Here is a 72,089-nt window from a genome sequence, read left to right on the forward strand (position 1 = left end):
GATAATATACAAAAGCGAAATAAACTATAAAAATGAATAGTAAACATTACACATACAAAAGTTCCAGAAGAATAAAGACATTACAAATGCCATATTATGTATATATACAGTGTTATAACGATGTACAAATAGTTAAAGTACAAAAGGGAAAATAAATAAACATAAATATGGGTTGTATTTACAATCATGTTTGTTCTTCACTGGTTGACCTTTTCTTGTGGCAACAGGTCACACATCCTACTGCTGTGATGGAACACTGTGGTATTTCACCCAGTAGATATGGGAGTTCATCAAAATCGGGTTTGTTTTCTAATTCTCTGTGGGTCTGTGTAATTTGAGGGAAATATGTGTCTCTAATATGGTCATACATTTGGCAGGAGGTTAGGAAGTGCAGCTCAGTTTCCACCTCATATTGTGGGCAGTGTGCACATAGCCTGTCTTCTCTGCCTGTCTTCTCTTGAGATCCAGGTCTGCCTACGGTGGCCTTTCTCAATAGCAAGGCTATGCTCACTGAGTCTGTACATAGTCAAAGCTTTCCTTAAGTTTGGGTCAGTCACAGTGGTCAGGTATTCTGCCACTGTGTAGTCTCTGTTTAGGGACAAATAGCATTCTAGTTTGCTCCGTTTTTTGTTAATTCTTACCAATGTGTCAAGTATTTATCTTTTTTTTTTCTTATGATTTGATTGGGTCTAATTGTGTTGCTGTCCTGGGGCTCTGTGGGGTGTGTTTGTGTTGCTGTCCTGGGGCTCTGTGGGGTGTGTTTGTGTTTGTGAACAGAGCCCCAGGACCAGCTTGCTAAGGGGGCTCTCCTCCAGGTTCATCTCTCTGTAGGTGATGGCTGTGTAATGGAATCGCTTCCTTTTAGGTGGTTGAGGAACGGCTCTTTTCTGGATTTTGAATATTAGCGGGTATCGGCCTAATTCTACTCTGCATGCTGGTGTTCTACGTTGCAGATGGAGGATATTTTTGCGGAATTCTGCATGAAGTCTCCCTCTCTTACACTTCTCTGTCTTTCTGTATTTCTCTCTCTTCCTCTCTCTCTCTCTTTCTGTATTTCTCTCCCTCTCTTACTCTCTGTCTTTCTGTATTTCTCTCTCTTCCTCTCTCTCTCTCTTTCTGTATTTCTCTCCCTCTCTTTCTCTCTGTCTATCTCTCTCTCTCTTTCTTTCTCTCTGTCTTTCTCTCTCTCTCCCTCACTGTCTCTTTCTCTCTCTCTCTCCTCAGCTGATGAGCTAAACCCTGACCTACTGCGTCACAATCATATGCAGTAGAGACTAAGAATACTGTAGGTCCAAAATTGCACCCTATTCCCTATGTGGTGCACTTCCCAAGATAAAGCCCTATGGGCCCTGGTCAAAAGAGGTTGCCCACATAGGAAATAGGTTGCCATATTGGACGTAAGCACAGAGACTAATAACTACAGTATATAATCCACCATAAAGTTTGTTTTTGTTTTTACTAAGTCTTTCCTGTTAATTCCAGTAATTACATCTACTACAATTATCAATTGAAAACAGTGTCTTCCTCTAGTTTCCAGTTTCTATGTATATCCTCTAACTATATCCTGTGTCTGCATCTGAACGGTAGCTTACTGTTAAGGGGGGGGTACTGTCACGACTTCAGCCGAAGTCGGCTCCTCTCCTTGTTCGGGCGGCGTTCGGCGGTCGACTTCACCGGTTTTCTAGCCATCGCCGCTCCATTTTTCGTTGATCCATTTTGTTTTGTCTTGTTCCCTGCACACCTGGTTTTCATTCCCTAATCACACTACATGTATTTATTCCTCTGTCCCCCCCCCCTGTCCTTGTGTGAAATAGTTTTGTTACGTGTTTAGTGTGATGCGCCAGACTGGTTTCGTTGTATGTATTTGTCAAACATTTGTATATTTGCGAGTGTTTTCACGCTTGTTTACTTTTACTTTTTACTTGTTTACTTTTTTGCGGGGGGGGGCTGGAGTTTTTTTGGACGCAGTTGCGTCTGTCCTTTGTGCCAAATAAAGTGCGACTGATCACAACTCACTGCTCTCCTGCACCTGACTTCTATACCAGTAGCGCACAACCCTGACACTTACTCTCTGTGTGTGTGTGTGTGTGTGTGTGTGTGTGTGTGTGTGTGTGATAACATTTAGCCATATGAAACCTCTCCTGTGTGTGAGAGTCTGACAGCTCAGACCACTAACACAGAGACATGCTGCCTTTCAGCTGTTATTCAATAATAACAAAACCAACTGGCTCTGCAGTCTGAATACAGTCTCTGCATCCTCCCCCAACAGGACAGGTAGCCTACTCTAATCAGAGACCTTTAATAAGGGTTTCAAATTTGGGGAAATGACAATCTAATTGTTTTATGTTTGTTTTCCTGTGTCTACCCTTCTCAAAGGCCTCTCTCTCTCTCCCTTGTCCTCTCTCTCCCAATCTCTCTCTCTCTCTCTCTGTCTGTCTCTCTTTCTCTCTTGTCCTCTCTCTCCTCCCCCTCCCTTTCTTATCTCTCTTACCCCCCTCTCTCCCTCTCTCTCTCCCTCCCCCTTTCTCTCTCTCTGTATCTCTCTCTCTCTCTTTCTCTCTCTGTCTCTCAATTCTATTCAAAGGGCTTTATTGACATGGGAAACATATGTTTACATTGCCAAAGCAAGTGAAGTAAAAAATAAACAAGGGAAATAAACAATCAGAAATGAACAGTTAGCAGAATATCGACATTTGAAATGTTATATTATTGGCTTTTTGTCAGGAAATGCAGCTCCGTCTCAGGTTCTGCTGTGGTGCAGTGGTTGCACAGCCTTTCCTCTACAGGGTGCCAGGTTTTCTTGTGTCTACCCTTCTCAATGGCAAGGCTGTGCTCACTGAGCCTGTACTTTGTCAAGGTTTTTCATAGGTTTTGATCAGTAACCATGGTAAAATAGTTAGCCATGGTGTACTGTCGATTTAGGGCCACATAGCACTGCATTTTGCTTTGTGTTTGTGCTTTGTGTTTGTGCTCTCTCTCCCTCTCCTCATCTCCCTTTCCTTTCTATTTTGCATTCTCGCTCTCTCCTCTCTCGCTCCTCTCTCTTTCAATCTCTCTCTTTTTCCCCTCTCTCTCCCCCCTTTCTCTCTCAATTCAATTCAATTTCAATTTCAATTTAAGGGCTTTATTGGCATGGGAAACATATCTTAACATTGTCAAAGCAAGTGAACTCTCTCTCTCTCTCTCTCTCTTTCCCCCCCCTCTCTCTCTCTCTCTCTCTCTCTTTCCTCTCTCTCTTTCCTCTCTCTCTTTCCTCTCTCTTCTCTCTCTCTCTCTCTCTCTGTCTCTCTCTAAGGAAGGATTATATTGCGATGTTGAAGGGTGTGAATGTGTGACTGTGTATGTGCATGTGTGTGTTTACTCTTGGGGCGAGGCCAGGGGAGAGGGGGAGGGAGGGAATGATACATTGGGAAGGAGAGAGAGAGAGATTACTTTGGATCTTGTGAGGGTGGTGTATGTTGTAAAGAGAAAGGTACATAGTGGGACGGAGAGAGAGAGGTGAAAGAGGAAGCTTGAGGTGAAGAGTTAAAAGGGACAAGAGAGGATTAGCAAGGTGGGGAGAGAGGGAGGGAGGGATGAAGTGGGGTGAGGAGGAGGGAGGCAAGGTGGGGAGAGAGGGAGGGAGGGATGAAGTGGGGTGAGGAGGAGGGAGGCAAGGTGGGGAGAGAGGGAGGGAGGGATGGAGTGGGGTGAAGAGGAGGGAGGCAAGGTGGGGAGAGAGGGAGGGAGGGATGGAGTGGGGTGAAGAGGAGGGAGGCAAGGTGGGGAGAGAGGGAGGGAGGGATGGAGTGGGGTGAAGAGGAGGGAGGCAAGGTGGGGAGAGAGGGAGGGAGGGATGGAGTGGGGTGAGGAGGAGGGAGGCAAGGTGGGGAGAGAGGGAGGGAGGGATGGAGTGGGGTGAGGAGGAGGGAGGCAAGGTGGGGAGAGAGGGAGGGAGGGATGGAGTGGGGTGAGGAGGAGGGAGGCAAGGTGGGGACAGTGGGAGGGAGGGATGGAGTGGGGTGAAGAGGAGGGAGGCAAGGTGGGGACAGTGGGAGGGAGGGATGGAGTGGGGTGAGGAGGAGGGAGGCAAGGTGGGGAGAGAGGGAGGGAGGGATGGAGTGGGGTGAAGAGGAGGGAGGCAAGGTGGGGAGAGAGGGAGGGAGGGATGGAGTGGGGTGAGGAGGAGGGAGGCAAGGTGGGGACAGTGGGAGGGAGGGATGGAGTGGGGTGAGGAGGAGGGAGGCAAGGTGGGGACAGTGGGAGGGAGGGATGGAGTGGGGTGAGGAGGAGGGAGGCAAGGTGGGGACAGTGGGAGGGAGGGATGGAGTGCCAGGTAAACAGAAGCCTAGCCAGCCTGACAGCCCAGGCCAGCAGTAACAGGGTAGTTGGTAGTGGCTCTGCTCCTAGTGTGTGTGTGTGTGTGTGTGTGTGTGTGTGTGTGTGTGTGTGTGTGTGTGTGTGTGTGTGTGTGTGTGTGTGTGTGTGTGTGTGTGTGTGTCTGTGTGTGTGTGTGTATGTGTGTATACTGATTTTATGGAGGCAAAGTATCTGCAGATATAATGTATTTTAGAGGTGGAATGGAAAACACACCTCTTTTCCACAGATAAATTATTATTTAATGATTTTTTTTTTTAAATAAATATTACAATTGACATTATTTATTTTATTTATTATTCTATTTTTATTTTTTTTAAATAATAATTTTGTAGTTTACAAGATATCCACCAAAAAACAATTATTATTATTCTCTAAGTGAGACAGTAAATACAAAACCTCTACAGGAAGTGGATGAGAAGCAAACGTGTTGTTGTTGGTGGCTGTTTGAATGAATTCAACTCTTGTCTCAAAGTCAGTCTGAATAAAAGTTCACCAACAAACAAAAAAGGTATTGAAATGCAGTAACATGCCGTTCCTAATGTCACCACTAGGTGTCAGCGTCAACGTTTCTCTTTGGAACGTTTACACTTACAGAGTTTACAACAATCAAAGGTCATTGAAAACAAACAATTTATGGCAACCTTGCAATGAGTGGAGGTTATGACTTTTCTTACAGAAACCATATATGTACATTACACCGTTATTCAATACAAAACGTATTGGCTATACATTTCATCTGTAAATGGCATGTGTTGATGACTGGAAACATGGAGGAAAAAATACTTGCTGCACTGGTTTTAGTCACACGTTCTAATTTAGCTAGCTAGCTAGCATTAGCTACTTATCTCATCATGAATGGAAACACATAGCCTGAATGATCTATGTGAAGTTTCTTACCTTTTTGCATATTTCAGAAAACTAAGTAAATATGCCCACTAGCTCATCATAATAGTCCAGTAACAGTGTTCTGTTTGGATCAAGGACGAGTGTTCACTTTGGCGACAGTCCAGTGTTAGCACATAAGTAATGAAACAGTATTGCTGTTCCGTCCCTCTCCTCGCCTAGAACCAGGGACCCTCTGCACACATCGACAACAGCCTCCCACGAAGCATCGTTACCCATCGCTCCACAAAAGCCGCGGCCCTTGCAGAGAAAAGGGGAACAACTACTTCAAGGTCTCAGAGCGAGTGACGTCACCGATTGAAACGCTATTAGCGCGCATCACCGCTAACTAGCAAGCCATTTCACATTGGTAACACTAGCACAGATTTCTGGCTAGAAAGCTAAGCTAACTACCTTGCTGGCTATCTAGCCAACGTTAACTAGGTGAGAATGTGATGAGGACAGGGCTGCTTGCTTAGTGAAGTTCACTTTTGATTATTTAGTTATACCAGCATGTCTACTCTCACCTGGGGCTGAATGATGTTCAATGAGCTGCTGGTAGAGCGCCCTCTTCAAGCAACCGTTGATGACCACAAATGACCACAAATTATTAGACATACTTGTTTATTCTATATACAGTGCCAGTCAAAAGTTTGGACACACATACTCAATCAAGGGATTTTCTTTATTATTACTATTTTCTACATCAAAACTATGAAATAACACATATGTAATCATGTAGTAACCCAAAAAGTGTTAAACAAATCGAAATATATTTCAAATTTTAGATTCTTCAAAGTAACCCCCCACCCCCCCCCACCCCCCTTTGCCTTGATGACAGCTTTGCACACTCTTGGCATTCTCTTAACTACAGTTGAAGTCAGAAGTTTACATACACCTTAGCCAAATACATTTAAACTCAGTTTTTTCACAATTCATGACATTTAATCCTAGTAAAAATTCCCTGTCTTAGATCAGTTAGGATCACCACTTTATTTTAAGAATGTGAAATGTCAGAATAATAGTAGAGAGAATTATTCATTTCAGCTTTTATTTCTTTGATCACATTCCCAGTGGGTCAGAAGTTTACATACACTCAATTAGTATTTGGTAACATTGCCTTTAAATTGTTTAACTTGGGTCAAACGTTTCAGGTAGCCTTCCACAAGCTTCCCACAATAAGTTGGGTGAATTTTGTCCCAAACCTCCTGACAGAGCTGGTGTAACTGAGTCAGGTTTGTAGGCCTCCTTGATCACACCAGCTTTTTCAGTTCTACCCACACATTTTCTATGGGATTGAGGTCAGGGGTTTGTGATGGCAAATCCAATACCTTGACTTTGTTGTCCTTAAGCCATTTTGTCACAACTTTGGAAGTATGCTTGGGGTCATTGTCCATTTGGAAGACCCATTTGCGACCAAGCTTAAACTTCCTGACTGATGTCTTGAGATGTTGCTTCAATATATGCACATCATTTTACGTCCTCATGATGCCATCTATTTTGTGAAGTGCACCAGTCCCTCCTGCAGCAAAGCACCCCCACATCATGATGCTGCCACCCCCGCGCTTCACGGTTGGGATGGTGTTCTTCGGCTTGCAAGCCTCCCCCTTTTTCCTCCAAACATAAAGATGGTCATTATGGCCAAACAGTTCTATTTTTGTTTTGTCAGACCAGAGGACATTTCTCCAAAAGGTACGATCTTTGTCCCCATGTGCAGTTGCAAACCGTAGTCTGGCTTTTTTATGGCGGTTTTGGAGCAGTGGCTTCTTAGTTGCTGAACGGCCTTTCAGGTTATGTCAATATAGGACTCGTTTTACTGTGGATATACTGTGGATATAGATACTTTTGTACCTTTTTCCTCCAGAATCTTCACAAGGTCCTTTGCTGTGGTTCTGGGATTTATTTGCACTTTTCGCACCAAAGTATGTTCATCTCTAGGAGACAGAACACGTCTCTTTCCTGAGCGGTATGACGGCTGCGTGGTCCCATGGTGTTTATACTTGTGTACTATTGTTTGTACAGATGAATGTGGTACCTTCAGGCGTTTGGAAATTGCGCCCAAGGATGAACCAGATTTGTGGAGGTCTACAATTTTCTTTCTGAGGTCTTGGCTGATTTCCTCCTGAAGTCAAGCAAAGAGGCACTGAGTTTGAAGGTAGGCCTTGAAATACATCCACAGGTACACCTCCAACTGGCTCAAATGATGCCAATTAGCCTATCAGAAGCTTCTAAAGCCATGACATCATTTTATGGACTTTTCCAAGCTGTTTAAAAGCACAGTCAACTTAGTGTATGTAAACTTCTGACCCACTGGAATTGTGATACAGTGAATTATAAGTGAAATAATCTGTCTGTAAACAATTGTTGGAAAAATTACTTGTGTCATGCACAAAGTAGATTTTCTAACCAACTTGCCAAAACTATAGTCTGTTAACAAGAAATTTGTGGAGTGGTTGAAAAACGAGTTTTAATGACTCCAACCTAAGTGTATGTAAACTTCAGACTTCAACTGTATATGACTCTGTCCTGTATATATGACTCCATCCAGGATATGTGACTCCGTCCTGTATATATGACTCCATCCAGGATATGTGACTCCATCCAGGATATGTGACTCCATCCAGGATATGTGACTCCATCCAGGATATGTGACTCCATCCAGGATATGTGACTCCGTCCAGGATATGTGACTCCGTCCAGGATATGTGACTCCATCTTGTATATTTGACTCCATCCAGGATATGTGACTCCATCCAGGATATGTGACTCCGTCCAGGATATGTGACTCCGTCCAGGATATGTGACTCCATCTTGTATATTTGACTCCATCCAGGATATGTGACTCCATCCAGGATATGTGACTCCGTCCAGGATATGTGACTCCGTCCAGGATATGTGACTCCATCCTGTATATGTGACTCCGTCCAGGATATGTGACTCCGTCCAGGATATGTGACTCCGTCCAGGATATGTGACTCCATCCTGTATATGTGACTCCGTCCAGGATATGTGACTCCGTCCTGGATATGTGACTCCATCCAGGATATGTGACTCCATCCAGGATATGTGACTCCATCCTGTATATGTGACTCCGTCCAGGATATGTGACTCCGTCCTGGATATGTGACTCCATCCAGGATATGTGACTCCATCCAGGATATGTGACTCCGTCCTGTATATATGACTCCATCCTGTATATATGAGTCTGCTCTCACATCTGTCCTTCTCCCTCTCAGCGATGCCTAGAGATTCATTCCTATTTCTACAGTGTCATTACACAAAGCAAGTCCCAAACACAATGGTTGTACCTGCTCCAACATACCATTACAATCGCCTGGAAGCCTTTCTGAATGCAATAGCAGTCGGCCTGCTCTCACTCTTGGTAACTCCATGGCAACCCAGTCACTATTGCCCACTAAGCGATATTGCAAAAGGAATGTCCGTTACAGAGTTATAGTAGCCAATGACGTCAAGTCTCTCTCTCTCTCTCTCTCTCTCTCTCTCTCTCTCTCTCTCTCTCTCTCTCTCTCTCTCTCTCTCTCTCTCTCTCTGTCTCTCTCTCTGTCTCTCTCTCTCTGTCTCTCTGTCTCTCTCTCTGTCTCTCTGTCTCTCTCTCTCTGTCTCTCTGTCTCTCTCTCTCTCTCTCTCTCTCTCTCTCTCTCTCTCTCTCTCTGTCTCTCTCTCTGTCTCTGTCTCTCTGTCTCTCTGTCTCTCTGTCTCTCTCTCTCTCTGTCTCTCTCTCTCTCTCTCCAACCCCCCTGCCTCTCTCTCTCTGTCTCTCTCTCTCTCTGTCTCTCTGTCTCTCTGTCTCTCTGTCTCTCTCTCTCTCTGTCTCTCTGTCTCTCTGTCTCTCTCTCTCTCTCTCTCTCTCTCTCTCTCTCTCTCTCCAACCCCCCTGCTCTCTCTCTCTCTCTCTCTCTCTCTCTCTCTCTCTCTCTCTCTCTCTCTCTCTCTCTCTCTCTCTCTCTCTCTCTCTCTCTCTCTCTCTCTCTCTCTCTCTCTCTCTCTCTCTCCTTTTCCCACTAGCTGGAAACTCCGGAACATTCTCCTCGGAATCAAAGAACTCAATGAACTCGGAACCTCTCTTTCTATGAGGAAGATAAAGTGTTTCCCAGAAAGCAGCCGTCACCAACTCTGTGAGCGTGTGTTTTTATGTTTATTGTGTTTGCTGACTGGTCTATTGTCGGGAACTGGGTGATGTTGACACAGTGGATAAAATAGCCCCCTGCGAGTTTACCCTTCAACACCCATTTACCATGAAACCCTGTCCACTGTCCAACATTCATCTTCACAATGTGCTTCTCAAATATTTAAACCTCGCCTACATAAAAAAAAACACACAGACACACACAGACACACACACACTACATAAAAAGAGCTTGCAGGGGAGGCGATAGCTAACAATGTTTGGAGAGATCACCATGTATTTGTAAATCCCCCCCTTTATTGGCTGGTTTTGGCCAAGCCAAGCACGCCGGCCTGTTTTATTTCTGTTAATGACAGTACTTAATGAGTACTTGATGTGTTTAATTAACCAGCCGTTGCCACGAAGATGAATACCTTCTCCATGTCTGTAGGGAACTAGGTTTACGTCCCAAATAGCAACCTGTACCCTATGTAGTGCGCTACTTTATACAGTGCCCATTGGTAATAGGCTGCCATTTGGGACATGGACATAGAGACAGCCAGCTAGGATTGTTATTGTTATTTTCCCCTGTATTTCTCATGGATTCTTCATTTGATTCTTCATTTGATGTTTGGTTAGGTCAGGGTGTGGGGTGGGCATTCTATGTGTTGTATTTCTTTGTTTTGGGCCGAGTATGGTTCCTAATCAGAGGCAGCTGTCTATCGTTGTCTCTGATTAGGAATCATACTTAGGCAGCCTTTTCCCACCTGTGTTTCTGGGTAGTCGTTTTCTGTTTTGTAATCTGTGACCTGACAGAACTGTTGGCTTTCGTTTTGTTTCTTTGTTCTCAGCATTAAATAATCATTATGAACATTTACCACGCTGCGCTTTGGTCCCCTTCCTCTAATGACAGCCGTTACAAGAGAATGATTTATTTCAGCTTTTATTTTTTTCATGACATTCCCAGTGGGTCAGAAGTTTACATACACTCAATTAGTATTTGGTAGCATTGCCTTTAAATTGTTTAACTTGGGTCAAACGTTTTGTGTAGCCTTCCACAAGCTTTCCCACAATAAGTTGGGGGAATTTTGGCCCATTCCTCCTGACAGAGCTGGTGTAACTGAGTCAGGTTTGTTGGCCTCCTTGCTCGCACACGCTTTTTCAATTATGCCCACAAATGTTCTATAGGATTGAGGTCAGGGGTTTGTGATGGCAAATCCAATACCTTGACGTTGTTGTCCTTGGCCCTTTTGCCACAACTTTGGAAGTATGCTTGGGGTCATTGTCCATTTGGAAGACCCATTTGCGACCAAGCCTTAACTTCCTGACTGATGTCTTGAGATGTTGCTTCAATTTATCCACACAATTTTCCTGCCTCATGATGCCATCTATTTTGTGAAGTGCACCAGTCCTTCCTGCAGCAAAGCACCCCCACAACATGATGCTGCCACCCCCATGCTTCACGGTTGGGATGGTGTTCTTCAGCTTGCAAGCTTCCCCCTTTTCCTCCAAACATAACGATGGTCATTATGGCCAAACGGTTCTATTTTTGTTTCATCTGACCATTTCTCCAAAAAGGACATTTCTCAAAAAAGTACAATCTTTGTCCCCATGTGCAGTTGCAAACCGTAGTGTGGCTTTTTTATGGCGGTTTTGGAGCAGTGGTATCTTCCTTGCTGAGCGGCCTTTCAGGTTATGTTGATATAGGACTTGTTTTACTGGGGATATAGATACTTTCGTACCTGTTTCCTCCAGAATCTTCACAGGATCCTTTGCTGTATTTCTGGGATTGATTTGCACTTTTCGCACCAAAGTATGTTCATCTCTAGGAGACAGAACACGTCTCTTTCCTGAGTGGTATGACGGCTGCGTGGTCCCATGGTGTTTATTCTTGCGTACTATTGTTTGTACAGATGAACGTGGTACATTCACGCATTTGGAAATTGCTCCCAAGGATGAAGTCAAATAATCTGTCTGTAAACAATTGTTGGAAAAATGACTTGTGTCATGCACAAAGTAGATGTCCTAACCGACTTTCCAAAACTCCAAGAAATTTGTTGAGAGGCCCCCACAGCCCTGAGAGCCCCCGACAGCCCCCACAGCCCCGACAGCCCCCGACAGCCCCGAAATACCCCAGCAGCCCCCAGCAGCCCTCACAGCCCCCAGCAGCCCCCCACAGCCCCCAGCAGCCCCCAACAGCCCCCAGCAGCCCCCACAGCCCCCAGCAGCCCCCACAGCCCCGGCAGCCCCCACAGCCCCCAGCAGCCCCAACAGCCCCCAGCAGCCCCCCAGCAGCCCCCCACAGCCCCAGCAGCCCCCCACAGCCCCCAGCAGCCCCCACCAGCCCCCACAGCCCCCACAGCCCCCAGCAGCCCCCACAGCCCCCAGCAGCCTCCACAGCCCCCAGCAGCCCCAACAGACCCCAGCAGCCCCCACAGACCCCAGCAGCCCCCAGCAGCCCCCACAAATTTGTTGAGAGGCCCCCACAGCCCCCAGCAGCCCTCACAGCCCCCAGCAGCCCCCCACAGCCCCCCACAGCCCCCAGCAGCCCCACAGCCCCCAGCAGCCCCAACAGCCCCCAGCAGCCCCCAGCAGCCCCCACAGCCCGGCACCCCCACACCCCAACAGCCCCCCACAGCCCCCAGCAGCCCCAGCAGCCCCCCACAGCCCCCCACAGCCCCCAGCAGCCCCCACCAGCCCCCACAGCCCCCACAGCCCCCAGCAGCCCCCACAGCAGCCCTGTTTGGGGGTGAAAGAGGTATCCCTAGACCATGAGCTCTGCAGACGGATATCCTAACGTATAAACTGAACCCACCTTTCCCTTTGAGAACCTTTTCTCGCCCATGCTCTCCACATCCAATCAGAAAGGACCTGCTGAACAGGGGCTAAAAGCTGTTGCGCAATATCCCTCTCAGTATTATTTTACAGATAAAGACAGAGAACACAGGGAAGGTAGATTAAACTGAATGGTGTTGATACTGTTATTCCATTGTAGTATTGTAAAGTGACAGAATGGTGCCTTTCCCAAATGCTTATAAAGTTCTGCAATTTTGAATGGAAAAATAGACCTATCAATGAGTGCATGTAAATACTGGTCTGAATTATCTGGATTAATCTGGATTATTTGTCAGTGTGTGTGTGTCTCCTGGATGCTGGATTGAAGGAAATACTGATGACATCGGGGTTCATTCACATATCTATATGGGCCTGAGCTATACTGAAATGGCACCCTATTCCTCACTTATTAGTGCACTACTTTTGACTAGTGTCCGTATGACTCTGTTCAAAAGTAGTGCACTATGTAGGGTATAGGGTACTGTTTGGAATGCAAATAATGTCTGGGCCTTACCATACTGCACACACAGTCTATGGGGTTTTCACATGGTATGCAGGCCCCGACACAGGAGAGAAAGTTCTGTGCAGCAAAAGGGAAAATGTAAACATGTGAACATTTCTCCCTGGAATCTCAGGAGGAGATGCTCCACGTCTCCTCAATGGACCATAGGCAAACTGAGGTAACACAGAGAGAGAGAGAGAGGGAGGGAGGGAGGGAGGGAGAGAGAGAGAGAGAGATGGAGAGAGCGTGAGAAAGAGTGAGATAGAAACACAGAGAGATCAGGGCCTCAGACACAGAAGTTTCTGACCACAACGTAACGGTTATTAAGGTTTATCCCAGAGAATGAAAGAGCAAATGGAGATGTGGAATTTACTATCAGTATGTTATTTAACCATCTACTTTACCGTTGGTCCCAGGGTCAGTATCTCATGATAAACTGTAGACCACACTATCTACCAAGAGAGTTTTCATCTGTATTTTTTGTAGCTGTCTACATTCCCCCACAGACCGATGCTGGCACTAAGACCGCACTCAATGAGCTGTATTCCGGAATAAGCAAACAGGAAAACGCTCATCCAGAGGTGGCGCTCCTAGTGGCCGGGGACTTTAATGCAGGGAAACTTAAATCAGTTTAATCTCATTTCTATCAACATGTTAAATGTGCAATCAGAGGGAGAAAAAAATATTGATCACCTTTACTCCACACACAGAGACACGTACAAAGCTCTCCCTCGCCCTCCATTTGGCAAATCTGACCATAACTTAATCCCCCTGATTCCTGCTTACAAGCAAAAACTAAAGCAGGAAGCACCAGTGACTCGGTCTATAAAAAAGTGGTCAGATGAAGCAGATGCTAAACTACAGGACTGTTTTGCTATCACAGACTGGAATATATTCCGGGATTCTTCCGATGACATTGAGGAGAACACCACATCAGTCACTGGCTTTATCAATAAGTGAATCGAGGACGTCGTCCCCACAGTAACTGAACGTACATACCCCAACCAGAAGCCATGGATTAAAGGCAACATCCGCACTGAGCTAAAGGGTAGAGCTGCTGCTTTCAAGGAGCAGGACTCTGACCCGGAAGCTTATAAGAAATCCAGCTATGCCCTCCGATGAACCATAAAACAGGCGAAGCATCAATACAGGACAAAGATCCAATCGTATTACACCGGCTTCGACGCTTGTCGGATTTGGCAGGGCTTGCAAAATATTACAGACTACAAAGGGAAGCACAGCTGAGAGCTGCCCAGTGACACGAGACTACCAGACAAGCTAAATAACTTCTATGCTCGCTTCCAGGCAAGTAACACTGAAAGTTAAATGAGAGCATCAGCTGTTCTGGACGACTGTGTGATCGTGCTCTCGATGTGAGTAAGACCTTTAAACAGGTCAATATTCACAAGGCCGCTGGAACATGCTATCTGGACCAGACTTTCTGGACCATGCTATATAGACCATGCTATCTGGACCATGCTATCTGGACCAGACTTTCTGGACCATGCTATATAGACCATGCTATATGGACCATGCTATCTGGACCATGATATCTAGACCATGCTATCTGGACCATGCTATCTGGACCATGCTATCTGGACCATGCTATCTAGACCATGCTATCTGGACCATGCTATCTAGACCATGCTATCTGGACCATGCTATATAGACCATGCTATCTGGACCGTGCTATATAGACCATGCTATCTGGACCATGCTATCTGGACCATGCTATCTGGACCATGCTGTCTGGACCATGCTATCTGGACCATGCTATCTGGGCCATGCTATCTGGACCATGCTGTATGGACCATGCTATCTAGACCATGCTATCTGGACCATGCTGTCTGGACCATGCTATCTAGACCATGCTATCTGGGCCATGCTATCTGGACCATGCTATCTGGACCATGCTATCTAGACCATGCTATATGGACCATGGTATGTAGATCATGCTATCTGGACCATGCTATCTGGACCATGCTATCTAGACCATGGTATCTAGATCATGCTATCTGGACCATGCTATCTGGACCATGCTATCTAGACCATGCTATCTAGACCATGCTATCTGGACCATGCTATCTGGACCATGCTATCTAGATCATGCTATCTAGATCATGCTATCTAGACCATGCTATCTGGACCATGCTATCTGGACCATGGTATCTAGATCATGCTATCTAGATCATGCTATCTGGACCATGCTATCTAGATCATGCTATCTGGACCATGCTATCTGGACCATGCTATCTAGATCATGCTATCTAGATCATGCTATCTGGACCATGCTATCTAGATCATGCTATCTGGACCATGCTATCTGGACCATGCTATCTAGACCATGCTATCTGGACCATGCTATCTGGACCATGCTATCTAGATCATGCTATCTGGACCATGCTATATAGACCATGCTATCTGGACCATGCTATCTGGACCATGCTATCTGGACCATGCTGTCTGGACCATGCTATCTGGACCATGCTATCTGGACCATGCTATCTGGACCATGCTATCTAGACCATGCTATCTAGACCATGCTATCTGGACCATGCTATCTGGACCATGCTATCTAGATCATGCTATCTGGACCATGCTATCTGGACCATGCTATCTAGATCATGCTATCTAGACCATGCTATCTGGACCATGCTATCTGGACCATGCTATCTGGACCATGCTATCTAGATCATGCTATCTGGACCATGCTATCTGGACCATGCTATCTGGACCATGCTATCTGGACCATGCTATCTAGATCATGCTATCTGGACCATGCTATATAGACCATGCTATCTGGACCATGCTACATAGACCATGCTATCTGGACCATGCTATCTGGACCATGCTATCTGGACCATGCTGTCTGGACCATGCTATCTGGACCATGCTATCTGGACCATGCTATCTAGATCATGCTATCTGGACCATGCTATATAGACCATGCTATCTGGACCATGCTATATAGACCATGCTATCTGGACCATGCTATATAGACCATGCTATCTGGACCATGCTATATAGACCATGCTATCTGGACCATGCTATATAGACCATGCTATCTAGACCATGCTATCTGGACCATGCTATCTGGACCATGCTATCTGGACCATGCTATCTGGACCATGCTGTCTGGACCATGCTATCTAGACCATGCTATCTGGACCATGCTGTCTGGACCATGCTATCTAGACCATGCTATCTGGACCATGCTATCTGGACCATGCTATCTAGATCATGCTATCTAGATCATGCTATCTGGACCATGCTATCTAGATCATGCTATCTGGACCATGCTATATGGACCATGCTATCTAGATCATGCTATCTGGACCATGCTATCTAGATCATGCTATCTGGACCATGCTATATAGACCATGCTATCTGGACCATGCTATCTGGACCATGCTATCTGGACCATGCTGTCTGGACCATGCTATCTAGACCATGCTATCTGGACCATGCTATCTGGACCATGCTATCTAGATCATGCTATCTGGACCATGCTATCTGGACCATGCTATCTGGACCATGCTATCTAGATCATGCTATCTGGACCATGCTATCTGGACCATGCTATCTAGATCATGCTATCTAGACCATGCTATCTGGATCATGCTATCTGGACCATGCTATCTGGACCATGCTATCTGGACCATGCTATCTAGACCATGCTATCTGGACCATGCTATCTGGACCATGCTATCTAGATCATGCTATCTGGACCATGCTATCTGGACCATGCTATCTAGATCATGCTATCTGGACCATGCTATCTGGACCATGCTATCTAGATCATGCTATCTGGACCATGCTATCTGGACCATGCTATCTAGATCATGCTATCTGGACCATGCTATCTGGACCATGCTATCTGGACCATGCTATATGGACCATGCTATATAGACCATGCTATCTAGATCATGCTATCTAGATCATGCTATCTGGACCATGCTATATGGACCATGCTATCTAGATCATGCTATCTGGACCATGCTATCTAGATCATGCTATCTGGACCATGCTATCTAGATCATGCTATCTGGACCATGCTATCTAGATCATGCTATATGGACCATGCTATCTAGATCATGCTATCTGGACCATGCTATCTGGACCATGCTATCTAGATCATGCTATCTAGACCATGCTATCTGGACCATGCTATCTGGACCATGCTATCTAGATCATGCTATCTAGACCATGCTATCTGGACCATGCTATCTGGACCATGCTATCTGGACCATGCTATCTAGATCATGCTATCTGGACCATGCTATCTGGACCATGCTATCTAGATCATGCTATCTGGACCATGCTATCTGGACCATGCTATCTAGATCATGCTATCTGGACCATGCTATCTGGACCATGCTATCTAGATCATGCTATCTGGACCATGCTATCTGGACCATGCTATCTAGATCATGCTATCTGGACCATGCTATCTGGACCATGCTATCTGGACCATGCTATATGGACCATGCTATATAGACCATGCTATCTAGATCATGCTATCTAGATCATGCTATCTGGACCATGCTATATGGACCATGCTATATAGACCATGCTATCTAGATCATGCTATCTAGATCATGCTATCTGGACCATGCTATCTAGATCATGCTATCTGGACCATGCAATCTGGACCATGCTATCTAGATCATGCTATCTGGACCATGCTATCTAGATCATGCTATATGGACCATGCTATCTAGATCATGCTATCTGGACCATGCTATCTGGACCATGCTATCTGGACCATGCTATCTAGATCATGCTATCTGGACCATGCTATCTGGACCATGCTATCTGGACCATGCTATCTGGACCATGCTATCTAGATCATGCTATCTGGACCATGCTATCTGGACCATGCTATCTGGACCATGCTATCTAGATCATGCTATCTGGACCATGCTATCTAGATCATGCTATCTGGACCATGCTATCTGGACCATGCTATCTAGACCATGCTATCTAGATCATGCTATCTGGACCATGCTATCTAGACCATGCTATCTAGATCATGCTATCTGGACCATGCTATCTGGACCATGCTATCTGGACCATGCTATCTAGATCATGCTATCTGGACCATGCTATCTGGACCATGCTATCTAGATCATGCTATCTGGACCATGCTATCTGGATCATGCTATCTGGACCATGCTATCTAGACCATGCTATCTGGACCATGCTATCTAGATCATGCTATCTGGACCATGCTATATGGACCATGCTATATGCTATCTGGACCATGCTATCTGGACCATGCTATCTGGACCATGCTATCTGGACCATGCTATCTAGATCATGCCATCTGGACCATGCTATCTAGATCATGCTATATAGATCATGCTATCTGGACCATGCTATATGCTATATAGACCTTGCTATATGGACCATGCTATCTAGATCATGCTATCTGGACCATGCTATCTAGATCATGCTATATGCTATCTGGACCATGCTATATGCTATCTGATTCACCAACATACATGTTCCCTCTGATTCAACAAGACAACAGGAGTGGGTTAAAGCTTGGCTGCCAACCGGATGGCTGCGTTCTGGAATAATCTTTAGTGCTAATTTATGCTTAATACGAAAATGTGTTCTGATGCTCTGTATGGATGCTGTGAGGCGAAGCATTTGGAGGCACACAGAGGCCCAATTTCTACTTTTGTTACAATGCGGGGGGGGGGCTCTGTATAGCTCCGCGTTGACATGATTGGTTGACAGTAGGTGGGGGCGGGAGGTCCTGCACAAACACAAACTCACTTCCTTGACAACTTCCTTCACAACAGCTCTGCGTTGCTCGGCGAAGCGGAAGAAGTAAATAGTATCCAGGTCTGAGACATGGCCAGGCTTGTTGCTATAACAGTAGATAGTATCCAGGTCTGAGACATGGCCAGGCTTGTTGCTATAACAGTAGATAGTATCCAGGTCTGAGACATGGCCAGGCTTGTTGCTATAACAGTAGATAGTATCCAGGTCTGAGACGTGGCCAGGCTTGTTGCTATAACAGTAGATAGTATCCAGGTCTGAGACATGGCCAGGCTTGTTGCTATAACAGTAGATGGTATCCAGGTCTGAGACATGGCCAGGCTTGTTGCTATAACAGTAGATAGTATCCAGGTCTGAGACGTGGCCAGGCTTGTTGCTATAACAGTAGATGGTATCCAGGTCTGAGACGTGGCCAGGCTTGTTGCTATAACAGTAGATAGTATCCAGGTCTGAGACATGGCCAGGCTTGTTGCTATAACAGTAGATGGTATCCAGGTCTGAGACATGGCCAGGCTTGTTGCTATAACAGTAGATAGTATCCAGGTCTGAGACATGGCCAGGCTTGTTGCTTTAACAGTAGATAGTATCCAGGTCTGAGACGTGGCCAGGCTTGTTGCTATAACAGTAGATAGTATCCAGGTCTGAGACGTGGCCAGGCTTGTTGCTATAACAGTAGATAGTATCCAGGTCTGAGACATGGCCAGGCTTGTTGCTATAACAGTAGATGGTATCCAGGTCTGAGACGTGGCCAGGCTTGTTGCTATAACAGTAGATAGTATCCAGGTCTGAGACATGGCCAGGCTTGTTGCTATAACAGTAGATGGTATCCAGGTCTGAGACGTGGCCAGGCTTGTTGCTATAACAGTAGATAGTATCCAGGTCTGAGACATGGCCAGGCTTGTTGCTATAACAGTAGATAGTATCCAGGTCTGAGACATGGCCAGGCTTGTTGCTATAACAGTAGATGGTATCCAGGTCTGAGACATGGCTAGTCTGGGTGGATAGAGGAAACATCAGCAAATTCAGGAGCTGACTTTTGATGAGGAATCCAGAGGAGGCTGGTGTCCGGGAGGAATCATCATTCAACAGGATCAGAACTTTATGTTTCCTGTGAGGACAGACGCTGGGAGACGAGAAGCAAGTACAGAGAGTAGACAGAGACAGGAAACAAAACACAAACAGCGTCTGAACAGAGGAAACATAACGACATTAATGCTGACACACGGACCAAGCCTGATGGGCCGGCTGAGACATGATGTGGGGTGGGAGCCTGCCGAGCCAAATGAGTCAAGGAAACCTCTCAAGCCAGCTAAGGCACCCCTGGTTCCGTTGGCAGCCGGACCTGACATCACAAACAAATACAAAAAACAAAACTCCCTGATGCTTCCAACATTGGTGTCTGCATTCTCTAAGGACAGACGCTGGGAGACGAGAAGCAAGTACAGGGAGTGAACATTTAATGAAACAAAACATGAACAGCATCTGGACGGGGAGAAAAAAACCCCATTAATTCTGACACGGGGATCAAACTGAGGAACAGACAGATATAGATGGGGCAATCAACAAAGTGAAGGAGTCCAGGTGAGTCCTTTGAAGCGCTGATGTGCGTAATGATGGGCAGCCTGGCGCCCTCGAGCGCCAGAGAGGGGGACCGGGAACAGACGTGACAGTTTCCTAGAAATAGAAAATATTGGAGGAAACATTGGAAATACTGTTTGTAAGTACTATTATGTGTGTGTGTGAGTGTGTGTTTGTGGTGTGTGTGTGTGTGTGTGTGTGTGTGTGTGTGTGTGTGTGTGTGTGTGTGTGTGTGTGTGTGTGTGTGTGTGTGTGTGTGTGTGTGTGTGTGTGTGTGTGTGTGTGCTGTATGTGATGTGTTTGTATAAATAGCCATTCCAGGTATGTATGAGCAGCAGTCCAAGTAACTCTGTGTGACTGAAAATGCACCTACATTTCAACATGGCGAGTCTCATGTTCCACTACTGAATAGACATGAAGGGAACAGAATAAGAAAGTACGGATTCATTCATTTAATACAGATTCTGGTTCCGTGGTTCTCTGGTTCCGTGATTCTCTGGTTCACTGGTTTTAAAGTTCTCTGGTTCTGTAGTTCTCTGGTTTTGTGGTTCTGTAGCAGTAGAAAAAAAGAGAGGTTAACGCCAATGATAACATAGGCAGCTATGGTTTCCTGGCTGACATCACAGTTAAGACACACACACACACACACACACACACACACACACACACACTCTCTTAGTGTTGGCTGTATCTAGCAGGCCTCATGAAATGTCATTGCCAATCATTGCAACCTCCATCAGCCAGTAAGGATATTAATGACAATGAATACAGCGTTTTAAAACACACACACACACACACACACACACACACACACACACACACACACACACACACACACACACACGCAAAAACAAACACTTTAAAACAGAACACAGTCAGACAAATAATAGGGTTGGAAAGGAGGAGACAGGAGAGGGGACAGGAGAGGAGACAGGAGAGGGGACAGGAGAGGGGACAGGAGAGGAGACAGGAGAGGAGACAGGAGAGGAGACAGGAGAGGAGACAGGAGAGGAGACAGGAGACAGGAGAGGAGACAGGAGAGGAGAGAGGGGACAGGAGAGGAGACAGGAGAGGAGACAGGAGAGGGGACAGGAGAGGAGACAGGAGAGGAGACAGGAGAGGAGACAGGAGACAGGAGAGGAGACAGGAGAGGGGACAGGAGAGGGGACAGGACACAGGAGAGGAGACAGGAGAGGAGACAGGAGAGGAGACAGGAGAGGGGACAGGAGAGGGGACAGGAGAGGAGACAGGAGAGGAGACAGGAGAGGAGACAGGAGAGGAGACAGGAGAGGGGACAGGAGAGGAGACAGGAGAGGAGACAGGACACAGGAGAGGAGACAGGAGAGGGGACAGGAGAGGAGGCAGGAGAGGGGACAGGAGAGGAGACAGGAGAGGGGACAGGAGAGGGGACAGGAGAGGAGACAGGAGAGGAGACAGGAGACAGGAGAGGAGACAGGACACAGGAGAGGAGACAGGAGACAGGAGAGGAGACAGGAGAGGAGACAGGAGAGGAGACAGGAGAGGAGACAGGAGAGGAGACAGGAGAGGGGACAGGAGAGGAGACAGGAGAGGAGACAGGAGAGGAGACAGGAGAGGAGACAGGAGAGGAGACAGGAGAGGGGACAGGACACAGGAGAGGAGACAGGAGAGGGGACAGGAGAGGAGACAGGAGAGGGGACAGGAGAGGGGACAGGACACAGGAGAGGAGACAGGAGAGGGGACAGGAGAGGAGACAGGAGAGGGGACAGGAGAGGGGACAGGAGAGGAGACAGGAGAGGAGACAGGAGAGGAGGCAGGAGACAGGAGAGGAGAGGAGACAGGAGAGGAGACTGGAGAGGGGACAGGAGAGGAGACAGGACACAGGAGAGGACACAGGAGAGGAGACAGGAGAGGAGACAGGAGAGGAGACAGGAGAGGAGACAGGAGAGGAGACAGGAGAGGGGACAGGAGAGGAGACAGGAGAGGGGACAGGAGAGGAGACAGGAGAGGAGACAGGAGAGGAAGCAGGAGACAGGAGAGGGGACAGGAGAGGGGACAGGAGAGGAGGCAGGAGACAGGAGAGGGGACAGGAGAGGGGACAGGAGAGGGGACAGGAGAGGAGACAGGAGAGGAGACAGGAGAGGGGACAGGAGAGGAGACAGGAGAGGGGACAGGAGAGGAGACTTGAGGACACAGGAGAGGAGACAGGAGAGGGGACAGGAGAGGGGACAGGAGAGGGGACAGGAGAGGGGACAGGAGAGGGGACAGGAGAGGAGACAGGAGAGAGGACAGGAGAGGGGACAGGAGAGGGGACAGGAGATTAGGCAGGAGACAAGAGAGGGGACAGGAGAGGGGACAGGAGAGGGGACAGGAGAGGGGACAGGAGAGGAGACAGGAGACAAGAGAGGGGACAGGAGAGGGGACAGGAGAGGGGACAGGAGAGGGGACAGGAGAGGAGGCAGGAGACAGGAGAGGGGACAGGAGAGGAGGCAGGAGACAGGAGAGGGGACAGGAGAGGGGACAGGAGAGGAGACAGGAGAGGGGACAGGAGAGGGGACAGGAGAGGGGACAGGAGAGGGGACAGGAGAGGAGGCAGGAGACAGGAGAGGGGACAGGAGAGGGGACAGGAGAGGGGACAGGAGAGGGGACAGGAGAGGAGACAGGAGACAAGAGAGAGGACAGGAGAGGGGACAGGAGAGGGGACAGGAGATGGGACAGGAGAGGAGGCAGGAGACAAGAGAGAGGACAGGAGAGGGGACAGGAGAGGGGACAGGAGAGGGGACAGGAGAGGAGGCAGGAGACAAGAGAGGGGACAGGAGAGGGGACAGGAGAGGAGGCAGGAGACAACAGAGGGGACAGGAGAGGGGACAGGAGAGGAGACAAGAGAGGGGACAGGAGAGTGGACAGGAGAGGAGGCAGGAGACAAGAGAGGGGACAGGAGAGGGGACAGGAGAGGAGACTTGAGAGGAGACAGGAGAGGGGACAGGAGAGGGGACAGGAGAGGAGACAGGAGAGGAGACAGGAGAGGGGACAGGAGAGGGGACAGGAGAGGGGACAGGAGAGGGGACAGGAGAGGAGACTTGAGAGGAGACAGGAGAGGGGACAGGAGAGGGGACAGGAGAGGGGACAGGAGAGGAGACAGGAGAGGAGACAGGAGAGGAGACAGGAGACAAGAGAGGGGACAGGAGAGGAGACAGGAGAGGGGACAGGAGAGGGGACAGGAGAGGGGACAGGAGAGGAGACAGGAGAGGACACAGGAGAGGAGACAGGAGAGGAGACAGGAGAGGAGACAGGAGAGGAGACAGGAGAGGAGACAGGAGAGGGGACAGGAGAGGGACAGGAGAGGAGACAGGAGAGGACACAGGAGAGGACACAGGAGAGGAGACAGGAGAGGAGACAGGAGAGGAGACAGGAGAGGGGACAGGAGAGGGGACAGGAGAGGAGACAGGAGAGGACACAGGAGAGGAGACAGGAGAGGGGACAGGAGAGGAGACAGGAGAGGAGACAGGAGAGGAAGCAGGAGACAGGAGAGGGGACAGGAGAGGGGACAGGAGAGGAGACAGGAGAGGAGACAGGAGAGGGGACAGGAGAGGAGACAGGAGAGGAGACAGGAGAGGGGACAGGAGAGGAGACAGGAGAGGAGACAGGACACAGGAGAGGAGACAGGAGAGGGGACAGGAGAGGGGACAGGAGAGGAGACAGGAGAGGGGACAGGAGAGGAGACAGGAGAGGAGACAGGACACAGGAGACAGGAGAGGAGACAGGAGACAGGAGAGGAGACAGGAGAGGAGGCAGGAGAGGGGACAGGAGAGGGGACAGGAGAGGGGACAGGAGAGGAGACTGGAGAGGAGACTGGAGAGGGGACAGGAGAGGGGACAGGAGAGGAGACTGGAGAGGGGACAGGAGAGGAGACAGGAGAGGAGACAGGAGAGGAGACAGGAGAGGGGACAGGAGAGGGGACAGGAGAGGGGACAGGAGAGGAGACTGGAGAGGAGACAGGAGAGGAGACAGGAGAGGGGACAGGAGAGGGGACAGGAGAGGAGACAGGAGAGGGGACAGGAGAGGAGACAGGAGAGGAGACAGGAGAGGGGACAGGAGAGGAGACAGGAGAGGGGACAGGAGAGGGGACAGGAGACAACAATATAGTGATCAATCAATATATTATAACGAAGAAACAACTTGATGAAAGTTGATGACTTTTTAAAATGCTGCTTATTTTTGATAATGGGTATTATTTCATTAAACTGAAGGGTTTCTTCAAGTGTATCTTATCTAGATCAAAATCCCCTTGAATATTATAGGAAATGTTAGCATGTTGCGTGTAAACTATGTCGACGATCCATTTTGTTATTTAAACCTTATTTTACCAGGTAGGTTGACTGAGATTCTCAGCTACAACAAAAAAAAACGTAGGAACGAGTTCAAAATCATATCAAATCAAATTTAACAAACAGGAAGCAATGCAGGTGTAGAAAACTCCCCAGAAAGGCCATAAGCACCTTCAACACAAACTGTGTACAAACCCCCCCCCCCGATAAACTGGTGTTGAATGACAGGAAGCTGAATATGAAAATCGGAAACATGTTAGCAGTACTGGCAACAATGTGTCTGTCTGGATGGATAATGTGTCTGTCTGGATGGATAATGTGTCTGTCTGGATGGATAATGTGTCTGTCTGTGGATGGATAATGTGTCTGTCTGTCTGGATGGATAATGTGTCTGTCTGTCTGGATGGATAATGTGTCTGTCTGGATGGATAATGTGTCTGTCTGGATGGATAATGTGTCTGTCTGGATGGATAATGGTCTGTCTGTCTGGATGGATGTTGTGTCTGTCTGGATGGCTGTTCTGTCTGTCTGGATGGATAATGTGTCTGTCTGGATGGGTAATGTGTCTGTCTGGATGGATAATGTGTCTGTCTGTCTGGATGGATGTTGTGTCTGTCTGGATGGCTGTTCTGTCTGTCTGGATGGATGTTGTGTCTGTCTGGATGGATAATGTGTCTGTCTGGATGGATGTTGTGTCTGTCTGGATGGATAATGTGTCTGTCTGGATGGATAATGTGTCTGTCTGGATGGATGTTGTGTCTGTCTGGATGGATGTTGTGTCTGTCTGGATGGATAATGTGTCTGTCTGGATGGATAATGTGTCTGTCTGGATGGATGGATAATGTGTCTGTCTGGATGGCTGTTGTGTCTGTCTGGATGGATAATGTGTCTGTCTGGATGGATGTTGTGTCTGTCTGGATGGATAATGTGTCTGTCTGGATGGATAATGTGTCTGTCTGGATGGATAATGTGTCTGTCTGTCTGGATGGATAATGTGTCTGTCTGGATGGATGGATAATGTGTCTGTCTGGATGGCTGTTCTGTCTGTCTGGATGGTTGTTGTTCTGAGCTTCACTCTGGGCGGCTTGAATGAGTGATCATGACCACGTAAACTGGGTTGTCTGCATTGTTTGAATTGTGTGATTGTTTGAGTCTTCTACAACTGACTTCATAGGTTCTTTCAATGTCCACATATTTTCTAGACAGATATTCCAGCTGTAGAGAGATGTCAGTGAGTCTCCTCTTTAGTCTAGTGGTCAGAGAATCACAGCTTTAGTTTAGAGAGGGGTCAGAGAATCACCTCTTTACTGTGGAGAGGGGTCAGAGAGTCACCCCTTTACAGTGGAGAGGGGTCAGAGAGTCACCCCTTTACTGTAGAGAGGGGTCAGATTCAGCTCTTTACTGTAGAGAGGGGTCAGAGAATCAGCTCTTTACTGTGGAGAGGGGTCAGAGAGTCACCCCTTTACAGTGGAGAGGGGTCAGAGAGTCACCCCTTTACTGTAGAGAGGGGTCAGATTCAGCTCTTTACTGTAGAGAGGGGTCAGAGAATCAGCTCTTTACTGTAGAGAGGGGTCAGAGGTTCACCCCTTTACTGTAGAGAGGGGTCAGAGAATCAGCTCTTTACAGTAGAGAGGGGTCAGAGGTTCACCCCTTTACAGTGGAGAGGGGTCAGAGAGTCACCCCTTTACTGTAGAGAGGGGTCAGAGATTCAGCTCTTTACTGTAGAGAGGGGTCAGAGAATCAGCTCTTTACTGTAGAGAGGGGTCAGAGGTTCACCCCTTTACTGTAGAGAGGGGTCAGAGATTCAGCTCTTTACTGTAGAGAGGGGTCAGAGGTTCACCCCTTTACTGTAGAGAGGGGTCAGAGATTCAGCTCTTTACTGTAGAGAGGGGTCAGAGAATCAGCTCTTTACTGTAGAGAGGGGTCAGAGATTCACCCCTTTACTGTAGAGAGGGGTCAGAGAATCAGCTCTTTACTGTAGAGAGGGGTCAGAGAATCAGCTCTTTATCAGTGTCTCACAAAGTTCATGTCTCTGTTGCAAACCAACCTGTCATTTTCAATATGGCGGAGACCTAGCTGAAGGAATATTTGCTCTGGAAAGCAACATCTTTGAAGCTCGTTGTTATACAAACTATTTATGTCATTATGGTGACATATTTATCTTTTAATCTTTTAAAAAAACAACAACTGCTGTCCGCTTTGTTTAATATGAGCTTTGGTTGTGGTAAGGGTTGTGTAAGGGTTGTGTTAAGGGTTGTGATAAGGGTTGTGTTAAGGGTTGTGTTAAGGGTTGTGGTAAGGGTTGTGGTAAGGGTTGTGATAAGGGTTGTGATAAGGGTTGTGTAAGGGTTGTGGTAAGGGTTGTGGTAAGGGTTGTGGTAAGGGTTGTGATAAGGGTTGTGATAAGGGTTGTGTTAAGGGTTGTGGTAAGGGTTGTGTTAAGGGTTGTGTTAAGGGTTGTGGTAAGGGTTGTGGTAAGGGTTGTGTTAAGGGTTGTGGTAAGGGTTGTGATAAGGGTTGTGTAAGGGTTGTGGTAAGGGTTGTGTTAAGGGTTGTGTTAAGGGTTGTGTAAGGGTTGTGTTAAGGGTTGTGTAAGGGTTGTGGTAAGGGTTGTGTTAAGGGTTGTGTAAGGGTTGTGGTAAGGGTTGTTGTAAGGGTTGTGGTAAGGGTTGTGGTAAGGGTTGTGGTAAGGGTTGTGTTAAGGGTTGTGAAAGGGTTGTGTTAAGGGTTGTGTTAAGGGTTGTGGTAAGGGTTGTGTTAAGGGTTGTGTTAAGGGTTGTGGTAAGGGTTGTGGTAAGGGTTGTGTTAAGGGTTGTGTAAGGGTTGTGTTAAGGGTTGTGGTAAGGGTTGTGGTAAGGGTTGTGTCAAGGGTTGTGTTAAGGGTTGTGGTAAGGGTTGTGGTAAGGGTTGTGTTAAGGGTTGTGGTAAGGGTTGTGGTAAGGGTTGTGTTAAGGGTTGTGTTAAGGGTTGTGTTAAGGGTTGTGGTAAGGGTTGTGGTAAGGGTTGTGGTAAGGGTTGTGGTAAGGGTTGTGGTAAGGGTTGTGTTAAGGGTTGTGGTAAGGGTTGTGTTAAGGGTTGTGGTAAGGGTTGTGGTAAGGGTTGTGTTAAGGGTTGTGTTAAGGGTTGTGGTAAGGGTTGTGTTAAGGGTTGTGTTAAGGGTTGTGGTAAGGGTTGTGTTAAGGGTTGTGGTAAGGGTTGTGTTAAGGGTTGTGTTAAGGGTTGTGGTAAGGGTTGTGGTAAGGGTTGTGGTAAGGGTTGTGGTAAGGGTTGTGTAAGGGTTGTGGTAAGGGTTGTGGTAAGGGTTGTGGTAAGGGTTGTGGTAAGGGTTGTGGTAAGGGTTGTGGTAAGGGTTGTGTTAAGGGTTGTGTTAAGGGTTGTGGTAAGGGTTGTGGTAAGGGTTGTGGTAAGGGTTGTGGTAAGGGTTGTGGTAAGGGTTGTGGTAAGGGTTGTGTTAAGGGTTGTGTTAAGGGTTGTGGTAAGGGTTGTGGTAAGGGTTGTGTTAAGGGTTGTGGTAAGGGTTGTGGTAAGGGTTGTGGTAAGGGTTGTGGTAAGGGTTGTGGTAAGGGTTGTGGTAAGGGTTGTGGTAAGGGTTGTGTTAAGGGTTGTGGTAAGGGTTGTGTTAAGGGTTGTGGTAAGGGTTGTGGTAAGGGTTGTGGTAAGGGTTGTGTTAAGGGTTGTGTTAAGGGTTGTGGTAAGGGTTGTGTTAAGGGTTGCGTTAAGGGTTGCGGTAAGGGTTGCGGTAAGGGTTGCGGTAAGGGTTGCGTTAAGGGTTGCGTTAAGGGTTGTGTTAAGGGTTGTGTTAAGGGTTGTGTTAAGGGTTGTGTTAAGGGTTGTGGTAAGGGTTGTGTAAGGGTTGTGGTAAGGGTTGTGTTAAGGGTTGCGGTAAGGGTTGCGTTAAGGGTTGTGTAAGGGTTGTGGTAAGGGTTGTGTTAAGGGTTGTGGTAAGGGTTGTGTAAGGGTTGTGTTAAGGGTTGTGATAAGGGTTGTGATAAGGGTTGTGTAAGGGTTGTGTAAGGGTTGTGGTAAGGGTTGTGGTAAGGGTTGTGTAAGGGTTGTGTTAAGGGTTGTGTTAAGGGTTGTGGTAAGGGTTGTGTTAAGGGTTGTGGTAAGGGTTGTGGTAAGGGTTGTGTTAAGGGTTGTGTTAAGGGTTGTGGTAAGGGTTGTGTAAGGGTTGTGGTAAGGGTTGTGTTAAGGGTTGTGTTAAGGGTTGTGGTAAGGGTTGTGGTAAGGGTTGTGGTAAGGGTTGTGTTAAGGGTTGTGGTAAGGGTTGTGGTAAGGGTTGTGGTAAGGGTTGTGTTAAGGGTTGTGGTAAGGGTTGTGGTAAGGGTTGTGGTAAGGGTTGTGGTAAGGGTTGTGTTAAGGGTTGTGGTAAGGGTTGCGGTAAGGGTTGTGGTAAGGGTTGTGGTAAGGGTTGTGGTAAGGGTTGTGGTAAGGGTTGTGGTAAGGGTTGTGGTAAGGGTTGTGTTAAGGGTTGTGGTAAGGGTTGTGGTAAGGGTTGTGGTAAGGGTTGTGGTAAGGGTTGTGTTAAGGGTTGTGGTAAGGGTTGTGGTAAGGGTTGTGTAAGGGTTGTGTAAGGGTTGTGGTAAGGGTTGTGTTAAGGGTTGTGTTAAGGGTTGTGTGTAAGGGTTGTGTTAAGGGTTGTGGTAAGGGTTGTGTTAAGGGTTGTGGTAAGGGTTGTGGTAAGGGTTGTGGTAAGGGTTGTGGTAAGGGTTGTGTAAGGGTTGTGGTAAGGGTTGTGGTAAGGGTTGTGATAAGGGTTGTGGTAAGGGTTGTGTAAGGGTTGTGTTAAGGGTTGTGTTAAGGGTTGTGGTAAGGGTTGTGTAAGGGTTGTGTAAGGGTTGTGTTAAGGGTTGTGGTTAGGGTTACACTCCGATCATAACAACCTGTCCAGATGTTTTTATTCACATCTGAAAAACACTGATTAGCATGACACTTAGCTTTACGCTAACGTAGCCTACGTAGCCTACGTTATTGAAGTCGAATGTGTAAGAGTCAACTGTCTGTCAGAGTCTTGGCGTGTGTCTTGTTGCTTTCCCGTGTTAATCACGCAACCACTCTTTCGCTCGAGGACAGACGCAGGTCAAGGCGTAACAATGGTGAACGGGGGACAAAGAGTAACTAATGTTCTTTGGTTATTGATCTGATTCAATAAGACTTTGGTAGCGTGTTTCAGCTACTCTCATTTTTATGCTAAGAGACAATTCATAACCGAGGTCAATGGGGACAAAGTAGGCTCATAGTCTTCTAGTATCTAACTGAGGTCAATGGGGACAAAGTAGGCTCATAGTCTTCTAGTATCTAACTGAGGTCAATGGGGACAAAGCAGCCTAATAGTCTTCTAGTATCTAACTGATTAAATGCAGACCCTGAACTATATGTGAACTCACTCAATCAGAAGAACAATAGGTGTGTGTGTTGTGTGGACTCTCTGTGGTGTGTGTTGTGTGGACTGTGTGTGTGTGTGTGTGTGTGTGTGTGTGTGTGTGTGTGTGTGTGTGTGTGTGTGTGTGTGTGTGTGTGTGTGTGTGTGGACTCTCTGTGGTGTGTGTTGTGTGGAGTGTGTGTGTGTGTGTGTGTGTGTGTGTGTGTGTGTGTGTGTGTGTGTGTGTGTGTGTGTGTGTGTGTGTGTGTGTGTGTGTGTGTGTGTGTGTGTGTGTGTGTGTGTGTGTGTGTGACTCTCTGTGGTGTGTGTGTGTGTATGTGTGTGGACTCTCTGTGGTGTGTGTGTGTGTATGTGTGTGGACTCTCTGTGGTGTGTGTGTGTGTGTGTGTGTGTGTGTGTGTGTGTGTGTGTGTGTGTGTGTGTGTGTGTGTGTGTGTGTGTGTGTGTGTGTGTGTGTGTGTGTGTGTGGACTCTCTGTGGTGTGTGTGTGTATGTGTGTGGACTCTCTGTGGTGTGTGTGTGTGTGTGTGTGTGTGTGTGTGTGTGTGTGTGTGTGTGTGTGTGTGTGTGTGTGTGTGTGTGTGTGTGTGTGTGTGTGTGTGTGTGTGTGTGTGTGTGTGTGTGTGTGTGTGTGTGTGTGTGTGTGTGTGTGTGTGTGTGTCTGTGTCTGTGTGTGTGTGTGTGTGTGTGTGTGTGTGTCTGTGTGTGTGTATGTGTGTGGACTCTGTGTGTGTGTGTGTGTGTGTATGTGTGTGTCTGTGTGTGTGTGTGTGTGTGTGTGTGTGTGTGTGTGTGTGTGTGTGTGTGTGTGTGTGTGTCTGTGTGTGTGTGTGTGTGTGTGTGTGTGTGTGTGTGTGTGTGTGTGTGTGTGTGTGTGTGTGTCTGTGTGTGTGTGTGAACTGTCTGTGATGTCTGCAAAAACTTTAAAATCAAATCTGAACTCATGCTGACCACATCCCTGAATTAAAGAACACACTTTATCAGATATAAAGTACAGAACAACCTATTAATCCATCTGAAAAAACCCGCTGTAACTCTACCCTGTATGGATTACCTCTGAGAGACCTGGGAAATAACAGGTGAAACTCGAAACAGAACCGTTGAAACGTTGTAAAACACCTACTACTCATTCAATACATTGTAGAATAATAGCTTAAGACATTAAAAATATGAAATAACACATATGGAATCATGTAGTAACCAACAAAAAAAAAAAAACTGTATAACAAATCAAAATATATTTTATATTTTGAGATTCTTCAAATTGTCATATTTTGCCTGCTCGTAAGAGGAAATATGCCAGTCCTATTGTGCCAAAATTAATGTTGACTTATTGTATAGATAATAGAATGAGAATTAACAAAACTTTTAAGAGATCTGATTTTTAGTTTATAAATACTTTTCTACATTGACACACATAGCTAGCTACTCACCTCGTTTCTTTCTGTTGGCATGTGCAAGTAGAAAGTACACCATTGTGCTTTGGTGTAGACCAGGCTACCTAACCACTAGGTAGCCAGCCAAGTGGTTAGAGCGTTGGACGAATAACCGAAAGGTTGCAAGATCGAATCTCTGAGCTGACAAGGTAAAAATCTGTCATTCTGCCCATTGAACAGGGCTGTTAACCCACTGTTCCTAGGCCGTCATTGTGAAATAAGAGTTTGTTCTTAACTGACTTGCCTAGGTAAATAAAGGTGACATTTTCAAAAATGCTTTCAGGATACCTGTCATTTCAGATTCCACAGTGATTCTTTAGTTGTGGACACGACGTCACCACACTCCTCTTCCTCTTGGTCCTCCTCATCATTAACCTGTGTTATCAGTTTCTTTATAAAAAATAAATAAATATATATGTAACATACTAGATGACAGTATCTAAAGCAAGGGACTATAGCTTTACACAAGTAGACTACAGATGCATGCTGGTCCGGGCATGCCCTGAGCAGGTGAAATGAGCGGCACTGGGGAGAAATGGGAGCGGGCCGAGAAGACCGGACTCCAGTCAACCTGGGCCCGCTTCACTCCTCGCTCCAAATCCAATTCTGCTGGTGCATGTGTTGATATTTGGTTAACTGTATGATGTAGGTAGGGAGAGATTGAGTGGAAGGGTTAGAGAGGCTGGACGTGGTTGGGGTTTGGGTGGTGTAATGGGGGGAGGAAAGGGAAGTGGTGTCTAAGGCTCTATTTCACTTTTTTAGAGGAACAGGACTAATGATGAGAATTTAATGTAGGTAAACCGGGACTCCAGTACAGTAGGTAGGCTGGGACTCCAGTACAGTAGGTAGGTCGGGACTCCAGTACAGTAGGTAAGCTGGGACTCCAGTACAGTAGGTAGGTCGGGACTCCAGTACAGTAGGTAGGCTGGGACTCCAGTACAGTAGGTAGGTCGGGACTCCAGTACAGTAGGTAGGCTGGGACTCCAGTACAGTAGTAAAACTGGGACTCCAGTACAGTAGGTAGGTCGGGACTCCAGTACAGTAGGTAGGCTGGGACTCCAGTACAGTAGTAAAACTGGGACTCCAGTACAGTAGGTAGGTCGGGACTCCAGTACAGTAGATAGGCTGGGACTCCAGTACAGTAGGTAGGTCGGGACTCCAGTACAGTAGGTAGGCTGGGACTCCAGTACAGTAGGTAGGCTGGGACTCCAGTACAGTAGGTAGGTCGGGACACCAGTACAGTAGGTAGGCTGGGACTCCAGTACAGTAGGTAAACTGGGACTCCAGTACAGTAGGTAGGCTGGGACTCCAGTACAGTAGGTAGGCTGGGACTCCAGTACAGTAGTAAAACTGGGACTCCAGTACAGTAGGTAGGCCAGGACTCCAGTACAGTAGGTAAACTGGGACTCCAGTACAGTAGGTAGGCTGGGACTCCAGTACAGTAGGTAGGCTGGGACTCCAGTACAGTAGGTAGGCTGGGACTCCAGTACAGTAGGTAGGCTGGGACTCCAGTACAGTAGGTAGGCTGGGACTCCAGTACAGTAGGTAAGCTGGGACTCCAGTACAGTAGGTAGGCTGGGACTCCAGTACAGTAGGTAGGCTGGGACTCCAGTACAGTAGGTAGAGCGGGACTCCAGTACAGTAGGTAAACTGGGACTCCAATACAGTAGGTAGGTTGGGACTCCAGTACAGTAGGTAGAGCGGGACTCCAGTACAGTAGGTAGGCTGGGACTCCAGTACAGTAGGTAGGCTGGGACTCCAGTACAGTAGGTAGGCTGGGACTCCAGTACAGTAGGTAGGCTGGGACTCCAGTACAGTAGGTAGGCTGGGACTCCAGTACAGTAGGTAGGCTGGGACTCCAGTACAGTAGGTAGGCTGGGACTCCAGTACAGTAGGTAGAGCGGGACTCCAGTACAGTAGGTAGGCGGGACAGACGTGGCTGGGACTCCAGTACAGTAGGTAAGCTGGGACTCCAGTACAGTAGGTAGGCTGGGACTCCAGTACAGTAGGTAGGTCGGGACTCCAGTACAGTAGGTAGGCTGGGACTCCAATACAGTAGGTAGGCTGGGACTCCAGTACAGTAGGTAGAGCGGGACTCCAGTACAGTAGGTAAACTGGGACTCCAGTACAGTAGGTAGGTCGGGACTCCAGTACAGTAGGTAGGCTGGGACTCCAGTACAGTAGGTAAGCTGGGACTCCAGTACAGTAGGTAGAGCGGGACTCCAGTACAGTAGGTAAACTGGGACTCCAGTACAGTAGGTAGGCTGGGACTCCAGTACAGTAGGTAGGCTGGGACTCCAGGGTGTTTAACAGTAGGTGTTATCCTTTAGAAATAGGTTCATTCCTATAGCCTGTGTTCACAATTTACCGCTGTGTTTTTCATAGTTCGCGCTACTGTTAAGCCATGGCGAGATATTCTAGATGTGTCATCGTAGATGATGTTTCATTGTATATGTTTCATTGTATATGTTTCATTGTATATGTTTCATTGTATATGTTTCATTGTATATGTTTCATTGTAGATGTTTCATAGCCTGTCTAGACTGTCTACGGCGCTCCAGCATGCGTAGTAAGATTTATGATTCTATGACCTGAAATGGTCCATCCACACTGACACTGTGGTGAAGAAGGTGCAACGGTGCCTTTTCGACCTCAGGAGGCTGAAGAAATTCAGCTTGGCCCCCTAAGACCCTCACAAACATCTACATACTGGGCGGCAGCGTAGCCCAGTTGGACTAGTAACCGAAAGGTTGCAAGATCGAATCCCTGAGCTGAAAAGGTCAAAATTGGTCTTTCTGCCCCTGAACAAGGCCGTTAACCCACTGTTCCTAGGCCGTCATTAAAAATAAGAATTTGTTCTTACCATCAAGTGCATTCTGTTGGACTGTATCACCTCCTGGTACGGCAACCACAGGGCTCTCCAGAGGGTGGTGCGGTCATGTGCCAATAGAGAGCCAACAACGTGCTTCCTTTTTTGTGGCATTTTTGACAACGCTGTTATCTTTTAATTCGAATCTCAGAGTTAGGTTGCATCACAACAGCAGCATCTAGCTACTAGCAGGTTAGCTAATGTCAAATAAATGTCCAAGAGTATAACACACAGTTGAAAACATTTTTTTTTTTCTTCTTCTCCAAATTGGCTTCTACTCCCCTGTCGTCTTTGGCGATCTCACTGCAGAGTTACAGGTCAGGGAGTGAGATGGATGATCCCCACCATCCAGCAGACCCAATCTGGTGACATTTGTTATTGAAGCAGGACCAAAAAAAAACTAAGAAAAGAAAACATCAACAGCAATATAAATATATTACTGGAGGTAGAGAAAACAGTCACATACAGAATTATACTTCAGAAATATCAGATGACAGTATATAGTCACCTTCCAAAATACATATAGTCAGTTTGACCTGTTGCATTGAAATACGATTCTGTACAAACTGTCATTGGGACATAAACTAGTCAAAATATGAAACCTGTTGTTTAAAGTCATTTCTCTATAAAGAATCCATAGACCCCAGTAGCATTCCTAACTCACCCTGTCTGTTAAAGAATACATAGACCCCAGTAGCATTCCTAACTCACCCTGTCTGTTAAAGAATACATAGACCCCAGTAGCATTCCTTACTCACCCTGTCTGTTAAAGAATACATAGACCCCAGTAGCATTCCTTACTCACCCTGTCTGTTAAAGAATACATAGACCCCAGTAGCATTCCTAACTCACCCTGTCTGTTAAAGAATACATAGACCCCAGTAGCATTCCTAACTCACCCTGTCTGTTAAAGAATACATAGACCCCAGTAGCATTCCTAACTCACCCTGTCTGTTAAAGAATACATAGACCCCAGTAGCATTCCTTACTCACCCTGTCTGTTAAAGAATACATAGACCCCAGTAGCATTCCTTACTCACCCTGTCTGTTAAAGAATACATAGACCCCAGTAGCATTCCTTACTCACCCTGTATGTTAAAGAATACATAGACCCCAGTAGCATTCCTAACTCACCCTGTCTGTTAAAGAATACATAGACCCCAGTAGCATTCCTTACTCACCCTGTCTGTTAAAGAATACATAGACCCCAGTAGCATTCCTAACTCACCCGGTCTGTTAAAGAATACATAGACCCCAGTAGCATTCCTTACTCACCCTGTCTGTTAAAGAATACATAGACCCCAGTAGCATTCCTAACTCACCCTGTCTGTTAAAGAATCCATAGACCCCAGTAGCATTCCTTACTCACCCTGTCTGTTGAAGAATACATAGACCCCAGTAGCATTCCTAACTCACCCTGTCTGTTAAAGAATACATAGACCCCAGTAGTATTCCTTACTCAGTTAAAAGAACTCACCCTGTCTGTTAAAGAATACATAGACCCCAGTAGCATTCCTTACTCACCCTGTCTGTTAAAGAATACATAGACCCCAGTAGCATTCCTTACTCACCCTGTCTGTTAAAGAATACATAGACCCCAGTAGCATTCCTTACTCACCCTGTCTGTTAAAGAATACATAGACCCCAGTAGCATTCCTTACTCACCCTGTCTGTTAAAGAATACATAGACCCCAGTAGCATTCCTTACTCACCCTGTCTGTTAAAGAATACATAGACCCCAGTAGCATTCCTTACTCACCCTGTCTGTTAAAGAATACATAGACCCCAGTAGCATTCCTTACTCACCCGGTCTGTTAAAGAATACATAGACCCCAGTAGCATTCCTAACTCACCCGGTCTGTTAAAGAATACATAGACCCCAGTAGCATTCCTTACTCACCCTGTCTGTTAAAGAATACATAGACCCCAGTAGCATTCCTTACTCACCCTGTCTGTTAAAGAATACATAGACCCCAGTAGCATTCCTAACTCACCCTGTCTGTTAAAGAATACATAGACCCCAGTAGCATTCCTTACTCACCCTGTCTGTTAAAGAATACATAGACCCCAGTAGCATTCCTTACTCACCCTGTCTGTTAAAGAATACATAGACCCCAGTAGCATTCCTTACTCACCCTGTCTGTTAAAGAATACATAGACCCCAGTAGCATTCCTTACTCACCCTGTCTGTTAAAGAATACATAGACCCCAGTAGCATTCCTTACTCACCCTGTCTGTTAAAGAATACATAGACCCCAGTAGCATTCCTTACTCACCCTGTCTGTTAAAGAATACATAGACCCCAGTAGCATTCCTTACTCACCCTGTCTGTTAAAGAATACATAGACCCCAGTAGCATTCCTAACTCACCCTGTCTGTTAAAGAACTCACCCTGTCTGTTAAAGAATACATAGACCCCAGTAGCATTCCTTACTCACCCTGTCTGTTAAAGAATATATAGACCCCAGTAGCATTCCTTACTCACCCTGTCTGTTAAAGTAATTTCTCTATTGAAGCATTCCATTCACATCAACAACATGCAGTAGTCCGGGTGCAGAGTCTTTAAACTCGTTACCCGATGTTGAAGAGTAGATCGCTAACAAAAAAATCTAAAGCATAACAGAATCTCCTATGTTCTGGACTGTGGTTTTAGAGAGGTCATGCCTGTCGGACTCCTGTCTGTCTGGCAAAATACCTTTTGATGTTAATTACATTCGCTGTCTTCATAGCTGAAGGTACGTCCCAAATGGCATCCCATCCCCTATATACTGCACTTCAGGGCACTGGTCTAAAGTAGTGCACTATGTAGGGAATAGGGTACCGTTACCCCAGTGTTCCCTGGTCTTGACAGAAACAAGTGATGTAACTGAGATCCCAGCTTTTTGTTTTAACGATGTTTCTTTTTCTTTTCCCAGTGTTTGAGCAGTCTCAGGTTGATTTGATTCAGCCTCTTTGTTCCCCCTTGTGTTCTGGGGACAGGCTCGGCGGTCAGCTCGGTGGAGGTGAGGGCCACAGGGACTGCGGTTAGGGCAGGCAGTCAGGGACGGACGGTTGAGAACTGGTAGATCTGGCAAGGTCAGGGGCGGCTGGTGGGGTTCAGACGCAGTCAGAGAGACGTGGGTGAGAGAGAGGGTGCTGTGCTGGCAGACTAGTTGTCTGTCTGTCTGTCTGTCTGTCTGTCTGTCTGTCTGTCTGTCTGTCTGTCTGTCTGTCTCTCTCTCTCTCTCAAAAGACAGACAGACAGACAGACAGACAGACAGACAGACAGACAGACAGACAGACAGACAGACAGACAGACAGACAGACAGACAGACAGACAGACAGACAGACAGACAGACAGACAGACAGACAGACAGGACAGAAAGACGGACAGAGACACAGCCATATGGACGGACTCACGGACGGACACACAGACAAACAAACACACAGACCAACACAGACAAACAAACACACAGACCAACACAGACAAACAGAGACACAGACAAACACAGACAAACAGAGACACAGACAGATACAGACAAAAAGACAGACACAGACAGACGGAAGGACGGACAGACGGATTTTAAATGAAATAAAATGGAAATTCAAGACTCAGATATCCCCAACTGACCCTTTCCAAAATAAGAGGTTTGGATGGACGGACGGACGGATGGACGGACGGATGGATGGACGGACGGACGGACGGACGGACGGACGAGATACAGACAAACAGAGACACAGACAGATACAGACAGATACAGACAAAAAGACAGACACTGACAGACAAACACACAGACAGACAGACAGACAGACAGACAGACAGACAGACAGACAGACAGACAGACAGACAGACAGACAGACAGACAGACAGACAGACAGACAGACAGACAGACAGACAGACAGACAGACAGACAGACAGACAGCTCTTGGTGAGGCTTCAGTCTAGTTATTAGGTCAGACTTGAGAGACTGGTTCTGACTGGAACTTCCTCCCTTCCTCACACAAACACACGACACGACTGGAGCAGAACGCTTTTTCCAGAATCCCGGTGAAACCTCATGGCCCATATCCTCTGGGAAGAGTTCTCTGAGGCTCTCCTGAGGGCAAAGAGTCATGTTCTGTTGGATTAAACCAGACGTTTTTATATACAAAAACCTGACTGGGCCTGAAAAGTAGTATATAATGATATCCGAGTGCTCAGGCAGAGCATTTTACTTCATAAGAGTTAGCGTTAGGGTAGGTGTACAGTTAGGGTTACGGTAGGGCTAAGGGTAGGAAACTCATCTGATTTATTTCCAACCTTCCCTGAGCCATGCTATCCGTCTCAACCAGGCCCTCTGTGACTTCGGATTTCTCTGATGTGGCTCCATGTTCCATTGTTCCATTTGCCAGCTGAGAGAGTGAGAAAAAGAGAGAGAGAGAGAGAGAGAGAGAGAGAGAGAGAGCGAGAAGGAGAGAGAGACGGAGAGAGAGAAGGAGAGAAAGACGGAGAGAGAGAGAAGGAGAGAGAGACGGAGAGAGAGAGAAGGAGAGAGAGGAGGAGAGAGAAAGAGAGGAGAGAGAGGAGAGAGAGAGAGAGAGGAGGAGAGACGAAGAGAGAGAGGAGGAGAGAGAGATGGAAAGAGAGAGGAGGAGAGAGAGAGAAAGAAGGAGAGGAGAGAGAGGAGGAGAGAGAGAAGGAGGGGAGAGAGAAGGAGAGAGAGAGGAGAGAGAGAAGGAGAGAGAGGAGGAGAGAGAGACGGAGAGAGAGAGGAGGAGAGAGAGAAGGAGAGAGGAGAGTAGACAAAAGGAGAAGGATCTTGTCTTCTGGAATATTTCTCCCTTAGAATTGTATAAATCTTGTTTTAGATTCACATACAACACATAAATAACGTCGGGAGTGTATAAAGCGCATTGTTCCACACCCAGATGGAATGATGAAAGGCTGTGAGAGGAGAGGAAAAGAAAGCAGAAGAAGAAGAGAAGGGGAGGCTTTTACTGATTTTCTTTATGGGTCTTATACAGGCAGTCTGGTCGTTCTTCATGGTGCCTCTCATGATGAATTACACATCATCCACTCTCAGAAAATAGGGTTCCAAAAGGGTTCTGCAGCTGTCCCCATAGGATAACCCTACTTGGTTCCAGGTAGAGCCCTTTTTGGGTCCAGGTAGACCTCTTGCAGTGGTGTAAAGTACTTAAATAAACAATACTTTAAAGTACTACTTTTTGGGGGAATCTGTACTTTACATTACTATTTATATTTTTGCCAACTTTTACTTCAGTACATTCCTAAAGAAAATTAGGTACTTTTTACTCCATACATTTTCCCTGACACCCAAAAGTACTGCTTACATTTTGACAGGAAAATGGTCCAATTCACACACTTATCAAGAGAACATCCCTGGTCATCCCTGCTGCCTCTGATCTGGAGGACTCACTAAACAGAGAACATCCCTGGTCATCCCTACTGCCTCTGATCTGGAGGACTCACTAAACAGAGAACATCCCTGGTCATCCCTACTGCCTCTGATCTGGAGGACTCACTAAACAGAGAACATCCCTGGTCATCCCTGCTGCCTCTGATCTGGAGGACTCACTAAACAGAGAACATCCCTGGTCGTCCCTACTGCCTCTGATCTGGAGGACTCACTAAACAGAGAACATCCCTGGTCATCCCTACTGCCTCTGATCTGGAGGACTCACTAAACAGAGAACATCCCTGGTCCTCCCTACTGCCTCTGATCTGGAGGACTCACTAAACAGAGAACATCCCTGGTCATCCCTACTGCCTCTGATCTGGAGGACTCACTAAACAGAGAACATCCCTGGTCATCCCTACTGCCTCTGATCTGGAGGACTCACTAAACAGAGAACATCCCTGGTCGTCCCTACTGCCTCTGATCTGGAGGACTCACTAAACAGAGAACATCCCTGGTCCTCCCTACTGCCTCTGATCTGGAGGACTCACTAAACAGAGAACATCCCTGGTCCTCCCTACTGCCTCTGATCTGGAGGACTCACTAAACAGAGAACATCCCTGGTCCTCCCTACTGCCTCTGATCTGGAGGACTCACTAAACAGAGAACATCCCTGGTCATCCCTACTGCCTCTGATCTGGAGGACTCACTAAACAGAGAACATCCCTGGTCATCCCTACTGCCTCTGATCTGGCAGACTCACTAAACAGAGAACATCCCTGGTCATCCCTACTGCCTCTGATCTGGAGGACTCACTAAACAGAGAACATCCCTGGTCATCCCTACTGCCTCTGATCTGGAGGACTCACTAAACAGAGAACATCCCTGGTCATCCCTACTGCCTCTGATCTGGCAGACTCACTAAACAGAGAACATCCCTGGTCACCCCTACTGCCTCTGATCTGGAGGACTCACTAAACAGAGAACATCCCTGGTCATCCCTACTGCCTCTGATCTGGAGGACTCACTAAACACACATGCTTTGTTTGTAAATTATGTCTGAGTGTTAGAGCGTACCCCTGGCGATCAGTCAAATTATAATATTTGTATATGTTGCCGTCTGGTTTGCTTAATATAAGGAATTTGAAATGGTTTATACTTTTACTTTTAATACTTAAGTATATTTTAGCAAATCCATTTACTTTTGATACTATATTTAAAACCAAATACTTTTAGACTTTTACTCAAGTAGTATTTTACTGGGTGACTTTCACTTTTACTTGAGTCATTTTCTATTAAAGTACCTGTCACAAGTGTAGAGAGGAGTAGGCAGGAGGCAGTCGCAGGTTTACAACTACTGAATATATTAAAGCACCATAGATAAAAGCGGGACGAAACCCAAAGTGCAAAATAACAAAGTACTCAGGAAAGAATAGGAGAGATTCCTCTCAGAAAAACAAGCAACATTTACAATGACCGACAAAGACAAATGAAAGAGGGAGTGTATATATACATATACTCACTCCCTCTTTAATTTGTCTTTGTCGGTCATTGTAAATTTTGCTTATATATATATATATATATATAGTGATAGAGTGGGGATTGGAACCAGGAGTGTGTAATGATGACGAGACAAGTCCCGGGTTGATGAGTGAAGGGCGTTCGCCAGCAGCTAGAAGGCCGGCGACACCGAACGCCTGAGCTGGACAGGAGGAGGAGTCAAAGTGAAGGCTGGTGTGACAGTATCTTTACTTTTACTCAAGTATGACAATTGAGTACTTTTTCCATCACTGAACTCTCTTGGGTTCCAACTAGAACCCTCTGTGTAAAGAGTTCTGCCTGGAACCAAAAAGGGTTCTACCTGGAACTAAAAGGGTTCTACCTGGAACTAAAAGGGTTCTACCTGGAACTAAAAGGGTTCTACCTGGAACTAAAAGGGTTCTACCTGGAACCAAAAGGGTTCTACCTGGAACCAAAAGGGTTCTACCTGGAACTAAAAAGGGTTCTTCAAAGGGTTATCCTATGGGGACAGCAGAAGAACTCTTTTAGGTTCTAGATAGCACTTCTAAGAGTGTGGTTACTGTGGCTGGACTCGGACTAGGCTTAGTACACTAGACCCTATTTAAAACTGCATTTTCTCAGACTCGGGCCATGGGAACCCCAAGGGGGGAGACTTTGTCACTGCATGACACCGCTGATTGAAATAATCAAGAGCTAGATGATTAGTTGACAAATTGAATAAGATGTCCCACATGAAACAGTCACAGAAGAGAAGTTTGAAAACATCTGGCCTAGAGGATGATCCAATCTCATTCCATAGAATGACAGGTTAGACATCACTTGAACCAGCCCTTATTAAAACCATTGGTTTTATACTTGGATAGATTGAATGGACATACAAGACACAGTAACTAATGTTAGCCGATGCTAGAATTCAGTTGGTCATACTTGGATGTAGAATACTGTGCTAAATAATGAAACGGGTCGTACTGACATGACACTTCCTGAGAAAGAACAGCCATTAGTAATTCCATTAGTAAGAACCATTCAACTGTCTGTCCAGGTCATAATGAGGAATCTGCTGTACTGACAATGCAGAGAACAACCAGTAGGTCAAAATGTCCCCATAATTCCAGGTCAAGCTGACTGAATATCTGTTGTGAATTTCACCATAATGTCAGGTCAAGCCGACTGAATGTTCATCTGGGATACATTGTGCAGGATGCAGTTTTTATTGGTCAAACTCAACGAGCTCGGTTAGGAGCCAGATTACACAACGGATTTGGTTTTGTACTGGGGTCAAGTACTGTATTTAGAGAGTCGGCACAGAGAGTACTCGGTTGGTCCCCCAAAAAAAAATAACCAATTTTAAATTATTTTATTTAAGTTGTCCCAAACATGTCTCTGGTTTGTACCACACTCCTCAGCCCTCAAAGAGCTGGTTCTGATCTGGTACAGAGGACGTGACATCATCACGGACCTGTGGTCCAACGGGTCAACTGCTAATGTCTATAGCCCAAACTCAAACGAACCCCCCCCCCTAGAGTCTACGCCCTAGTAGAGATCTGAGAGCATTTGATTGGTATAAACCAGGGCTGACCAACCCTCTTTCTGGAGATCTTCTGTCTTGTGAGTTTTCAGTCCAACCCTAAATTAACACACCTGATTAAAACGACTAATTAGCTGCTCAACAATACCTTAACTAGCTGAATCAGATATGCTAAATTAAAGGTTGGACTGAAAACCTACAGGACAGTAAATCTCCAGGAAGAGGGTTGGGCTGCCCTGCTATAAACAATATAATGAAAATGTCCACCTAGCCAGTCAGAAGTCAGGGTGGAGCTACTACCATATTGATCTCACCTGTCAAATCCTCTCAGATCTCCACGTAAGGTCTAGGGTTTCATTTGGGCCTCGTGACTCTGGAGGAAAGGAGGTTCGAGGGACTGAAGATATACAACCGCTCTGAGATGTCTCTTCAAATTGCCATTATTTTACTCGGTCTTTAGTTCACTTTTTTTACGCTCCTAAATTCAGGGATCATTTCTCGTTACAACGAACGAACAATATTGCCATTGGTTCAGCACATTTCCTTTAAATTAGTCTTGATTGATTATTGGGCATATACTGTATATACAGTTATTATTTTCAATAACCACTTGAACTTCACTTGAACTTCACTGCCTAGGACAGGTACCGTTGTAGTTAGCCCCTGATCATCTGGCTCCAGTGTCCAGCACTGTGTGAAAATAATTTCCGTATTTGAGCATTGTGTGTGGTCTCTCCAGTTGGCTAGTTGCCTTTCCTCATCCACAGTGTGTTATATGTGCAAAAGTACTATCTCACAACTCGATGAAACCTTCACTCTTGCGCAGACATCAAACAACACTGTTTCACGACGCATCAGTGACATGGCAGGAGATGTTTTGAAACAATTACTGCTTCGCATACAAGCCAGTGAATTATATGCTTTACAGCTGGATGTGTCAACAGACCTGCCGGGCCTGGCACAGCTCCTGGTATATGTCCGTTACATTTATGGGGGGGTCAATTAAGGAAGACTGAACATAGAAATACACTAACATAGACCAAAACAACCCCGGAACACATAAAACAAACACCCCTCTTACATAAGTACATAGCCCAACAAACCCCGAACCACATAAAACAAACACCCCCTGCCACGTCCTGACCAAACTACAATAACAAATAACCCCTTATACTGTTCAGGATGTGACAGCACCTTAGCCAAATACATTTAAACTCAGTTTTTCACAAATCCTGACATTTAATCCTAGTAAAAATTCCCTGTTTTAGGTCAGTTAGGATCAGCACAAAAACCCCCTATACAATAGGACCTTCAATCAGAGGCAACGAAGAACAGCTGCCTCCAATTGAAGGTCAATCCAATGAACTAAACATAGAGATAGACTAGACTGACATCCTCTTCTGCAAACCACTGGAAACCAGGACAACAGGAGAGGATATTTTTAAAGTACTGGACAGCTTTGTGACATCAAATGGACTTTAGTGGTCAAGATGTGTTGGTGTCTGTACTGATGGTGGAAAAGCCATGACAGGGAGACATGGTGGAGTGGTAACGCGCGTGCAAGCAGTTGCTCCCGACGCCACTTGGGTCCACTGCAGCATCCACCGAGAGGCTCTTGCTGCCAAGGGAATGCCTGACAGCTTGAGAGACGTTTTGGACAAGACAGTGAAAATGGTTAACTTTGTTAAAGCAAGGCCTCTGAACTCTCATGTTTTTTCTGCACTATGTAATGATATGGGCAGCGACCATGTAACACTTTTACAACATAATTGAGAGACAAGCTTAAAGTTTTCTTTGCTGACCATAATTTTCACTTGTCTGACCGCTTGCATGATGACGAGTTTCTCACACGACTGGCCTATCTGGGTGATGTTTTTTCTCACCTGAATGATCTGAATCTAGGATTACAGGGACTCTCCGCAACTATATTCAATGTGTGGGACAAAACTGAGGCTATAATTAAGAAGCTCTTCTCTGTCTGCATTAACAAGGACAACACACAGGTCTTTCCATCATTGTATGCTTTTTTTGTGTGCAAATGAACTCAAGCTTAGGGACAATGTCAAATGTGATATAGCGAAGAACCTGAGTGAATTGGGTGCACAATTACGCAGGTACTTTCCTGAAACGGATAACACAAACAACTGGATTCGTTATCCTTTTCATGCCCTGCCTCCAGTCCACTTACTGATATCTGAACAAAAGAGCCTCATCGAAATTGCAACAAGAGGTTTCTGGATTGGGCTGCGGTCAGAGTATCCTGCCTTGGCAAATTGTGCTGTTAAGACATTGATGTCCTTTGCAACCACGTACCTATGTGAGAGTGGATTCTCGGCCCTCACTAGCATGAAAACTAAATACAGGCACAGACTGTGTGTGGAAAATGATTTAAGACTGAGAGTCTCTCCAATACAATCCAACATTGCAGAGTTATGTGCATCCTTTCAAGCACACCCTTCTCATTAAACTGTGCTGAGTTATTCACAATTCTCGATGAACAAATAAAGTTTTATATGTAAGATGGTTAAATAAAGAGCAACATGATTTATTATTATTATATTATTATTTGTGCCCTGGTCCTGTAAGAGCTCCATGAGCCGGGTTGTGACAAAAACTCACACTCATTCTTATGTTTAATAAATGTATCGTATAGTGTGTGTATGACAGGCTTACAATGATGCCAAAAACAACATTGGAGAGTGAGCTGACCCTGGTGCAAGAGGGGGTACGCAGCTGGAAGTTGAATGTTTGAAGGGGTACGAGAGTACAAACATTTTGGGAATCACTGACCTAAGAGAGATGGAGATTAATGTGTTAATGATCACTCTGCATGACCCTGATTATAGTTGTGGTGAAAGATGCAAACCTGACCTTGGATCAGTGTGTAGAAGTTATATATATATATATATATATACAGTACTCTGTTAAAAACAGCAGTGTTCTACTGCCATTGGAATCCACTCCAGGCTGAAGAGAAAGACAGGCTTCCTGGGTTGCTCTATTCAATGTGACTTGTATTGCAAACATTCCCCGTTTTCATTTCCTTTGCAATATTCTTTTTTTTTTTTTTAGGATACATTTCCTGTCTCCCAGTCATGACCCTCATTCCTTTAAAAAAACCCTCCAACAGATCTTAGAGTCAGAAACAGAATGGACAACGTGAACCGTTAAAATGCTTCTATAGGGGTTTGATTCCGACCTGAGTTAAGGGAGCCTGAATGGATGGAACGTTATTCCCTCTTTCTGACCTTTGAACTTACGCATGAGAATAGCATGCTATTCACCCATTGTTCGTTCTGCGAGGAAACCTAAGAAATAAAGGTGTGGCAAAGGTGTGTCTACAGATAACGACGTGTTATAACCTTGACTTAATTCCGTCATAACGCCATTAATTACATTTTGTTTCCAAGTTGGTAAAAGCATTTACTTTCTGTTGTCAGATCGAAATAACAACATTATTCATGCTCTGTCATTTATAAATTGATAAGAGCGACAGACAATTGACAAAGCTCTTATCAATTATGACTCCTCTGTTGAGCTGGGTGTCCTCCAGTTTGCCTCCCACCTTGCCCTCCATCTTGATCAGCTCAAAGTCCACGTCCTTACGGTTCATGTCCGCCACCGTCAGGACGGGCGTTCTGTGGCTGTCACGCTTGTCGTCGGAAATGAAGGACCAAAACGCAGCAGGTACGTGTCATCTTGCTTTTTAATAAATACAAAATGAACACCAAAATAACAAAGAACGAACGATCAACAAAAAACAGTCTGGTAAGGCACAAGGCTAAACACAGAATAATCACCCACAAATAACAAACACACCCTCATATATGGGACTCTCAATCAAAGGCAGATAGACAACACCTGCCTTCAACTGAGAGTCCCAACCCCAATTAACCAAACATAGAAACAGACATACTAGACAAAATCATAGAATACCTGAAAACCAAACAGTGCCCAAAAAACCCCGGAATACTTCAACCAAATGCCCCTTCAACAAAACACACCACCCCGAACCACATAAAACGAATACCCTCTGCCACGTCCTGACCAAACTACAATACCAATTAACCCTTATACTGGTCAGCGGTTGATCCTGAAAGAAGGAAGACGGGGGAGATGAATCTATATGAGACCTAATGAAACCAATGGCCATAGGTTCATAAATAACACAAGTCACATACGAGACAAATCAATTTGTGTATCAATGTATTGTTGCAGAAGAGGGTTCTAAGTAGACATAGCAATTGTTTTAGATAATTTTTCCTTACGATCCCCGGAGATGAACGTGAAACCAGTCATATGGAAGCAAAGTGAAAATCACATCGCTATGACATTGTATTGTAGACCCTTTTCCACGGTGAAGTAGGCTATAAATAGATGTGCCGTTATTCAGTTGTGTGCCCTCAAATTGCGTGGATAAAATTTGGAGACCCAAGCTATAAGTTTCTGTAGGGCTGAACCCAATTCATGTTTTAATTCTAGTCTTATACTCAGATGTATTTGTATCATGTTAAATATTAGCCATTATCGGGAGCCACTGTCAGTAATACTCATTTATAACTGGCACATTAGCTAGCAATAAAAAAAAACGATAAAAATGTAAAAAAATATATTAAAAAAAATAAAATGGAAAAAAAGAACACCTTACTTACGGGGACTATGAAGGACTATGAAGGGACTATGAAGGGACTATGAAGGACTATGAAGGGACTATGAAGGACTATGAAGGGACTATGAAGAGACACACATTGTGATGTATTTTGTACAGCGTTAGGTAGTGATAGGTGAGACGTCTAACTGTCTTGAGATGAATGCCGTGAGCGTCTGGAACATGACTAAATTCAGTGCTATGTACATTTATGTCTTTTATTTGTCGTGTTGTTTCTTGTTTGGACCTCAGGGGAGTGGAGCCGCTGCCTCAGCAGCAGCTAAATGGGGATCCTATTAAATAGTACTTTAGTTTAGTGTCATTTTGCATCATTCCATTTCGTTTACCTTTCTTTCCTCTGTCACGTCCGTGTCGTTGTTCATGGGGATCTCTAGTGGATCATATTAGACTAACGTATTACAAGTTGTGCAATAATTTGGGACTTACTGTATGTATATAAATGGTGTGTATAGACAGTATGAACAGTTCAGTGCATTCGGAAAGTATTCAGACCCCTTGACCTTTTCCACATTTTGTTACGTTACAGCCTTATTCTAAAATGGAGTAAATAAAAAAAAAAAAAAACGTTTTTTTAGAAATGTTTGATAATTTATTAAAAATAAAAAAACAGAAATACCTTATTTTTATAAGTATTCAGACCCTTTGCTATGAGAATCAAAATTGAGCTCAGGTGCATCCTGTTTCCATTGAACATCCTTGAGATGTTTCAACAACATGATTGGAGTCCACATGTGGTAAATTTAATTGATTGGACATGATTTGGAAAGGCACACACCTGTCTATATAAGATCCCACTGTTGACAATCCACGTCCCAGCAAAAAACAAGCCATGAGGTCAAAGGAGTTGTCCGTAGAGCTTCGAGACAGGATTGTGTTGAGGCACAGATCTGGGGAAGGGTACCAAAAAAATGTTTACAGCATTGAAGGTCCCCAAGAAGAAAGTGGCTTTGGTTTGGAACAATCAAAACTCTTCCTAGAGCTGCATACCCGGCCAAACTGAGCAATCGGAGGAGAAGGGCCTTGGTCAGAGAGGTGACCCAGAACAAAATGGCACTGTTATTAACAAGCAAAAGGTAAAAATATGCTTCAAATGAAATACAGTAGGCTACATAGGCCTATTTATTTTATATCATATTGACATGAAATTCATGTTAAATCAATTGAGTTCCATTTTGATAATTCAAGGCTACTGTCCAATTTCTGCCTCAAATAACAATATATTCGATTTAGAGCATCGCCTCAATATTTGCAGCCATAGGTGATAGATTCTCTCACCGTCATCAATATCTAATGTTAAAAGGTAAGATTTGAATGGAGAACGTTTTTAATTAGATATTATCAGAACAATGACTAAGTTATTGAAATGTTCTCTCTGCCGTGGTGTTTTAGAAAATGCATGTGAGTTCCTCATCCGTTATAAAAACAAAGCATGGTCAAAACACTCGTAAGATAAAGTTCCATCGTTATCGGCTATGTGCTTCTATGAAAAAATATATGGATTTCCCCTTTAAAGGGGGGGGGTGAATATCAACAGCTGTTTACATTAAGCACATACGAGCTCCTGTAAATGACTCTCAGAAGTTCTGAATAAGTTGGCTGAGTGAACATTTGGAAAGAAATCCACCCCAAATATCCGTAACTCCCTCCAAAGATTTTGTGTTTTTAAGGAATCTTGCCAACGGACGATGAATTTTGGTCCCGTTCAGACTTAAACTGAAACAATCATAGACGTCTATAATTGGTTCAGATTTGGTCCGGTCCAGATTCGACCTTGATTTGGCCCAAACATAGATGTCTATGATTGGTTTAGATGTGGTCCTGTCTAGACTGGACCTAACCTGAACCAATCATAGACATCTATGTTTCACAAGTTTGGAAAGCACAGTACAGTATAGTAGATGAGTAGTTCTAAAACCTCTCCGCTCTGTACAGCAGAGTCCACTACATTACAGTAAAACTTTTTTGGGAGAAAATCTTTGAAATATTAACTCAGAACTGATAATGAACCTGATTTCAAAGTCCAGAAAAGTTGTATTTTGTACATCCGTAAAAAAAAATATTTTCTGAAAAAAATAAATATATTTCACCTTTCATACAGAACCTAAAATAAATATGTATTTTAGTTAAACATCAATTTGCTTATTGGGTTCATATTTTTGGGAACACACTGAAAAATGACTTTACTGGAAAAAAAATGCATTGACAGAATGAATGATCATATGTTATTAAGGGATGGAATTTGTGAATTGATGCTTGAACAGCGACCTGCCTGTCTCATGTGTTGATCTAGCTAATTATATAACTACCTTGTGTGTTGATCTAGCTAATTAGCTAGCTAACTAGCGACCATGTGTACACTCTCTGCAATGAACAGCCAATGCGCTACTTTCACCTGTATTGGCCGGATCTAGATTCAACATAGCTGTTTTGTTAATAAATGAGCTTGTTACAGGCTTTGGTTTTTCCATTTATATTTTGAGGTTTGACGTTAGCACTTGGGGTGCACCGATTGGTGTCACCTCGTTAGTCAGTGTGTGTTACACCTGTGCTGGCTTGTCCATCTCGTTAGTCTGAAGGTGTTTCAACTGTGCTGGCCCAGGTGATATTTAAGAGTGGAAGGCCCAGGTGATATTTAAGAGTGGCTGGCCCCAGGTGATATTTAGAGTGGCTGGCCCAGGTGATATTTAGAGTGGCTGGCCCAGGTGATATTTAGAGTGGCTGGCCCAGGTGATATTTAGAGTGGCTGGCCCAGGTGATATTTAAGAGTGGCTGGCCCAGGTGATATTTAGAGTGGCTGGCCCAGGTGTTATTTAAGAGTGGCTGGCCCAGGTGATATTTAAGAGTGGCTGGCCCCAGGTGATATTTAAGAGTGGAAGGCCCAGGTGATATTTAAGAGTGGCTGGCCCAGGTGATATTTAAGAGTGGCTGGCCCAGGTGATATTTAAGAGTGGCTGGCCCAGGTGATATTTAGAGTGGCTGGCCCAGGTGATATTTACGAGTGGCTGGCCCAGGTGATATTTAAGAGTGGCTGGCCCAGGTGATATTTAAGAGTGGCTGGCCCAGGTGATATTTAAGAGCGGCTGGCCCAGGTGATATTTAGAGTGGCTGGCCCAGGTGATATTTAGAGTGGCTGGCCCAGGTGATATTTAAGAGTGGCTGGCCCAGGTGATATTTAGAGTGGCTGGCCCAGGTGATATTTAAGAGTGGCTGGCCCAGGTGATATTTAAGAGTGGCTGGCCCAGGTGATATTTAGAGTGGCTGGCCCAGGTGATATTTAAGAGTGGCTGGCCCAGGTGATATTTAAGAGCGGCTGGCCCAGGTGATATTTAGAGTGGCTGGCCCAGGTGATATTTAGAGTGGCTGGCCCAGGTGATATTTAAGAGTGGCTGGCCCAGGTGATATTTAAGAGTGGCTGGCCCCAGGTGATATTTAGAGTGGCTGGCCCAGGTGATATTTAAGAGTGGCTGGCCCAGGTGATATTTAAGAGTGGCTGGCCCAGGTGATATTTAGAGTGGCTGGCCCAGGTCAGGTGATATTTAGAGTGGCTGGCCCAATGCTCCAGTTGTCTTGAGAGATGTGAAAGCTTACCATCTTTAGTTGGCTCTACCTACTATAATTCCCCAGTTTCGCTTTGCTCCACTTTTTGGTTTGCTTCCTGTCTTTTAGTTTGGTGTGGGATTTTCTTTTGTTTGTCTCTTCTTGGACGAACATAGTGGGTCTCATGGTGGGTGTCTATTAGGTCCCAGTTGTTGTTGCTAGTCAACTTTTAGTGTGTGCTGAACATTTTTAATGTTTCTGTTTTTCTAATAACTAATTCATGTGTTCTGTTCGTGTGTTTTTTTTTAATAACTGTTTTCTGTGTTCATTCAAGTGACTGATTGAACGAATCCACACTATCAGTAGCTGCAATTTGGCAGTACGCCCAGACCTTTGTTTTGAGAATGAAAGATTTCACAGTTTCAAGGTCTCAGCTTGGAGAGGAGAAGCCTCGTGAGGTATTGGTTGTTATGAAACAAAATGGTAATGATTAATGAATTATGCCAAATAATGCAAATATAACTTGTCTGTGTATAGTTGTATATAAGACAACTGCTGGGACTGCCCCAGCAGAGCTCCTGATTGACATGTGTACTATGGTGCAATGAGTTGCTTCGAACATCTCCAACGAGCTGATAAGAAAGGATGATTCATTTAAGATTGACTTTGAGTGTCACTGGTGGTAATTCCCATGACATCGTGGTGAATTTCCATGACAATTTGGAGTCACGAGCCGGATGACTCATTCTACCTGAGAAGCTTTCCAGTCGGGGTCAGCAAGGAAAACCGGAAGCTCATTTTATGAAGCACTAGGGGGAAATTCCCGTCTGACCAAAACAGGACGAGGACCTGTCCAGTGTAACGGCTGTCGTAGAGAGGGGACCAAAGCGCAGCGTGTTGAGTTCTCAATGATTAAATTAATTTTAACACAGAACACTAAAGAAAATAACAAAAGCGAAAACGATAAGCGCACAGTTCTGTCAGGTACACAGATTAACTAAACAGAAAATAACTACCCACAAACACAGGTGGAAAAAAAAACCCTACTTAAGTATGATCTCCAATTAGAGACAACGAGGACCAGCTGCCTCTAATTGGAGATCATCCCCCCCAACAAACAACATAGAAATAGAAAAACTAGAACTTAAACATAGAAATACAAAACGTAGAAAAACCCAAAACACCCCCTGTCACGCCCTGATTTACTCTACCATAGAAAATAACATCTTACTATTATCAGGACGTGACATCCAGACCAGACCCTTACTGTGAGCTGCCCAGGAGGAGACACATCATCCGCAAACAATTGAGGGACGGCAACTGATTTCACTAAGTCAATTTAAATGACTTTGTATGAAATAAAAAAATACATAAAACCAATGAAACTAAACATAAAGATTTAGGAGGGTACCAGTAGCGTACAAAATAACACGAGGTGTTTTTGAATACGGGGTGATATTTATAGAGTCTGTAGAGAACATAGCATTTATGATTATATAAACTACTGACAGTATAGACACTGAGAGACTATAGATATGCAAGACTATAGATACTCTAGAGAGTATAGATACTGTAGAGAGTATAGATACTGTAGAGAGTATAGATAGTATAGAGAGTATAGTTACTGTAGAGAGTATAGATAGTATGGAGAGTATAGATACTGTAGAGAGTATAGATACTGTAGAGAGTATAGATACTGTAGAGAGTATAGATACTCTAGAGAGTATAGATACTGTAGAGAGTATAGATACTGTAGAGACTATAGATACTCTAGAGAGTATAGATACTGTAGAGAGTATAGATACTGTAGAGAGTATAGATACTGTAGAGACTATAGATACTGTAGAGAGTATAGATACTGTAGAGAGTATAGATACTGTAGAGACTATAGATACTCTAGAGAGTATAGATACTCTAGAGACTATAGATACTCTAGAGACTATAGATACTCTAGAGAGAATAGATACTGTAGAGAGTATAGATACTGTAGAGTATAGATACTGTAGAGAGTATAGATACTATAGAGAGTATAGATACTGTAGAGAGTATAGATACTGTAGAGAGTATAGATACTGTAGAGAGTATAGATACTGTAGAGAGTATGGCGATTGTAGTATGGCGAGTATGGCGACTGTAGAGACTGTGGTGTCTGTGGAGACTGTGGTGACTATGGTGACTGTGGAGACTGTGGAGACTGTGGTGACTGTGGTGACTGTGGTGACTGTGGAGACTGTGGTGACTGTGGAGACTGTGGAGACTGTGGAGACTGTGGAGACTGTGGAGACTATGGTGACTGTGGAGACTGTGGTCACTATGGTGACTGTGGTGACTGTGGAGACTGTGGAGACTATAGATACCATAGAAACTATGGAGGAACCGTTGAAGATACATATGGACACGGACGAAGCCTAGGGCTAGTCTTAGACGGTACCATGCCCCGCTGACAGCTGTCTGTAGGCATTTATAAGAGAAATGTCTACGTGGTCTGTTGCCACTGGAAGATAATAGTTTAAGGTGCACTCTGGGCTATTTTATATGTATAGTGGAGATACATATGGCGCATAGGAGGTAACGACAAGAGAATTGTTGAAGATGCACATGGGATAATAAAGGAGATTACCGAGTGTGTTTGGGAATGGTACTAAGTGAATGTGGATGTGAAAGTTGTGTGTGTGTGTGTGTCACAGGCGTCAAAGTGAGTAGACCAAGGTGCAGCGTGGAATATGTTCATCTTGAGTTTAATGATGAAAGAATGAACACTTTACAAATAAACAAAAATGACAGCAGACAGTTCCGTCAGGTACTTACGACTAAACGGAAAATGACTACCCACAAAAAAACAAAGGAAAAACAGGCTGCCTAAGTATGGCTTCCAATCAGAGACAACGATAGACACCTGCCTCTGATTGGAAACCATACCCGGCCAAAACATAGAAAACAAAACATAGAATGCCCACCCACCTATCACACCCTGGCCTAGCTAAACAGAGATAACACAGCTCTCCTAGGTCAGAGCGTGTGTGTGTGTGTGTGTGTGTGTGTGTGTGTGTGTGTGTGTGTGTGTGTGTGTGTGTGTGTGTGGAAAGGACATGTTAAACTGATTGCAATTTGGATACTAAGATGATTGGTTGAAATTTGGGTGGTAAGCTGATTTTATATTTGAATAACAAGAGTTTGAAATATGGATATTAAGGTGACTGTACAGAGCGAATGAGAGCTGTCGTTGGGAACTAGCTCCAGTGTGAAAGAGGATTACTGAGTGCGTGAAAGAATGGATACCAGATCTGTATGAGCTGAGTTTTTTTAGATCTATAACGTTATCTAGGGGTTTCTGTACACCACCGCCCATCGATCTACAGGTAGTGAGCACTGACAGGAGAAACCATTGAAAGATATGTGTAGCTCTTGGCCTGCTGCACTGTGATTGGTGATGCGGTGTTGAGGTGAAAACCTAAAGATTTATAACGTTATAAAGGGATTCTCTATGGAGATATGAAAAGAGAAAATACTATTTCCGAATATGCTATTAAATAAAACACGAATATTTAAAACACTGTATGTATATAGAACACTGGTATAGAAGAGGAATTTGTGATGTAACAGATGTATAATGGGTTACTAGAGATAAAGTAACATATTGAGTATAATGGGTTACAAGAGACGTGATGAAGTAACAATAGAAATAATAATTAATTTTATATACAACTTGCACACCCACACGTAGACGTACGTAAGTGGTGTAAATAGTACTATTTTTCAGTGGTCCCTTATTGGATCATTTGATGAAAATGAGGTTAAAGCATTGTATGGGACTTCAGTTACCCCTAACCAATACATCTATACATGCTTATAAGATTTCCTCCACACTGGTAATACACTTCGAAATAAGCCTGTTAAATAGAACCTATGATTTTCTATATTCACCTACTCAACTGTTTAACATACTAGGTAGAGACTTATTATGGCCAGAGTATGCCATCTACAGGGGACTGATAGACAGTGTAACCCAGTTAGTACATATTGATCCCTCCAAAGCATTAGATATGAATCTTAAAATAATAAAGATTTAATAAATATTGAAGCAGAAAGTGAATATTCAACAGAAATTGGGAGAAAAAAAATATGGAGTAACTTTTGAAGGTATACTAAGATAAAAACAATGCCTTCCAATATGGAGAAAGTTATCATGTTTGTTTTGTTTAAAAACCTTGCAATGGGGGGAGGGGAGCATAATGTTGTTTGAGAGTGATCTGTGTGATTGAGGTTTTCCTATTGGGATGGGAGTCCAAGATGAGGGAAACAGATATGGAGACTAGTTTAAGTAACAAAGTGAATTGTAATTGGCTTTCAGATACTAATCCAATAATGCAATATTTTAGTAATTTGAAGAAGTAAAACAGAGGGATTGAGCATTGGGACTTAAATTAGAGGCATCTCACTCTTCAAGGCCTGCTCCACTGCTCTCGTGTTAAGACAGCCTTTTCCTTAAAGTATGGGTCACGACCCACCTGTTAACGGTGTGTCCCGACGCATCAGAGTAAATTTATAATTATTTCATCGATTACTGATTTGGCCAAGTGCATCTGCGCTCTCTGTTCAGTGCGCTCTCTACTTAGCAGCGGTCTCTGCTCAGGTTGTCAGCTGCGCAGTGGGAGAGGGAGATGCCCGTGTGCTTCACGGTTTACCTGATCTTTTTTTTCTGCAGTTTTCTTTGACGATCACTTCGCGACACACTATTGCAGCGCTGTAGTTCAGCAGAAGATGATGCGCTGTCTGCCACTGACTTGTCGTTCCCACTCGCCATCACTCACCGATGTCATCAAATGGACTCACGCTAGCCACAAGTTCTGACTGAGCTCAAATTGTCATGAAACGCAAATACTGCAATGACTTTCTCTCTCTTTCATACAAAACGTATAACGAGGAGCGCCCACAATGCGTTTTGTGTGGGCAAGTGCTTTAGTTGTGCTTCGACAGTGGAAAAGTAAGTCAGCTAGCAAGGCATTGTTGTCAATTTTATAACATTTTATAAGCAGAGATAAGGGAGTACTAACTAACTCTCATAGTAATAGATGTGAGTTTCTCTTTCAAACAATTGCCTGGCCTTGTACACAGCTAATAGCTAACGTTAGCCAAAGCAAGCTAGCTACTGTAACAGTACAGATGAAGGTGAAAAATGATCAGGCCCACTGTACATCTTATTGTTGAAATTATTGTTGAAATCTAGTCAAGGTTGGAACCGTTGCTGTTAAATTACAAATAATACTTTTTATTCTTAACTGGAATAAACTGATTGAAGCAAGATGCTTTTTGAGGTAAACCCACTCACACAGTTCTGGGTTGTTCCATCTACAACAGGAAGTGGTCTCCTGCCTGACTGAGAAAGCAGTAGATGTCCTGGTTCAGTTTGGCACCACCATACCTATGTGAGTCAGGGTTCTCAACTCAGACATACTTAAAAAAAAAAAAAACAAGTACAGAAACAGTTTCAATGCTGAGCATAACCTTAGTGTTGCATTGTCTAAAGCAGAGCACAGAATAGACATGCTCTCAATAGGACTGTGTGTGTGTTTTCTGGTCTACATCTATGTGATGTGATCAATCAGTTATACTACTTTTTTAATTGTATTTTAACAGCAACAGTTCCAACCAAGACTTTCTTTCAACAATCATTTCTACAGTAAGATGTACAGTAGGCCTGGTCATTTTTCATCTGTGCTGTTACTTAGTGTTGCACTATGAAAAAGCCTGTGTGTGTGTTCTGTAACTCATCTGTGTGATGTGATCAATCAGTTTATTCCAATTCAGAATGAAAATGACTTATTGTATTTTAACAGCAATAGTTCCAACCTAGACAGATATGTAAGAGTGTTTTTAAAATGGGCCAAAATAAACATGAATAGATATTTATATGGATATTTAATTACATTGTTACTTGTTTGTGTCTATATTGCATTTGTTTTAGGCATAAGGGCAATTAAATGTACCGATATTTATGTATAGTTGCATATTTTCCTAAGCTTGGGTCCCAGGAAAACACAGAATGTCTAACTTGGGTCTCAGGCTGAAATTTTTTAAGAACCCTTGCGTTAAGGAATAAGCTTCCTGTGGAACAATAGACAGCCGCCAGTACACACTGAACTCAAACTGTCTGTAAAGGACACAGAGGGGGTAAGGGAGACAGTTGGGAAATTTGGGACAGAGGTATGAATAAATAAACAAGACACGTTTTTTGACATTTTCCAATTATTAATAATAAATTCTATAGTTTGGGAACTACCAGTGATTTAAGTAAGAATATACATGTGCCCTTGACCAAATTCGGGAGGTCTCTAGAGACATAGAGTAAATTGTCATCTAAAACAATAATCTTTTTTCATTAAGTGGAACTGTATCCAGAATGGAAGTAGATCCAAATACATGTTTTTAGTTCTGAATATTGAGCTGATAAATCAGCACCAACTTTATAAAAATCCTAGCAGATTTGTTAACAGACAGGGTGAGTTAGGAATGCTACTGGGGTCTATGTATTCTTTAACAGACAGGGTGAGTAAGGAATGCTACTGGGGTCTATGTATTCTTTAACAGACAGGGTGAGTTAGGAATGCTACTGGGGTCTATGTATTCTTTAACAGACAGGGTGAGTTCTTTAACAGACAGGGTGAGTAAGGAATGCTACTGGGGTCTATGTATTCTTCAACAGACAGGGTGAGTAAGGAATACTACTGGGGTCTATGTATTCTTTAACAGACAGGGTGAGTTAGGAATGCTACTGGGGTCTATGTATTCTTTAACAGACAGGGTGAGTTAGGAATGCTACTGGGGTCTATGTATTCTTTAACAGACAGGGTGAGTAAGGAATGCTACTGGGGTCTATGTATTCTTTAACAGACAGGGTGAGTAAGGAATGCTACTGGGGTCTATGTATTCTTTAACAGACAGGGTGAGTTAGGAATGCTACTGGGGTCTATGGATTCTTTAACAGACAGGGTGAGTTAGGAATGCTACTGGGGTCTATGTATTCTTCAACAGACAGGGTGAGTTAGGAATGCTACTGGGGTCTATGTATTCTTCAACAGACAGGGTGAGTTAGGAATGCTACTGGGGTCTATGTATTCTTTAACAGACAGGGTGTGTAAGGAATGCTACTGTAGTCTATGTATTCTTTAACAGACAGGGTGAGTAAGGAATGCTACTGGGGTCTATGTATTCTTTAACAGACAGGGTGAGTAAGGAATGCTACTGGGGTCTATGTATTCTTTAACAGACAGGGTGAGTTAGGAATGCTACTGGGGTCTATGTATTCTTTAACAGACAGGGTGAGTTAGGAATGCTACTGGGGTCTATGTATTCTTTAACAGACAGGGTGAGTAAGGAATGCTTCTGTAGTCTATGTATTCTTTAACAGACAGGGTGAGTAAGGAATGCTTCTGTAGTCTATGTATTCTTTAACAGACAGGGTGAGTAAGGAATGCTACTGGGGTCTATGTATTCTTTAACAGACAGGGTGAGTAAGGAATGCTACTGGGGTCTATGTATTCTTTAACAGACAGGGTGAGTTAGGAATGCTACTGGGGTCTATGGATTCTTTAACAGACAGGGTGAGTTATTTAACAGACAGGGTGAGTTAGGACATCCTACTAAGTGCCATCTGGACATATTGATCAAGGCCTAAAGCAACCTGTATAATACCTAGTTGTAAATACCAGCCTATTCCCTATGCACTATTTTCAACATTCCGTATTCCCTTCTTTGACCCTATTCCCCACTTTGATCTTATTCACATCTTTGAACCTATTCCCTACTTTGACCCATATCACTACTTTGACCCTATGCCCGAATCCTTACTTTGACCCTATTTCCTTTTCCCTACTTTGACTCTATATCCTACTTTAACCCTATTCCCTACTTTAACCCTATTCCCTACTTTGACCCTATTCCCTAATCTGTACTTTGACCCTATTCCATATGACCTTCTTTGACGCTATTCCTTACTTTGACCCTATTCCATATTTCCTACTTTGACCATATACCCTACTTTGACCGTATACCCTACTTTGACCCTAGTTCCTACTTTGACCCTCTTCCATATTCCCTACTTTGACCCTATTTCATATCCCCTACTTTGATCCTATTCCATATTCCCTGCATTGACACTATTCCATATTCCCTACTTTTACCCTATTCCCTGCATTGACCCAATGCCTCTATTCCCTACTTTGACCCTATTCCCTATTCCCCAATTTGGCACTCTTCATATTTACATTTACGTCATTTAGCAGACGCTCTTATCCAGAGCGACTTACAATATAATTGATTAAAATGCCTTTATTAGTATGGCATGTTCAAGAGGAACAATGTTTTTTAAAATCCGACGCGTTTCGGCTGCATGGCCTTCGTCAGGAAGATAGATTTTTTTATAAACATTGTTTCTATTGAACACGCCATACTAATAAAGGCATTTTAATCAATTATATGAAGAGTGCCTTGGTCCTCCTTTCTTTTTGATGACCCAATTCCCTACTTTGACCCTCGACCCTATGCACTATTTTTGACCAGGGGTTTTAGTGCGCTACATATGTAGGATCTTAATTTGATCCAGTTTGCCACAGCAGGAAAATAATCCTGCAATAGCAGGAAATGTGAATTCTTATGTGGATTATAACTCATTAACATTTTTGCAAGGGTTGATACATTTTTCGTTAGGCCCGAATCAATTCTGAAATTTCAAAGTGGAAATTACAAACTTTAGAAGCCTTTTTTTTTTTTTTACTCAAATACAGGACGGGTTTGCAATTCTTGTAACAAAAGAGTGATCCAATTAAGATCCTACATCTGTGTACAGTATAACTAGTAGGGTTCCATTTGGGGTTCAGACATGGGTTTTAACACAGATAATGAGTTTGACCTGAATACAGTACTCCCTAAAGAAACAGGTTAGTCTGAACACTCAATAAAGCCATGATAGGATTCCATTCAGTCTTTCTCTGAATGAGTCCCAAATGACACCCTATTCCATACATGGGAGGGGGAATTCCAACTTGAGTTAAGCGCTCGTAAATGGAACAGAATTCCCCTTTTCTTTTTTCTCTCTACGCATTCTGACCTTGAATTTAAGCATGAGAAAATAGCACTTATTCGTTTGGGGTGGAGATCTAAGGACAACATTTGGACACACCTACTCATTCCAGGGTTTTTCTTTATTTTTACTATTTTCTACATTGTAGATTAATAACTCTTTAGGGATGGGTGGCAGCATTGGGAAGTTTGGATGAAAACCATGCCCAGAGTAAACTGCCTGTTACTCGGGCCCAGAAGCTAAAATATGCTTATAATAGATTGATTTGGATAGAAAACACTCTAAAGTTTCCAAAACTGTTAAAATAATGTCTGTGAGTATAACAGAACTCATATGGCAGGCGAAAACCTGAGAAAAATCCAACCAGGAAGTGGGAATTCTGAGGTTTGTAGTTTTCAAGTGAATGCCTATCCAATATCCTGTGTCTGTGGGGTCAGATTGCACTTCCTAAGGCTTCCACTAGATGTCAACAGTCTTTCGAAGTTGTTTCAGGCTTCTATTGTGAAAGGGGAGCAAATAAGAGCACTCTAAGCAGATGGCCCAGGTGAAAGCCTTTAGTTTAGTCACGCGCGTGGCCGTGAGCGCGAGCTCCGTTCCCTTTCCTTTCTAATGAAAACAGTATTCTCCGGTTGAAACATTATTGAATATTTATGATAAAAACACCCTAAGGATTGATTAGAAACATCGTTTGACATGTTTCTACGAACTCAAATGGAACTTTTTGGACTTTGTCTAGACTTTGTGCCCGCGCTTTGTGCATTTGGATTACTGGACGAAATGCGCGAACAAAAAGGAGGTATTTGGACATAAAAATGAACTTTATCAAACAAAACAAACATTTATTGTCTAACATGGAGACCTGGGAGTGCCATCAGATGAAAATCATCAAAGGTAGGTGATTAATTTTAATGCTATTTCTGACTTTTGTGACACCTCTCCTTGGTTGGAAAATGGCTGTATGGTTTTCTGTGGCTAGGTGCGGACCTAACATAATTCCATGGTGTGCCTTCCCTGTAGCTCAGTTGGTAGAGCATGGTGTTTGCGACGCCAGGGTTGTGGGTTCGATTCCCACGGGGGGCCAGCACAGAAAAAAATGTATGAAATTGTATGAAATGTATGCATTCACTACTGTAAGTCGCTCTGGATAAGAGCGTCTGCTAAATGAATAAAATGTAATGTAAATGTAAAGCCTTTTTGAAAATCGGACACAGCGGCTGGATTAACAAGAAGTGTATCTTTAATCCTACGTATAACACTTGTATCTTATATGAATGTTTATGATGAGTATTTCTGTAATTTGATGTGGCTCTCTGCATTTTCACCGGAATATTGTTAGAGACAATGCATTTCTGAACATAACACGGCAATTTCAAATGAGGTTTTTGGACATAAAGATTAACTTTCTCGAACAAAACAAAAATGTATTGTCTAACATGGAGTCTTGGGAGTGCCACCAGATGAAGATCAATGTGGAGGCTATATACAGGGGGTACTGGTACAGAGTCAATGTGGAGGCTATATACAGGGTGTTACGGTACAGAGTCAATGTGGAGGCTATATACAGGGGGTACCGGTACAGAGTCAATGTGGAGGCTATATACAGGGGATACCGGTACAGAGTCAATGTGGAGGCTATATACAGGGGGTAACGGTACAGAGTCAATGTGGAGGCTATATACAGGGGGTACCGGTACAGAGTCAATGTGGAGGCTATATACAGGGGGTACCGGTACAGAGTCAATGTGCAGGGGCACCGGTTAGTCGAGGTAACTTAGGTAATATGTACATGTAGGTAGAGTTAAAGTGACTATGCATACATTATAAACAGAGAGTGGCAGCAGCGTAAAAGAGGGGTTTGGGTAGCTCTTTGGGGGTAGAAGCTGTTAAGAAGCTTTTTGGACCTCGACTTGGCACTCCGGTACCGCTTCCCATGCGGTAGCAGAGAGAAAAGTCTATGACCAAGGTGGCTGGAGTCTTTGACAATTTATCGGACCTTCCGCCTACCATATTCCCTATTTTAACCCTATTACCCAATTCTGCTTTGACATTATTTCTTGCTTCAACTCTACCATATTCCCTACTTTGACCTTACGCCCTACTCCCTGTTTTGACCCAATTACCTATTCCTTCCTTTGACACTATTCCCTATTCCCTGCTTTGACCCTTTTCAATCTTCCCTGCTTTTACCATATTCCCTACTTTGACCCTATTCCCTATGCACTACTTTGACCCTATGCCCTATTCCCTGCTTTGACACTATGCCCTATTCCCTGCTTTGACACTATGCCCTATTCCCTGCTTTGACACTATGCCCTATTCCCTGCTTTGACACTATGCCCTATTCCCTGCTTTGACACTATGCCCTATTCCCTGCTTTGACACTATTCCCTATTCCCTGCTTTGACACTATTCCCTATTCCCTGCTTTGACACTATGCCCTATTCCCTGCTTTGACCCTATGCCCTATTCCCTGCTTTGACACTATGCCCTATTCCCTGCTTTGACACTATGCCCTATTCCCTGCTTTGACACTATGCCCTATTCCCTGCTTTGACACTATTCCCTACTTGATCAGATTGCCTACTTTGACCATGTGACCAATTTGACCATATTCCCTATTCCCTACTTTAACCCTATTCTCTACTTTGACCCTGTTCCCTACTTTGACTGTATGCCCTAATAGCTATTTCAACCCTTTGCCCTAATAGCTATTTTGACCAATTGCCCAAATCCCTATGCCCTATTCCCTTCTTTGACCCTATTTTGACCCTCTTCCCTATTCTCTACTTTGACCCCATTAACTACTTTGACCCTATTCCCCACTCCCTACTGTGACCCTATTCCCCATCCCTTACTTTGAACCTATTCCACATTCCCTACTTTGACTCTGTTCCCTACTCCCTACTGTGACCCTATTCCTACTATTCCCTATTCCCCAATTTGACCATATTCCCTATTCCCACTTTGACCCTATTCTCTATTCCCTACTTTGACCCTACTCCCTATTTTGACCCTATTCCCTACTTTGACCATGTGACCTAATTTGACCCTATTCCCTATTCCCTACTTTGACCCTATTCCATAGATTGACCCAGTGACCTAATTTGACCCTATTCCCTATTCCCTACTTTGACCCTATTCCATAGATTGACCCAGTGACCTAATTTGACCCTATTCCCTACATTGGCCATTTACCCGACTTTGACCCTATTCCCTACTTTGACCCAAACCCTACTTTGACCCTCTACCCTACTTTGACCCTATACCCTACTTTGACCCTATACCCTACTTTGACCCTATTCCCTACTTTGACCCAGCCCCTACTTTGACCCTATACCCTATACCCTACTTTGACCCTCTACCCTACTTTGACCCTATACCCTACTTTGACCCTATTCCCTACTTTGACCCTATACCCTACTTTGACCCTCTACCCTACTTTGACCCTATTCCCTACTTTGACCCTATACCCTATTCCCTACTTTGACCCTCTACCCTACTTTGACCCTCTACCCTACTCTGACCCTCTACCCTACTTTGACCCTATACCCTTCTTTGACCCTCTACCCTATTTTGACCCTCTACCCTACTTTGACCCCTGACCCTACTTTGACCCTATACCCTCTACCCTACTCTGACCCTCTACCCTACTTTGACCCTATACCCTATTCCCTACTTTGACCCTATACCCTACTTTGACCCTCTACCCTACTTTGACCCTCTACCCTACTTTGACCCCTGACCCTACTTTGACCCTCTACCCTACTTTGATCCTATTCCCTACTTTGACCGTATACCCTACTTTGACCCATACCCTACTTTGACCCTATGCCCTATGCCCTACTTTGACCGTATAGCCTATGCACTATTTTTGACCAGGGCTTTTAGTGCACTACATATGTAGGATCTTAATTTGATCCAGTTTGCAACAGCAGGAAAGTAATCCTGCAATAGCAGGAAATGTGAATTCTTATGTGGATTATAACTCATTAACATTTTTGCAAGGGTTGATACATTTTTCGTTAGGCCCGAATCAATTCTGAAATTTCAAAGTGGAAATTACAAACTTTAGAAGCCTTTTTTTTTTTTTTACTCAAATACAGGACGGGTTTGCAATTCTTGTAACAAAAGAGTGATCCAATTAAGATCCTACATCTGTGTACAGTATAACTAGTAGGGTTCCATTTGGGATTCAGACATGGGTTTTAACACAGATAATGAGTTTGACCTGAATACAGTACTCCCTAAAGAAACAGGTTAGTCTGAACACTCAATAAAGCCATGATAGGATTCCATTCAGTCTTTCTCTGAATGAGTCCCAAATGACACCCTATTCCATACATGGGAGGGGGAATTCCAACTTGAGTTAAGCGCTCGTAAATGGAACAGAATTCCCCTTTTCTTTTTTCTCTCTACGCATTCTGACCTTGAATTTAAGCATGAGAAAATAGCACTTATTCGTTTGGGGTGGAGATCTAAGGACAACATTTGGACACACCTACTCATTCCAGGGTTTTTCTTTATTTTTACTATTTTCTACATTGTAGGATAATAATGAAGACATCAAAACTATGAGAACACATATACTGTAGAATCATGTAGTAACCAAAAAAAAAAAAGTGTTAAACAAATCAAAATATATTTATATTTGAGATTCTTCAAAGTAGCCACCCTTTGCCTTGATGACATCTTTGCACACACTTTGCATTCTCTCAACCAGCTTCATGAGGTAGTCACCTGGAATGCTTTTCCAACAGTCTTGAAGGATTTCCCACACCTGCTGAGAACTTGTTGGCTGCTTTTCCTTCACTCTGCGGTCCAACTCATCCCAAACCATCTCAGTTGGATTGAGGTCGGGTGATTGTGGAGGCCAGGTCATCTGATGCAGCACTATATCACTCTCCTTCTTGGTCAAACAGCCTGGAGGTGTGTTTGGGTGTGTTGTATAGTATTTTACACAGTATACTACAGCATTCTAAAGTAAGCACTACACAATCGAGGGGATACTACAGAGTGTGTAGTATAGTATCCTACAGTATAGTACAAAATATTATTGTAACACTACATGATTGAGCGATACTAAAGTGTGTAGTACAGCATTCTCCAGAATACTACAAAATTCTATACTGAGCACTACATGATGGAGAGATACTACTGTGTGAAGTATAGGATTCTACAGTGTACTACAGTTTAATGCGGTTTACTACAGAATTCAATTAAATTCTATGAAAACCGTATTTAAAGGGATGGATTAAGATAAACGTAGTAAAAAAAAAAACCTATTGAATGAAAACTCCACGAGGAAATCAGTTGGGAGGCAAGCGGTTTTCAGAGGATGACTAAAATGTGGCCAGCTGCAGAGCGCGTTACATGACTGAATCAAGGTAGTCTGAACACCAATCGCTAACATGTGCGTAGGAAAGGAGTACATTTTCTACATCTCAATCGTCCCCATAGTGCACTACCTTTGCCAAGAGCCCTTGGTCAAAACTAGTAATTCACTATATAGGGAAAAGGGAACAATTTAATTTGTTTTACTAGGCAAGTCAGTTAAGAACAAATTCTTATTTTCAATGACGGTCTAGAAACAGTGGGGTTAATTGTCTTGTTCAGGGGCAGAACGACTGATTTTTACCTTGACAGCGCAGGGATTTCATCTTGCAACCTTTCGGTTACTAGTCCAGTGCTCTAACCACTAGGCCACCTGCCTCCCCCCTCTAACCACTAGGATACCTGCCTCCGCCCTCTAACCACAAGGCTACCTGCCGCCCCTCTAACCACTAGGATACCCGCCTCCCCCCTCTAACCACAAGGCTACCTGCCACCCCCCTCTAACCACTAGGCTACCTGCCGCCCCTCTAACCACTAGGCTACCTGCTGCCCCTCTAACCACTAGGCTACCTGCCGCACCTCTAATCACAAGGCTACCTGCCTCCCCCCTCTAACCACAAGGCTACCTGCCGCCCCTCTAACCACTAGGCTACCTGCCGCCCCTCTAACCACTAGGATACCTGCCTCCCCCTCTAACCACAAGGCTACCTGCCTCCCCCCTCTAACCACTAGGATACCCGCATCCCCCTCTAACCACAAGGCTACCTGCCACCCCTCTAACCACTAGGCCACCTGCCTCCCCCCTCTAACCACTAGGCTACCTGCCACCCCTCTAACCACTAGGCTACCTGCCGCCCCTCTAACCACTAGGCTACCTGCTGCCCCTCTAACCACTAGGATACCTGCCTCCCCCCTCTAACCACAAGGCTACCTGCCACTCCTTTAACCACTAGGCTACCTGTCCCTCCTCTAACCACTAGGATACCTGCCTCCCCCCTCTAACCACAAGGCTACCTGCCGCCCCTCTAACCACTAGGCTACCTGCCGCCCCTCTAACCACTAGGATACCTGCCTCCCCCCTCTAACCACTAGGCTACCTGCCACCCCTCTAACCACTAGGCTACCTGCCGCCCCTCTAACCACTAGGCTACCTGCTGCCCCTCTAACCACTAGGATACCTGCCTCCCCCCTCTAACCACAAGGCTACCTGCCACTCCTTTAACCACTAGGCTACCTGTCCCTCCTCTAACCACTAGGATACCTGCCTCCCCCCTCTAACCACAAGGCTACCTGCCACCCCTCTAACCACTAGGCTACCTGCCACCCCTCTAACCACTAGGCTACCTGCCGCCCCTCTAACCACTAGGCTTCCTGCCGCCCCTCTAACCACTAGGCTACGTGCCGCCCCGGTAGGTAGCTAGGCTACGTGCCGCCCCGGTAGGTAGCTAGGCTACGTGCCGCCCCGGTAGGTAGCTAGGCTACGTGCCGCCCCTCTAGGTAGCTAGGCTACGTGCCGCCCCTCTAACCACTAGGCTACCTGCCGCCCCGGTAGGTAGCTAGGACATTTGGGATGCACACCCTCTCTTTCAGATCTCTTGCAGGTGATGCTGTTCCAAGAAGTAGTAAATGTTTTACAGCCGCAGCCAAGACATGGGAGGATGACGTGGTTAGTAGCTACACTGACGAACCAGAGCTATAGGGTTGAGCTCCAAATGGCACCCTATTCCCTAAGTAGTGCAGTTCTTTTGACCAGGGCTCTGGTTAACAGTAGGGAATAGGGTACCATTTGGGACGCAAGCCTAACAGAAATAAAGCAGATGTTTATCTGATATAACGAGGCTTGGCTGGGTCTCTGAGACATCCGATTCTCCCATCACAACACACTTCATAAAACATGTCATAAACACGAGATGAAATACACACTATGAAGGAATAGACTACTCCGATTTGAGAAGTGATGTATCATGTTGAAGCTTCGACCGTGTAAATTAAATGTAGTTGTATTTGTTTTGGACTTTTGTCAAAGCTTGTTTGGTGTTGATTAAAAACTGTTTATAATGCTAGGACAGGTCAACCAAGACACAAAAAAAAGAAAGTAGCCTTGACTGAGGCAGAAAGAGGTGTAGACCTTACAACACCGTATATATACAGGGTGTTACGGTACAGAGTCAATGTGGAGGCTATATACAGGGTGTTACGGTACAGAGTCAATGATGAGACTATATACAGGGTGTTACGGTACAGAGTCAATGATGAGACTATATACAGGGTGTTACGGTACAGAGTCATTGATGAGACTATATACAGGGTGTTACGGTACAGAGTCAATGTGGAGGCTATATACAGGGTGTTACGGTACAGAGTCAACGATGAGACTATATACAGGGTGTTACGGTACAGAGTCAATGTGGAGGCTATATACAGGGTGTTACGGTACAGAGTCAATGTGGAGGCTATATACAGGGTATTACGGTACAGAGTCAATGTGGAGGCTATATACAGGGGGTAACGGTACAGAGTCAATGTGGAGGCTATATACAGGGGGTACCAGTACAGAGTCAATGTGCAGGTGCACCGGTTAGTCGAGGTAACTTAGGTAATATGTACATGTAGTAGAGTTAAAGTGACTATGCATACATTATAAACAGAGAGTGGCAGCAGCGTAAAAGAGGGGTTTGGGTAGCTCTTTGGGGTTAGAAGCTGTTAAGAAGCCTTTTGGACCTTGACTTGGCACTCCGGTACCGCTTCCCATGCGGTAGCAGAGAGAAAAGTCTATGACTGAGGTGGCTGGAGTCTTTGACAATTTTTAGGGCCTTCCGCCTGGTATAGAGGTCCTGGATGGCAGGAAGCTTGGCCCAAGTTATGTACTGGGCCATTCGCACTACCCTCTGTAGTGCGTTGCGGTCGGAGGCCGAGCAGTTGCCATACCAGTCAGTGATGCAACCAGTCAGGATGCTCTTGATGGTGCAGCTGTAGAACCTTTTGAGGATCTGAGGACCCATGCTAAATCTTTTCAGTCTCCTGAGGGGGAATAGGCTTTGTCCTGCCCTCTTCATGACTGTCTTAGTGTGTTTGGACCATGATAGTTTGTTGGTGATGTGGACACCAACGAACTTGAAGCTCTCAACTTGTTCCACTACAGCTCTGTCGATGAGAATGGGGGCGTGTTCGGTCCGCCTTTTCCTGTAGTCCACGATCATCTCCTTTGTCTTGATCACGTTGATGGAGAGGTTGTTGTCCAGGCACCACACGGCCAGGTCTCTGACCTCCTCTCTATAGGCCGTCTCATCGTTATCGGTGATCAGGCCTACCACTGTCATCGGCAGACTTGATGATGGTGTTGGAGTCGTGCCTGGCTGTGCAGTCATGAGTGAACAGGGAGTAAAGGAGGGGACTGAGCATGCACCCCTGAGGGGCCCTCGTGTTTAGGATCAGCGTGGCGGATGTGTTGTTCCCTACCCTCACCACCTGGGGGCGGCCCGTCAGGAATTCCAGGATCCAGTTGCAGAGGGAGGTGTTTAGTCGCAGGGTCCTTAGCTTAGTGATGAGCTTTGAGTGCACTATTTACATTTACATTTAAGTCATTTAGCAGATGCTCTTATCCAGAGCGACTTACAAATTATGGTGTTGAAATTACGGTGTTGAACGCTGAGCTGTAGTCAATGACAAGCATTCTCACATAGGTGTTCCTTTTGTCCAGGTGGGAAAGGGCAGTGTTGAGTGCAATAGAGATTTCATCATCTGTGGATCTGTTGGGGTGTCATGCAAATTGGAGTGGGTCTTGGGTTTCTGGGATAATGGTGTTGATGTGAGCCATGACAATTCTTTCAAAGCACTTCATGGCTACAGACGTGAGTGCTATGGGTCGGTAGTCATTTAGGCAGGTTTTTGGGCACAAGGAATATGGTGGTCTGCTTGAAACATGTTGGTATTACAGACTCAGTCAGGGAGAGGATGTAAATGTCACTTGCGCGTGCTCGGAGAACACGTCCTGGTATTCCGTCTGGCCCTGCGGCCTTTTGAATGTTGACCGGTTTAAAGGTCTATACTCACATCGGCTACGGAGAGCGGGATCACACAGTCGCCCGGAACAGTTGGTGCTCTCGTGCATGTTTTACTGTTACTTGCATGGAAGGTATTTAGCTCGTCTGGTAGGTTTGTGTCACTGGACAGCTCGTGGATGTGCTTCCCTTTGTAGTCTGTAATGGTTTGCGGGCCCTGCCACATCTGACGAGTGTCGGAGCCAGGGTGTAGTACTATTCAATCTCAGTTCTGTATGCTTTGCCTGTTTCATGGTTCGTTGGAGGGCATAGCGGGATTTCTTATAAGCTTCCGGTTTAGTCCCGCTTCTTGAAAGCTCTACCCTTTAGCTCATTGCGGATGTTGCCTGTAATCCATGGCTTCTGGTTGGGGTATGAATGTACGGTCTCTGTGGGGACGACGTCGTCGATGCACTTATTGATGAAGCCAGTGAATGATGTGGTGTACTCCTCAATGCCATCGGAAGAATCCCGGAACATATTCCAGACTGTGCTAGCCAAACAGTCCTGAATCAGATGCTAAGCTACATTTGACCACTTTCTTATTGACCGAGTCACTGGTACTTCCTGCTTTAGTTTTTGCTTGTAAGCAGGAATCATGAGGATAGAATTATGGTCGGATTTGCCAAATGGAGGGTGAGGGAGAGCTTTGTACCCGTCTCTGTGTGTGGAGTAAAGGTGGTCTAGAGTTTTTCCCCTCTTTTTTGCACATTTAACAAGCTGATTTGAGTTTCCCTGCATTCCCGCGTCCCACCCGCGTTACAGCCAGTGAAATAGCAGGGCGGCAAATTCAAAATAACAAAAATCTCATGAATCAAATTTCTCAAACACACAAGTATTATACACCATTTTAAAGATGCTCCTTAATCAAACCACAGTGTCCGATTTCAAAAAGGCTTTACAGCGAAAGCATAACATTAGATTATGTTAGGACAGCGCCTAAACATGAAAAACCACACAGCCATTTTCCAAGCAAAGAGAGGCGTCACAAAAACCAGAAATACAGCTAAAATCAATCACTAACCTTTGATGATCTTCATCAGATGACACTCCCAGGACTCAATGTTACAAAATACATGTTTGTTTTGTTCGATAAACTTCATATTTATATCCATAAACCCAATTTTACATTGGCGCGTGATGTTCAGAAAATGTATTCTCACCAAAACGTCCGGTGAATGAGCACATCAATTTACAAAAATACTCATCATAAACGTTAAATTATAGATACACTTCTCCTTAAACCTGTTATGGCTAGGGGGCAGTATTTTCACGGCTGGATAAAAAAACGTACCGATTTAATCTGGTTACTACTCCTGCCCAGTAACTAGAATATGCATATAATTATTGGCTTTGGATAGAAAACACTCCAAAGTTTCTAAAACTGTTTGAATGGTGTCTGTGAGTTTAACAGAACTCATATGGCAGGCAAAAAACTGAGAAGATTTCATGCAGGAAGTGGCCTGTCTGACAAGGTGTCGTTCTTCTTGTCTCTGTTTATTGAAGAGTGAGGATCTTAGCTGTCCCGTGACACTTCCTACGGCTGCCATAGGGTCTCAAAAGGCGGTAAAAAGCTGAATCGTGGCTTTGCAGGCTCTGGCTGAAACAAAGTAGCGCGTTTGGGTAGTGGCTGGTTACAGTACTGTGAGACTCAGGCTCGTGCCCGCGTCGACCGAAAGCTTTGTTTACTTTCCTCTGTTTAGCTAAATGGACATTCCCGGTCGGAATATTATCGCTTTTTTATGAGAAAAATGGCATAAAAATGGATTTTAAACAGCGGTTGACATGCTTCGAAGTACGGTAATGGAATATTTAGATTTTTTTTGTCACGAATTGCGCCATGCGCACGACCCTTATTTAGCCTTTCAGATAGTGTCTGTAACGCACGAACAAAACGCCGCAATTTGGATATAACGATGGATTATTTTGGACCAAACCAACATTTGTTATTGAAGTAGCAGTCCTGGGAGTGCATTCTGACGAAGACAACAAAAGGTAATCAAACTTTTATAATAGTAAATCTGATATTGGTGAGTGCTAAACTTGCCGGGTGACTAAATAGCTAGCCCTGTGATGCCGGGCTATGTACTTAGAATATTGCAAAATGTGCTTTCACCAAAAAGCTATTTTAAAAATCGGACATATCGAGTGCATAGAGGAGTTCTGTATCTATAATTCTTAAAATAATTGTTATGCTTTTTGTGAACGTTTATCGTGAGTAATTTAGTAAATTGTTAGCAAATTCCTCCGGAGGTTTGCGGGGGGTATGCTAGTTCTGAACGTCACATGCTAATGTAAAAAGCTGTTTTTTGATATAAATATGAACTTGATTGAACAAAACATGCGTGTATTGCATAACATAATGTCCTAGGTGTGTCATCTGATGAAGATCATCAAAGGTTAGTGCTGCATTTAGCTGTCTTCTGGGTTTTTGTGACATTATATGCTAGCTTGAAAAATGGGTGTCTGATTATTTCTGGCTTGGTACTCTGCTGACATAATCTAATGTTTTGCTTTCGCTGTAAAGCCTTTTTGAAATCGGACAGTGTGGTTAGATAAAGGAGAGTCTTGTCTTTAAAATGCTGTGAAATAGTCATATGTTTGAAAAATTGAAGTTTTTGTATTTTTGAGGAATTTGTAATTCGCGCCACGCCTATCATTGGATATTGGAGCAGGTGTTCCGCTAGCGGAACGTCTAGATGTAAGAGGTTAATGCAACCGCTGTGTCAGATTTTAAAATAGCTTTACGGCGAAAGCACATTTTTCAATATTCTGAGTACAGAGCTCAGCCATCAAAGCAAGCTATACAGTTATCCGCCAAGTTCTGGAGTCAACTAAACTCAGAATTAGTATTATAAACCTTCCCTTACCTTTGCTGATCTTCGTCGGAATGCACTCCCAGGACTCCCACTTCCACAAGAAATGTTATTTTTGTTCGATAT

This window comes from Salmo salar, chromosome ssa29, assembly GCF_905237065.1.
Source record: "Salmo salar chromosome ssa29, Ssal_v3.1, whole genome shotgun sequence".
Classification (NCBI taxonomy): domain Eukaryota; kingdom Metazoa; phylum Chordata; class Actinopteri; order Salmoniformes; family Salmonidae; genus Salmo; species Salmo salar.